We start from the raw sequence: 72,089 nt of genomic DNA, 5'->3' as shown, positions 1-72,089 counted from the left end.
CATTCTCTCTCTCTCTCTCTCTCTCTCTCTCTCTCTCTTATAAGTAAATAAAAATAAAAACCAATATTTTAAAAAAATAAAGTGATAGGTATCCATTTGTAGGAGAATGGATGGAACTACAGAACCTCATGTTAAGAACAATTATTGACACACTGAATGCCAAGTGTTACCTGTCTATGCTATATGTGCAAAGATATCCTGAAGGCAGATTGCAATTACTAAAACATTGGAGGTAGTAAGGGCTGTATATAGGGGACTGCTGGGTGCATGAGTAGAAAGATATTTTTTCTTTTGTACATGTGTTCATATGTGTTTGAGTGCAGGAGGTGTTACATGTGTGTGTGTGTGCATTTGTAGAGGCCAGAGGTTGAAATCGGGGTTCTTAAGTGGCTTTTCAACTTTGTTTTGGTACTGAATACTCAGTGAAGGCAGAGCTGACTGATTTGGCTTGAATAACTAGCCAGCAAGCCCTGGGCTCCTCCTGTCTCCTTTTCTGCACACAGTTTAAAAGCGCACACCAGCATGCATAGCTTTCATGTGGATGCTGGAGGGTCTTAGTGTCGTGTTTCTGGTGAGTTCTTTACCAACTGAGCCATTTTATGTGTCACAGAAGACTTTATGAAGATACTATAATGATTATGTCTTACTGACTATACTCAAAAAAGCAGACAATTTATTGATAACACATAGTAAGCTTCAGGTGGGATAAACCTAGTTCTAATTCTGAGACTAGTTTTCAGGCCTCTGTATCACTGTGCCTCTGTACTGATGTCAGTCAGTATTAGAGATGCACTACTTCCTGTCTGATGTCATTGCAATACTGGCTAAGGGTGAAATAAACATGTTAGATAAGATTACCACTGTGTATCAGAAGAAAGTGCTCTCTAATGTGATGCCTCACTAATGAAGCTAAGAGAGCTTATTTTTTTTTTAATTTTTAAAATTTATTTATTTATTTGAGAGTGACAGACACAGAGAGAAAGACAGGTAGAGGGAGAGAGAGAGAATGGGCGCGCCAGGGCTTCCAGCCTCTGCAAACGAACTCCAGACGCATGCGCCCCCTTGTGCATCTGGCTAACGTGAGACCTGGGGAACCGAGCCTCGAACCGGGGTCCTTAGGCTTCACAGGCAAGCGCTTAACCGCTAAGCCATCTCTCCAGCCCAAGAGAGCTTATTTTATTCCATCAATATATTGTGACTCCCTCCACACAATGGCACAAAGCTTTCCTTGTACGTGTGCCTGGGTTACATCCTAGATATAAATGCTATCTGTTGCATGAGTCATTGCCAGAGTCCTACCATCAGAATCTGTCCATCTTGGAGACTCTTGTCTACTCTAATCTGTAATTGATTATTTCTTGTGGAATTTTTTTAAATGGTGTGAAATTATTTTGGAATGCAGTGAAATAGTCTTCTTTCAAATTTTCATAATTGACAGCAGTATATTCTATATTTAGAGTAGCATATTTAAAAATGCATAAAGATGGTTTACTCCAGTTAATCTTTAAAAATAATTGCCAAGTTTTTGAGGGAAGGTGAAAGTGGAAGGAGGAGTCAGGGAAGTCAGATGAGAAAGAACTTCTGCATGGCTGTGTGAGTCCTACAGAAGATTTTGATGTGTATTGGAAGCTACTGAGCTGTCTTAAACACAGAAGGTAATTTGACTTCTAATTAATAAGAACATTTTGGCTACTCTTCTGAAAATAAACTGGAAGAGTAATTCTGGAGGGCAGAGAGAGACTCCTTAGCCCACTGCACATACCTAAGCAAGAGATGAAGGTAGTTTGAACCAGACTCGATTGTGGTGGTAGTGAAAATGATCTCAATTGTGTTGCTCTCTGAAAGCTAGGCTTGCCATGAATTTCTTATGGATTGAATCACAAATGGAAGACAGTGTCATCAATCATGACTCCAAAGTATTAGACCAGAGGGAGGAGATGCGGGCAACTGCAAGTTGAGGAAAGAGAGAGGGTCATTTTGCTCAGACACAGCTATCAGTAAGCTGCCAACGCTCTATTAAATAACCCCTCACCCGTGATCATATCAGAAGCCCCAGTTAAATTTAGTGGGTTACAATGAAAAGAGGACAATATGAGGGGATCTAGTTGGGCAGGAGCTGGTCAATGGGAATGACAGAGTATACGAGAGGGCAATGGGCAAATATGATGAAATACACTACATGCATGCATGACACTGTTAAAAGGAAAAATTAAAGTAGTGTTACCACACAAAGAGATTATGAGATAATATTTGACATATAACAATGAAGTTAAACATCAACAGAATTCTAATTTTGAGTTTAGGGTGGAAGTTGGGGCTGGAAATTTAATTTTGAGTGTTGTTATTGCATAGAAGCTACTTAAAATGATGAATTGGGCCAGAGAAATGTCTTAGCAGTTAAGATTTTTGCCTGTGAAACCAAAGAACCCAGGTGCTTTTCCCCCAGAACCCACATAAGCCAGATGCACAAGGTGGCACATGCACCTTGAGTTCATCTGCAGTGGCTGGAGGCCCTAGAGTGCCCATTCTCTCTCTCTCTCTCTCTCACTCTCTGCCTCTTTCTCTGTCTCAAATAAATAAATAAATAATATATATTTGAAAACATGAATTTGTCCAAGACATGTATAAACATACTACAGACAGAAAATAAAAAGAGATAAGGACTGAGTTCTGGGTAATTTCCAATTTTAAATTTAGGGAGATTAAAAAAAAAAACTTTGACAACTATTGAATAGAGACTTGGGAAGACAATGAGGTAGCAACCAGTTGATGTGTGACTTTTCTAAACTAGGAAGTTTCACAACAAAGTAAACATGAAGAATTATCAAAAGGATATATTTGTTGAAAAACAGAGTATCTCTAGGAATGCTTTTAAGCCTCTCTGGTCAAAAGAGAAATCCCATATCCACTGCTGTACTTAGAACAGTAATTCTGCAGGTGTGATGGTGTGGAAGAGCAGCTTGGGTTGGATAGGAAATCAGTGATTGCAGTCTGCACCACGTCCACCACGAGAGGAGGTGTAGGGCCTTCTAGTCAAAGCAGTGATGGAACTATATAATCTATGCCTTTCTTACATAAATAACATTGAAAATAAACCTCTTCATGAACCTTATCGATCGCTCCGCAGAAGAATAGTAAAACTACATTTGTACACAAGCAACTGCTTCATTTCTACCTCACAGAGTATTTGCAAAACTTATGCTGTGGGGCTGGAGAGATGGCTTAGCGGTTAAGCGCTTGCCTGTGAAGCCTCAGGACCCCGGTTCGAGGCTCGGTTCCCCAGGTCTCACGTTAGCCAGATGCACTAGGGGGCGCACGCGTCTGGTGTTCGCTTGCAGAGGCTGGAGGCCCTGGCGCACCCATTCTCTCTCTCTCCCTCTATCTGTCTTTCTCTCTGTGTCTGTCGCTCTGAAATAAATAAATAAATAAATAAATAAATAAATAAATAAATAAATAAATAAATAAATAAATAAAATTGATTAAAAAAAAAAAACTTATGCTGTGAAAACAAGTGGATTATAACTGGTTTACCAATGTCACTATTTCAGGAGGGGTGAGGCACTTCTTTGGGTTGGGAGCCTATCTAACCCAGCTGTGTGGACGTGTGTGATCCTCCAGTTGAGCTTAATATCCATCTGCTAATAACGAGACACTCAGCAGTCATCCTGGATGCCTGTGCCAATGGAACATTTTGCTAAAAAAAAACAATTAAGTCAAATTTTAGTTGTGAATTGTTAAAGTAGCTCAAGGCAGTGTCACTTACATGGCTTCAAATAATGTCTCCGGTGTTGCAGAAACAACGATTTCCTCTCCACACTAAACGCAGAAGGGTTGGGTTTATTTTTTTTCTCCTTCTCTTCCCTGAGCAAATCCCCATAACAAATAAAGTTACACTTCAAGACCGGATTACTCAGGCTGTTGGCTTTGCATGCCAATGTTTACTTTAAGTAAAAATGATACTTCTGAGAATTCAAATAATATGTTTAAGTATTTCCAGGCTATAGTTCTGCTTGCATTTGTCTTGGCACTCATTCACGAGGAATATGTCAGCTTTTAGGATGACTCTTCAGCCACAAGTGGATGTCTTCATCCCGTGTGTCGCCGTGATCAGCTTCCGTGGATCCCGTGATGGCTGCCATTGGCTGGAAACTTGCCATTCTGGCTGTTTACTGGTATGAGCGGCATATCCTCTAGAAATATAGCCTTATTTTGTTTAGATGAAAACAAAAAGAGGATGAATGAGAGAGAAAGGGGGAGAGAATATGGAAAGAAGGAAAGAGACAGAGGAAGAAGATTTAAAAGTGCACAAAAATAAGATAGGTGGGCTGGAGAGATGGCTTAGTGGTTAAGCGCTTGCCTGTGAAGCCTAAGGACCCTGGTTTGAGGCTTGATTCCCCAGGACCCACGTTAGCCAGATGCACAAGGGGGTGCACGCATCTGGAGTTCGTTTGCAGTGGCTGGAAGCCCTGGCCTGCCCATTCTCTCTCTCTCTGTGTCACTCTCAAATAAATAAATAAAAATGAACAAAAAAAAAATTAAAAAAAATAAGATTGGTGATACAACACTTATGATAATAGAAAGCATCATTAATCGGGCTCTCACAAGTGTCTCTATCCTTGCCCCTTTCTCACTTTCAGATGGTTGAAATTTTACAAATATTATATCATTACATTTTTCAAATCATATAGTAAATAATACCATCAAGAGATTATACTGTTTATTTTAAATAACACATTCATTTTCATTTTTTACTTTGTTAGATCTTTCTCTAAGCATATAAAAACACATATGTACACACATGTATAATCTTCAGATTATATGTTCTCTAGAGCCTATCATTGGATGGCAGTAGCAGTTCTTATTTATTTTGGATAACAATTCTATTCTTTAACTATGTGATTATTTTTAACCTGAGAAAACACATTATAGCCTATACATCTATAAGCTAAAGAAATACAACTTTAATAAGAGACAATAGGAACAGATGGGAGACCTTTCAATTCCCTGTAAAGTAATAATTTATTATAAGAAAACCTACCTCAAAACACTGTGGTCAAAATTGGATGCCTATGTATTTTAGGAGAACCATCGTGTCTTTACTAATTCTTCCCATAATTTAGGAAACAATAGCATTAGAATTCTGTGTGGTAGCATGCTTGGATTCAATGATACCTGGTATACTTATTACCTGGCAAGAATTGCAAGCATAAAACTTGTGTGAAAAATTACTTTCAGTATTACCGAAAGAATTAAAAATGTGGCTGAAAAGATGGCTTAGCAGTTAAGGCACTTGTTTGCAGAGCTTAACAATCTGGGTTCATTTGCCTAGTACCAATATAAATCCAGATGCACAAAGTGGCACATGCATCTGGAGTTCAGTTGTGGTGGCTAGAGGCCCTGGAGTGCTCATTCTCTCTCTCTCCCCATCTTTCTGTCTCAGGTATCAAATAAAATAAGATAATGCTGAGTTATTGAAAATGTAATTGAACTTAGCTGAAAAAGATTGTAAACATTTTTGGAATTTGTAGAATACATGTAAGTGAAAAAGTAAATAATTTTTTAATGTTGGTTGTAATTCAAGAAACAATAAATAACAATTTAATCAGAGAGAGAGAGAGAAAGAGGCAGATAGAGAGAATGAGTGCACAAGGGCCTCCAGCCACTGCAAACAAACTCTAGTCACACGCACCACCTTGCACATCTAGCTTAGGTGGGTACTGGGGAATCAAATCTTGAACCAGGATCCTTAGGCTTTGCAGGCAAACACTTAACCTCTAAGCCATCTCTCTAGCCCATGATTAACACTTTTAATAAGTGTGAATTAATTATCTTTTAAGATCCTCCAAAATATTTTCCTAGAGGCCAGGGAGTTGCTTGTGAGCATGCATACATTCACAGTATGCATAGTGTGGTGTTATGTGTGTGTGTGTGTGGTATAAGCATGTGTGTGCAAATGTACGTGCCCATTCCTTGGCCAGAGTAGATCACTGGGTGCCATACTCTATCATTGATCGGTACTTCCTTGACACAGTCTCTCCTTCAACTTACAGCTATTTTTCATCTCTTTTACTTTTTCACTTACATGTATTCTATAAATTCCAAAAAAGTTTATAATCTTTTTCAGCTAAGTTCAATTACATTTTCAATTACTCTGCATATTTAAGAAAAAGTGTTGCTTTCTAATTACTTAACTATGTATTCAAAACATTAAGGTATTATTGGAATTCTATATTTGGCAAAGCTTAAAACTAATGGTTGCTCATACATACAAAAACAATATGTAATTTCTTTTCTTTTTTACTTAAACAACATTTTTTAATTGGATATGGACATATATTGTATGTAAGCAGCACATGTTGGCACCATCCTTTCCCTCCTCCCTGCCCCTTTTCTGAAGAGGCCTTCCTCAATGGGAATTCAGGCCAACCCCATGGGGATTGTGGGTCATGCATTATGTTGGAGGGGCAATGTCTTTGTGCAAAATGTCCCAAATTGTGGCTCTAACAATCTTTCTGTCCCCTCTCCTGCAAAACTCCCTGAGCCATGCTGGGAACATTTTAAGTCTACTTCAGTGATGGGCACTTAGGAGCCTCTGGATCTCCAGTTTGGTAGGTGTTGAGTATTCTCAGTATCTATCTCCATCACCCTTGTGCTGATATCAGAATCACTAAGAAAGTAGTACCCTTGCTCAAGTCCCCAGTGCCTGTGGTTTCAGCTGGGGTCTGGGTGGAGTGTACTGGGTTGTTTATCTCCTCAGGTCCCACTTCCATCTGAAAAAGAGAAGAAGATTCTCCAACAGAGAATGAAGTCAGCACTGGTTAAATGGGGGAACCATTATTAAGTTAAAGGGAACTAAAAGAGTTTAGACACTCTTATAGTCTAATGTTAGAGGGAGCTTGACAAGGGAAAGCAGAATCCTTATCTGGATATGATTCTGACTTGTTTCCCAGTTTCAGATATGATTTCCTTTCCACTGAGCAGATCCATTAGCCAATCCAAGAGCAGTTTGTTACCCACCATGGCTGTGTGCCACTACTGCACTTGTGTGAGCTTCATGTCAGGTTGTTTGCTTCTGAGTCACTTAGACTTTGAGTTGCTTGGACAGATGGTAGACACGTTCACCCAGTAGATCGTGTAATGCCTTCAAGCACTAGATGGGCTAATTGTCTGGGGACTGGCTCTTCTCTCAATTCCAACCAGGCCTCTCCATGGTCTGTGCCAATAGCATATGCTATCTTCAGCAGTGGGGTCCATTAACCACTGGTGGGTGATCAAGTGCTCTGACAGAAGTCTGTCTTGTTTGTTTTAGGAGATCTACTAGGTCTCTCTGATCAACAGCTCATCGTGGATGTAGACCACATCCTGGTACAGGGAATTATAGGGCAGCACCAAGGGAAAAGAAAAAGAAGACAGAGAAGAAAGAGAAACAGGAGACATTTGAGGTTAACTTTCATCGCACCCTCTCCAGGGACCTTTGATTCAGATGCTCCCCCTAAGGTCCTCATGAGGGTTCTGCTTTTTAGTCTGACTTCTAGGGTATAGGATTCTATGGTACCAGTTCGATTTCGATTCAGTTTTGTGCCCCAACCTTTTCCCTTCCCACAAGCCCTACCCTCCCTGTTATCCAAGCCTCAAGATTCTATTCAGTTATGTCAGCAACTTGGGCTGATCCAGGTTAGGAACTGCATTTGAGTGTGATCATGTGATAGTTGTCTTTCTGTGATTGTGTGAGTTCACTTAGAATGATCTTTTCCAAGTGTGACCATTTTTCTACAAATGTCATTGTGTCATGTTTTCTTACTGCTGAGTAGAATTCCATTGTGTAGATATACCACATCTTGCTTATCCATTCATCCAGTGAGGGCACCTGGGTTGAATCCAGTTCTTAGCTATTTTGAATTGAACAGCTATAAACATGGTTGAGCAAATATCTCTGAACTGAGGTGTGGAGCTTTTAGGGTAAATGCCCAGTAAGGGAATAACAGGGTCTGTTGTTAACTCTATATTCATACTTTTTAGGAGTCTCCATATTAATTTTCACAGTGTTGTACCAGCTTACATTTCCACCAACAGTGAATGAGTGTTCTCATTTCCCCACAACCTTGCCAACATTTGTCTTCATTTGATGTTTTTCAAATGCTTACTATTCTTACTGGGGTAAGGTGGAATCTTGGAATTGTTTTAATTTGCATTTCCATAATGGCTGGGGATGTTGAACATTTTCTTAAGTATGTGTTAATCCTTTGTAATTCTTCCTCTGAGAACCCCATATTTAGTTCTCTGTCCCACTTTTGGAGTGGGTTGTTTAATTTTTATTGTTTTGTTTTTGAGTTCTCTATAGATTCTAGATATTAAGCTGTTTTCAGTGGCATAACTGGTAAAGCTTTTCTCCCATTCTGTGGGTAATCTATTGGCTCTGCTTATGGTATGTTTGTCTGTGCAAAAGCTTTTCAGCTTCATGAGATCCCATAAGTTGAGTGCTTGTTTAATTTTCTGGGCTACCTAATGGGGTTTTGTTCACAAAGTCTTTTCCCAGTCCTAAATCATGGAAAGTGCCTACTATTTTTTTTCTTCCATAAGCTGAAGATTGTCAGGTCTTATATTAAGGTCTTTAATCCATCTGGACTTGATTCTTGTGTATGGTGAAATGAGTGGGTCTAATTTCATTTTTCTACATATGGTCATCCAATTTATTCATCATCATTTGTTGAAGATGCTGTCTTTTCTTCAGTCTACATTATTGGTACCTTTGTCAAAGATCAAGTAGCTGTAGTTATTTGACCTAAGTTCTGGGTCTTTAATTCTGTTCCATTGGTCTATATTTCTGTTTTTACTCTAGTATCATGCTATTTTTTCATCACTGTGGCTTTGTAATATAGCCTTAGAACAGGTATGGTGATGCCACCAGAGGGTTTTTTTTTTTTTTTTCCTGAGGATATGTTTGGATATCTGAGACCTTCTGCCATTCCATATGAATTTTGAGATCAAATTTTCAATCTCTGTGAAGCATTATGCTGATATTTTTGTTGGTATTGCATTAAATCTGTACGTTGCTTTTGGTAGAATTGCCATTTTCACAATACTAATTCTACCTATACAGGAGCATGGAAGATCTTTCCATCCCCTCAAGTCCTCTTCTATTTCTTTATTGAGTGTTTTTATGTTTTCATTATGTAGCTCTTTCACATCCACGGTTAGTGTTCCAAGGTATTTAATTTTTTTGTTATTGTTGCTATTGAAAATGGGACAGCCTCACTGACTTCTTTCTCTGTATATTTGTCCTTTGCATAAAGAAGAGCTACTGATTTTTTGTGCCTTGACTTTGTATCTTGCCACTTTGCCAAAGGAATTTATCACCTTTAGACATTTTGAGATGAAGACTTTTGGGTCACTTATATATAAGATCATGTCATCTGCAAATGGGGCTAACTTAACTTTTTCCTTTCAGATCTGAATCCCTTTTATTTCTTTCTCCAATCTTATTGCTTTTGCTAGTACTTCTAGTACTATGTTGAAGAGCACTGGGCACCCCTGTCTTGTTCCTGGTCTCTGTGAGAAGTCCTTGAGTTTTTCCCTATTAAGTACTATTTGGGCTTTAGGAGCTTTATATACAGTCTTTATTGTGCTGAGATGGGGTTCCTTGTATGGACAGTGTGCGGGCAGACGAGGTGGTCTGGAGTGGGTAGGCCAGACCCTTGTCTCTGGGCTCCTCCCACCTCCCTGGTGCGGGTTCCCTATGCTGGTCTTTATGCTGGAGTGTGCAGCATGAAGTAGTCTAGGTCCCTGCTCCCTAGCTCCTCCCAGTCGCCTGGTCCTGGTAGGTCCCATTGTGCCTTGCTTGGGGAGTCCTGGTGCCTGTGCTGGCTGTGGAATCAGGCTTTTTGCTCTGGTATCCTGACTGGACACATCCCTGTTCACCTGTGTCAGAGGGTGAAGGGGCCAAAGGACAAAAACTTTCTTCCTCCTCCTCAATAAAATAAAAAGTCTTCCTAAAATGGGTAGACAACAATGCAAAAAAGCAAATGAAAGTCAGAAAACTGAGAGATCACCACCAAGGATGCTTAGTGCTACAATGGAAGCCTCCAATGAAATCATAGGTTTCACAGAAATCACAGAAATTCATTCGCAAATTGAAAACAACAACCAATGATAAAAAACTGATAAAAAAGACATTGCTGAACTAGAAGCAAACTATCAAAGAACCAACAATTGTATTAATGAAATTGAACAGAATCATCTCCTAAAGTGCTCATCTTTTGACAGTAGGCTTAACTTGATTGCAGAAAACATTAGAACCCTCCAAAGAGATATGAACAAATTGAAGGTAAGTCAAAAAAATGGAAGATCTCAACATACAGTTGATTAAGCTTAAAGAAGACTTGATCAAATGCAAGAATGAATTATAGGAAGCATCAAGAAAATCAGAACTTGGGCTGGAGAAATGGCTTGATGGTTAAGACACTTCCCTGCAAAGCCAAAGGACCCAGGTTTGGCTACCCAGGACCTATGTAAGCCAGAGGCACAAGAGGGTGCACGCGTCTGGAATGTATTTCTTTGCAGCAGCTGGAGGCCTGGCACGCCCACTCTTTCTCTCTCTTCCCGGCCTCTCTCTCTCTCTGTCTCTCAAATGAATGAAGAAAAATTAAAAAAAAAATTAAAAAAATCAGAACTTGAATTGAAATTGTACCTCAAAAAAGAGATGGACATGATGCAAAATAACAAAACAGAAAACAAAAATTAAATAGAAATTATAGAAAACATCTCTAGAACACCTCACCAGTTAAGATAGACTCTGCATGCTGCCAGATACAAATTTTCCAAAATTCCAAATTTTACTGAACAACTCGAGCTTTATTATTGGCCCCAAATGGCATTAGAATTTTCATGAAGTAACTGGCTAAATTAATAGGTTATGGTATTTTTTAAGAAAATTATTGCTTAATATCTTATCAGTAAAAATCTTTCCTTGAAAAATTCGGTAGTTTTGCTAATCACTCAAACAGCCAAAAACCATTCCTATCCTGTTACAATTGAGCAAAAACACATTATGCATAATTCCCACTTTGTCAAACACATTATTAAAATGATGGTGGTTGTTGTTTCATTTTTGAGACAGACTGTCATATGTGGGCCTGGATGGCTTTCAACTCATTCCCTGTCTTTAGCCTCCTGGCTTGCTGGGATCATAGGCATCTATCACCACACTTGATATAAACCCATGTACCTCACATTCAATTTTTGACAAAGCTAATAATTTTTCTGCTCTACCTGGAGCAATTTCACTTGATTTTCATGTCCTCTTCTACATTTTAACCCAGATGTAAAGAGATAGTTACTCTTGCTTTTATGATTAAATCACATATCAAAAGAATAAGAATTATACTATATATTACCAATGTTCATTACATGCATGTATGAGAATATCAATGTAAGCCAGGTGTGGTGGTGTATGCCTTTAATCCCAGCACTTGGGAGGCAGAGGCAGAGACAGGAGGATTGCCATGAGTTCAAGACCACCCTGAGACTAGAGAGAGACTTCCAGGTCAGCCTAGCTAGAGTAAGACCCTACCTTGAAAAAGCAAAAAAAAAAAAAAAAAGAAGAAGAAAGAAAAGAAAGTGCAACAGTGGCTGTCAGAATGATAAACCCCTGAGATAAAGTATTAAGGTATTAACTGATAATCTTGTGAAGAGTATGAGCAAGTTGTTAAAAGGTTACTATGACTTTGGCATTGGTCACAGCGATATTACAATGAGGAACTTTATGGGAATGAAAAAAAATATATAGAATGGAAGAGGAAGATAAGAAAATAGGATAGGTAATTATGCAAAGGTCCTAAGTGTGGGTCATGTGATTTCCAGAAGGCCAGAAGTCAAAGTGTATAATCAAAATGGCCAAAATAATAGTTAAGCCTAAATGCATTGTAACTTTTCAAACTGACATCAAATAAAATTTAAAAGGCTGATAATGGTTCTCCAAAGATAACTGGAAGGCTATCCCTAGATCATGTTATGGGTAGCTAGATAGCAATGTTAATTAAAACTGTTTACAATCTAGGAATACAAATGCCACCAGGTAACAACATTAAAATGAGTGGAAAGAAAGATATCAAGGGAATATAAAATTGGTCATAATGGACAAACTTTGAGTCATTTGTATCATAAGTGACTGAAAAACACAATTTAAAGTACTTGGATGTATATTTTTTAATCATCCTTTACTTCATTAAATGTGTTGATTTTCTAACATATGACAATTCACTTCATGTCAATTCACTTTGATGATTGTTTAGTATCTGTCAGGCTCTATGCTATAACTATGCAGGGCATTGGAAATTATTTTGATTCATAAAATATTAGCAACAAATATGGACCTGAAACCTGTATTTTTCTGTCTGTAGTCCTGACAGGATGAACTGAAGGAACTGTTGTGCTTAGTAACCTACGTGGCTACTCATGGTGCAAGCCACCTGCGTCTAGGCAAGCATGTTTGGGGCAGTTGGTCTTTAATGCCTTGGGAGAAATTCAAGTGATGTAATACCTGCCACACAGTGTAGCCACTTCTCCTTTGGAGCACTTTGTAGAGGATGATGCAGATTTTTCAAAGTGTGTACAACTTATGGTTTAAAAATGGATTGCCTTTGATCATTGGTTTGTCCTTTTCAATAATTATAAAATGTAGCACAGAAAAATCAGTTTATAAGGTTCTCTATGATTGAAACAATCATAAATTTTTTGATTGCTAGAAAGCTTGAAGTGTAATTCTCTGTTGTGGCTAAGGTTATATATATTTTGGAGGGACCTTTTCATAGTATTTTTAGTAACTCTTAATAGCAAAATTTTCATATTCAATTTAGTTTATGAATCAAATTACATTATTTGCCCCTTTCTGTTACAATCATATTATAAACGAGGGTTTTAATTCCCTCCTATGATAAAATGCGTGTGTTGATTTCATGTCATGATAAAATAATTTATTCATCTGTTTCCTTAAACTCCGTTAAAATAAACTGAATTAAATTTGGAGAACATAGTGGATGGGCTGGTTAAGAACACTTCCTATGAAAGTATGAGACCTACAGGAGGCCTGAGACATCAGTGGGGTTCAATTCCCACGACCCACATGAAGAGCCAGGGGTGGCCTCATGCATCTGTAACCCCAGTGCCATAGGGAGCAGAGACCTGAAAATGCACGCACCGCATGATACACACACGACCTTTTCCTTTCTCAAAGCTGTCTCTGTTACAATTTGTGTGTATGGAACTGTGAATGGCGTGTATGTGGGCGAACAAAAGTGCAGGTTCATGCACCCTTGTTGTGCGTAGAGGTGGAGGCCCTAGGTTGATATCAGTTGTCTTTCTCTAAGGTTTCCCCCTTAGTTACTGAAGCTCAGTTCTCAACACGCAGATCACATATTTGACTACAGCCTTCCCCAGGGATTCCGTGTGTTTGCTGAGATTGCAGGCAGGACACCACGCCTATATGCATGCATATGGGTGCTGGGTATCTAACCTTAGGTCTTCATGTGGGGAGGCAAGCACCTTACCCACTGATTCATCTCTCCAGTCATATTTTTGATGTTGGGTATAATTCCATAAATAAATATGTGGAAAGTGTTCATATGTACTCATAAATCCCCCAAAATTCATGAATTTATCTATTATGATATGTCTGTTATTTGTGTCATATCTGCTTACAAAATGGATGCTTGAAATAGTTTTCAAAACAATGTGATTTTATGAGGAAATGCATGGGAAGTGTTATTTCCATGTGACACTGAAATAGGCCAGGCATGAGTTTTTACAGATCATATAATTTATTAACAAAATTAAAGTACTTATCAAAATTATAATAAAATGTATATTAGAAAGGTAGTATTGCTCTGAATATTATTTTAAAGACCCAACAGTGTATACAGTTATGATTAAAATGTGATAGTGTTTCTTTAATTCTTGCATTACAATAGGAATTGGATAATTGAGAAAGCAAAAATATGGCAAAATAAAGACAAGAATATTAATAGTAGCTTTCCTAATTACCAGTTTTCTTAGCTTCTTCTTATTCATTCACAAATTTCAAGATCCTACCGTTAAACAAATATGTTCCACACATCTGCTGTTCTAAGTTCTATTTTGAGGGATGGCCAGGACAAGAATGTACATAAGCTCATGACACAAGAACCTGTTTAGGGTTTAGGTAGAGTGGGGGTGAGCACGTGGTTTATCAAGTCTGTTAGGCTGAGATGCCGCAGTTCCTTCAGCTACGTGGGATCAAAAGGAATTTCTGAAGGGGAGAGAGGAAGTGAAAGAAATGGTGTTTCAAACTGAGGTTGTGATGTGTGGCTAACTTTTTCTTCACTCTGTAACATTCACAAATTACTCTTCACTGCCCTCTTGGATTAAATAAAGCTGGTTCCCATAGAAACAGAATGTCTCTGATTTCACACTCTATAGCACATAAATAACTCAACTTTCTGGCAGCAAGGGTGATGACTTGCTAGAGCTCAAGGACAAGCTGGAGGCTGCGGAAGCTCACCTGGACTGGGAAAAACTACAGGCCTTTAGCACAGGGTTCGTAGTGCTCGAAGAGATTCCCTTTGAGTCAGAAAAGTAGCGTGAACACCTATCAAACAACTTTACGTAGCCAATTGAGTTATCATAGGCAAGGATGAAAAATATTCAATTTATAGAGCTAAAATTTCTCGATCAGCATGCTGGCCTTCATATTCCTTGAGACAGGACTACTGGAGCATTTGGAATGTTGCTCCTGGAACTGGCTCTGGATCCTAAATCCTGGATCTCAAACAGAGGCTCACTGGGATCCTGTGTAAACTGGGATCCTGCTCTAGGGGAATATGGTCCTTTCCTTATAAATCTGTTATAAGGATTAAATGAGCCAGTTTATGCCAAATGACTTAAGAGACTGGTTGTTATATATTTAAAGGATTCAACAATTACAAGTCATTATTAAGAACATCTCCAGGGGCTGCAGACATGGCTCAGGTAGGAAAATTCATGCATGCAGCAAGAAGACCTGTGTCTGAATCTACCTCTGGCCTCTGCATACAAACATGTGCACGTGCACTCAAATACTTGAGAACCCACATACAAATGAATATGCATACGCACATGCACACTACACCCCCCCCCCAATAAAAAGAACAAATCCAGAATCCTTTTAAATCATAGCATGCCATGTTATCTGGCTAATTGTGGAAAGAAGACATACTGCTGTTAATACTAAAGATGACTTACATGTTTTGAATATTCTTCATCATTTCATGTACACATTTTTATGTATACATAAATAATATTTATTATATGAGATAGAATTCTAAACTTTCTCAGTCAAGTATAATTTCTTTTATATTCAGTATTTCATTACCTTTAATATTATTTACTAATAAGACATCCACCTCCAAGAATTGTGTCATGTTATTTACAGTATTAAATCTGCTGCTCTCACAACTCATAACCTACAACTATTTGGTAAATACCAGCAATTCCACTAAGATGGGCCCTTGATGAAGTGGGACAGGGAGGAGGGATATGATGCTACTAACTTGTGATGTGTCCATACAAAGTTTCTACTCAACGAAAAATTATAGCTGTGTTTCTCTCTCTCTCTCTCTCTGTGTATTCTCGTTTGGTTCTAATAACATACCTCTTCAGTTTCAGAAGAAAGTCTTATTATTTTAGTGACTATAGCTTTGGGGTACTTATTAACATTTTTATTGATTATAGTTTATATGATTCATGAACAAACAAATATGTGTAAATTGTACACATAAAACCAAATTTTTATAAAGAAGAAAAAAGCTATCAGAATTTTCAATTTTGTATAAATGTACATTTATTTGAAAAGAAAAGTATATGTTACCATCCAGAAATAATATACATTTTGTGCCTCTAAATAAATATGTTGGTATCATTTATCCAGTGTTTTTTCTGCCCACATACATAATTAATTTATTTATACTTTGAGACAGGGTGTTGTACTGTAGCCCAGGTTGATTCTCGTGTTCCTCTCCCTCCTCCATGCTGGAATTATGTGACTTTTACAATTACACAATACCATGCACAAGAGGGAAGCAACATGTGGAGACTGTAGTAGAAAGTGTCACCAATGTAAGTTTCCTATGATACCAGTATTTTTCTTCAAGAGTAAAAGTGTCACTGTATACAGATGACTCAGACATAGACAAAGCCTAATCTCACAAAACTTGATAGAATAATTTTACATTTTCTATAGAACCAAGTAGATGTCACAAAAATTGAAGCACCCATTTCTTCAGTGATAACATTGCTTTGGATAATGTCACAAGAGCATATTCACATTTTCCTAGAGATTCTTGGCAATGAAGACTGGCCTCCCTAACAGATTTAAAAAGAGATTTACTTTATTCAAAGTAGGCATGTGATTAATTTGCCTTTCCACATCTTCCTAATGGGAATGGCTCAGCTTTGGAGTGCTCAAATAATTCTACTGGGAAAACACCACATCTCAGACCAGATTCTAAACTCTGTAAACCAAAGGTGAGGTTTTTTCCCGTAAGCTGCTGTGTCTCCATCCTTAAGGGCTGTTTCTCATGTAAGAGCGACTCAACCAACACTTGTTGAATAAAAATAGGAACATGAGTTAATTTGAAGAAGCAATCCTCAAAATTGCTTCAGGCCTGATGCCTGGGTTGAGGGAGGGAGAAGCTTGCGACTCAGAGTTGAGAAGCGGTCTTTCCTGTCTTCTACTTCAAGCAGGCTCAGTTTATTGTTGTATCTGTGACCCCTCCCACTAGCGGGCAAACCACAGAAACATAATCGCAACACGCATTGTATCCAAGAAAGTTCCAGAAATGGTCCAGTATTGTCAGATTTTTTTTTTTTTTTTTTAAGAAACTAAAAACTTGAGTTCCTTCTCAAATAAGAATTTTCCTGTCTCCATTCCTTCCTCCCCTTTTGTCCATTTTGTTTTGTTTTGCTTGGTTTGAAGACAGTTTCACATAATGTCGCCCAGGTTAGCCTTATTCTCATGATCCTCCTGCATCAAACTCTGGATGCTGGGCCGACAGGCAGGAGCCAGGATGGACAGCTACAGAAATTTCTGACTACGGGCCTGGCACGCAGGAAAGCATTTACTGAGTAGCTTCAGTGCAACATCCTCAGCCCCTGAACAAGCAGAGGAAGCCACTCAGTAAAGCCTTCCCTCCCCTTTCCTTATGAGTCTGTCCCATGTGATGCCCCCACTTTCTTAAGATATTTCAGCCAGTGGAATTAATTTAAAAACCATGGGATTGGATTAATGGATCAGTCAGTGGTTAATGGTTCTTGCCTGCAAATCTTGCCTGCCAGAATTCAGTTCCCCAGTACCCATGCAAAGCCAGATGCACAAAGCAGTGCATGGGCCTGAAGTTTGCTTGCAGCAGCAAGAGGCACTGCCATGCCTGTTGTCTCTCTTTGCTTGCAAATTACTAAACATCATGTTTTAAAAAGCCAGATAGAGTGGCACATTTTTATGTCAGCATTTGGGAGGCTGAGGCAAGGCATTCAAAAATCAAGACCAGTCTGGACTGCATAGTAAAACACTCAACCAAAACAAACAAGGGGCTCGGGAGATGACTTAGTGGTTAAAGGCAGTTGCTTGCTGAGCTTACTGGCCCAGAATCCATATAAAGCCAGATGCACAAAGTGGCACATGCATCTAGAATTCATTTGCAGAACACCATGGAATGCTCATTCTTTCCTTCTCTCCTTTTTCTCTATCAAATAAATAAATTAATAAAAATCAAGAAAATAAGCATCAAATATTTATATATATACATACACATATATGTATATGTACATATACATCTATCTATCTATCTATCTATCTATATATTTGAAATCAATAGAATCATCTTCTCAAAACACATTGACCTTCATGTCTTTCTATATTGCAGAAAAAATATGTTACTTTCATTATTAGAGGGTTGATTTATTACTGAAGCCATACATGCTTGCATCACTCTAAATAAAACCCACTTGCCTTTATATTCGTGTGTGTGTGTGTGTGTGTGTGTGTGTGTGTGTGTGTGCGTGTATGTGTATGTATGCAAGCCCATTTTTATGCTGTCCTCTGTACTGCTTAGCTTTGATGAGGCTGAGTTGAGTAACCAGAGAGATGCTGTCCAATACTTCAGACAATATTATAGAAAAAAAAAGAATGAGTGATTTTATACCTGAAGTATTTCAGCTTTCCAGTCCAAACTAAATTATGTCTCAACATTATTTCTTAGCTTGTGGCTTAAACTACATTTGCTTAATACTAATATTAATGAACTCAAAGAAAATGAATAATTAACTCTATGGTTAAGACAATGCTGCCTCATACTTTGTCACTTATTTTCTTTCTTTCAAAAGCAGTTGCTACCATTTCATTTTATTTTTCAGTGATATATTTAATAGTGTATATTTGAACGGAGTTAAAATGAACCAACCTTTCTGAATTAATAAAAGCAGAGCAATTTATAATAATGCTTCCATGAAAATATATATTATGCCTATGTAGGCTATTTTGGCATTACCAAATTTGCTAAGAAATTTCTTCCATAAATTAAATCCATTATCAAAGATACTTAGTGAACCAGCCTTTAAAATTCCCATTAAATGTTTCTGAACAACTTTAATTAAAATCTTCTGATTCCTAGTGTGTTTCTCTTTCAATTTATGGAGAAAATACTTTAGACTAAACCCTCAGGATTACAAGCCTATAACACCATTTATAATCACAGGGCTTGAGATATCTGTCACACTTTTAAAGTCATCTCATCTTTAATACAATGTTTTAAGCTGACAAAAAATGGAAATGGTTCCAACGAGGAAAATAATATTTCATAGAAACAGTGACTTATTCTTCTCCCCAATAGTGTTAATCAGATTTCATTTATTTTTATAGCACACCAGGCATTAGCATTGCCCTCTAGACACAGCCCTCTTTCTCTTTGTCCTTGGATAAGTTATCTGCTGGATGTGGATAACTTTCTTCCTTAAGATAAATGTTTCCTGATAAAACAATATTATTAACCTGTAGCAATTGCGATGTGAAATAAATGTAGTTGTCAAATCAACTTTGAAGAGGGGAAGGACTATGATAGATTAAAAAACAAAACAAAACTGTCGCATTCTTCTCTGCTTTTCTTGGGTGTGTTTATCTTCCTACCATGTGTGACTGAATGGCAGAGATGCAGCTGTACCTTGGAGTCAATGACAAAGTGGTATTAGCATCGCCCATGAACTCAGGTGTCTGCTCCTGATCATAGCTCATGCTAAGTAATCCTGGTCACTTCACTTCATTAAACCAAGGGAATTTAACTCAATTAATAGTTTCTTCCCTGATCACTTCCCCTCATTACAACCGAGGGAATTTAACTCAATTAGCTTCTTCCCTGACATGATCAAAGTGTGAAGTCTTTTTGCAATCCTGGTCATCTTTTGCAATTGAATAGCCTTTCCAGAGAGGCCACACAAGGTCATGTCTAAATGTTTTTAAGTGAAGGAATGCCCGTCCTTTGCCTTTTTAGTGATATATAAATTACTCATCCCACTACATTATAGAGGCGCATCACTGCTGAGCCAATTTCAGGCCATGGACTATAACAACTCCTTAAGCGAGAGGAATTCCTGCCTTGATTTCAAAAATGAATAAAAGTATGTGTAGGGAGTTTTAGTAGTTCCCCCTTTTCACACAGCTAGCAAATTGTGTTTAAGTCTGCATATTAAACTTGTTTCTATTTGCTTGTCTTTGTGTCTCTCTTTAATGCCTGGGAAGTCTCAACGAGTACGAGACTTATTTGATTTTGTTCCCCCCGGCCTGCTGCACTATGAAGAGTTCAAACAAGGTGTACAGCGTGCAGGTTAAATGAGGGCCAGAGAAAGCATAAGGCAATGGAGAGTGGCCACTTTTCATCTGAGGTGATGTTACTTAACTTTCTGGTGGTGTAACAAGATCTCCCATAAAATAGTGCAACCACTGGGTATGGGGTGTAGGAGCAGGATTTAGATTGTGAGGGAATGATGATCTATTTGGATGAGAGAGCTATTTAAGTCATTCTGAGCATATCAGAGGGATAGTAAATAGCTAGCTAATATTTCTCTCATGTCACACTTCTATAAGTATTCTTACTTTACTTGATTCAAAGAAGTAAAAGGATATAGGCATGGTGGTGCATGCCTTTAATCCCAGCACTCAGGAGGTAGAGGTAGGAGGATTGCCATGAGTTCAAGGCCACCCTGAGAATACAGAGTAAATTCCAGGTCAGCCTGGGCTAAAGTGAGACCCTACCTCAACCCCCCCACCAAAAAAAAAGAAAGAAAGTAAAAGGGTGGTGCTATAAAAAAGAGTAAGAGCCAAGTTTGTGCAAGCATAGTGATCCGGTGATACATTGCATAACCTGAAAATATTCAGTAATAATTTGGAGTCCTTCTTAATTAATTTGATACTGTATTGATTATCACTGGAAAACAGCAGCATTTTGGGGACTATTGTGCTCTTGAGCTATTTTATTAATAAATGGAATAATAATAACTCCATACTTATCAGAAATGACTCCAATGTACTATTAAAAATACCTGCTCTGCAAATACAGAACTTGAAGACTAAAAGAAAATGTAAGTTAAAGACTAAATGTATTGCTTAGTCAAGTACAGTGAATTGGGAAAAGGCTGATGTTTCCAGAAGAGGAGGGAAATGGAACCTTCGTGTTTCCTTTTCCTTAGGGTTTGCTGTGTGGATGCTTTCTACATAATAGATTTGTTATTCAGCATGATATTAATGAGAAGCTTTAACTCTGTTTAGGCATAGATTTTAAAACATGTGATCCTGAGTTGTCTATCATGTTATAGCATATTGAATACATCTTTTTCTTGCTTTCTGTTTCTTTTCATTTCATCTTGAGATGACTTTAATTCATTTTATGATTTTTAGTCTAAAGAGAAATTGTCACATGACAAACGAGAAAAATCTCACCAAAATTATGGCTATGAAACATATATCAAATGACAAGAAAATTGGTTGAAAATGATGGCTTTCAACAAAATTGGTTGGAAATTTGACTTAGACTAACATGTTGTCTGGAAATGACTGTAGCTATAAAATTGCCCATCAACCAGAAGGATTATCTGACAGTTCTTTCTTCATTTTCTTTTTTCCTTTGCTTTAATTAATGAATATTTGGCACAGAGTCTTCTGATGAAATCATTTTAATTTGTCCCTGAGACAACTTTGAATAGAGTCCAATGTTCTCCTAAAATAAACCATAGGAAGAAGGAGCATGTAAGGACACAAGCACACGGCTAGCTTTTGCCCTCGTGAAATATAAAACACTCGCACTTCCTTTGAAAACCTTCCATGTACATAGGGACGGCCAGAATCAAGTTAATCTGTGGAACTGCATGGCTCATCCAGGATTGATTTTTTTTTTTTTTTAATTTCTGACTTAATAATAGGAAGCTGACTTAGTTGGAATGGCTGTTGTTGACTTGTACTTGTTTTTTTTTTTTTTAAGATTGTTTATTTATTAGAGAAACAGAGCAAGAGTGAGCAAGAGAGAGAGAGAATGAGTCAGATAGAGAGTGGGCATGCCAGGGCCTCTAGCCATTGTGAACTAACTCCAGATGCATGTACCACTTTGTGCATCAGGCTTATGTGGGGGTATTGGGGAATCAGACCACCTCATGCTTCACAGGCAAGTGCCTTAACCATTAATCCATCTCTTCAGCCCTGATTTTTTTTAAGTGCCATACAAATTTAGTTCCTTCTTCATTCACCCTTCCTCTCACTTATTGAGTTTTCAGTTAATATTAGCAATCTTTTACAAATGTAAAAATCATCAGAGAACCATTTATATCTTCATTCATTTCATTGGCTGTCTATAATTTACCATCCTCCTCAACAATCCCTTGTCTTTACAAGGTGAAAAGCATAATAGGAACACACTATAGGACAAGTCTCTTCTTTAAAAAAATATTTCATTTATTTATTTGAAAGAGTAAAACAGAGCATAGACATGCCAGGACTTCGTGACATTCCACACGAAGTCCAGATGCCTATGTGACTTTGTGCATCTGGTTTTACATGGGTGCTAGGGAATCAAACCCAGGCCTTCAGGTTTATAAGAAAGTGTCTTTAACTGTTGAGCCATCTCTCCAGCAAAATTGTCTCTGTATATATTGGTATACAGAGCATATTGGCAAGCTTCTCTAACAAAGGTCTTCCTTCTGAGCCACACTAAAGAAGAGGCCTTTAGGTGGGTTTCTCATTCCCACTGCCCTTCCCTGTTTATTATCCTGGTCCTAACCAAGGCAGATATGGATTTTTTCCAGGAGCTAGTTACTAGTCTGTTCCTCTCAGTCAGACCAGGAAGGAAAGAAATGCTATATTAGGGGCCCAGGGAGAGGGCTCATTTGACAAAGTGCTTGGGGACCCGAGTTTGGATCTTCAGCATCCCCATGAAAGCTGAGTCTAGTGGGGCACACTTATAATCCCAGATCCCGTATGGCAGAGACCAGATGCCTGGGGCTTGCTGGCTAGCTAGTCTAGCTGAATCAGTGAGCTCTACGTTCACTGGGAGATCCTATCTCCAAAAGCACATCAAAGAGTGACTAAGGACAATGCTTGACATCTATCTCTGGTCTTCATATGTGTGTGCACACAAATGAACCACACCTGCGCACATACATGCACCCCCATATTCAAACATGCATACAGACATTCAGATGCAAGAAATGAGATAGTAAAAAAAAAATGAGTAATATTTCTCCATGTAGGTCTGGACAATGATTTATGTACATAACTTCCTCCTTTCTCTTTTCAATATTTATTTTGTTCTGTTTTTCGAGGTAGGGTCTCATTTTGGCTCAGGCTGACCTGGAATTCAGTATGTAGTCTCAGGCTGGCCTCCAACTCATGGCAATCCTACTACCTCTGCCTCCCAAATGCTGGGATTAAAGGCATGCACCACCAAGCCTGCCTTCTATACAAATACTGTAATTTTGAAAACACCTGAGGTCTTTCTACCCATGCATTGTCAGTCAGAGATAGAAGGCCTATAGTTTCAGTGAATATTCTCTAGGAATTCTGTGCTGTTCACTGTAATATGTTTCTACCATTTTTGTTCTTGGGTGAGAGGGAAGATGGCATGTTTCCATTGTGATTCAATAAGACTCACTGCCACACCCCATGCATATGAACTAAGCTAGAAAATATGTTTCCTTTTAACTTATCCATAGTCAGAATTCACTTAAAACATGCTTGCCTTTTTAACTAAATGAACCGGGTTATCCCACATCATTCTCTCTCCTTTCATCCCTCCTGCTCCTCCTAACCCTCTTTATTATCCTTTCCTCTATTTGAAAAATGGCAAGCAGATAAAATTTAATCACTGCAGAACATTTTTTTCACATTACTTAAGTGTTGGTATAAATTTTCTGGGAAGATTATTTAAATTGCCCAATTTCTCTGTTATAAAAATCATGCTGAAAATTTCAGAGATTTGTTTGTCACAACTGCTGCTGGTAGATCTTATTAGGTGCTGACACTGAAGAGGCTTCCACGTGTAGCCAAGGGCTTTTTCTTTAGGTCAAACCATCACAAAAGCCCAAAGTATTTATTATGGTATTTGTTGTTCTCAGTTGTCATTATGAACTTGACTTCTTCTTACTAATCTTATGAATAACAAAATGTCCTGGTGGTCAAAGGTGATCAAAAACAAATGAAATCAGCTGATTTGAACCCCAGGCAGAATTGCACTGGGTTACTGTTTCTGAGTAAGATGGAATTTAGTGTCATTTCGTGCAATGAAGCCAATGCACATTGTATGCTTCAGGGTCAGTCACCCAAACACCCAGTCTGGCACCTCATGACCACTAAGGTGTGTGTACTGAAGTTCAGGATGGGAATTTTACTACAAATAGGATTTGTTATGCCCTGCAGACATGTCTTACCAGTCTGTCTTTTAAATTCAGGTGCTTTGTGGGGGAGTAAAGTGGGAATAGAAGAGATCTGGCTACAATTAAGCTACACAATACAAATGGGCAATTGTTGGATTTCTTTGAGTGGTGGACATAAGTATCTACTTCAAATGATTAAAGGTTTCTCTCCAAAATAAAAACAAAATGCTGGTCCTGTGCTATTTTCCAAGGTACCTTTGTCTGTCCTGCAATGTGAATTGACTCAATTTAACAGGGCATATGCTTTGGCAGATTATGTGAAAGCAATGCCAACCCTGCCATTGCCCTCCGAAAAAGTGCTCATTATTAATACCACCAGGCAGTAGACACACTGTCACCAACAGAGTCATTACAATGTCCCAGACAGAGTATCCTGATAACTGCTTTATTCCGGTGGAGCCACTCTGTACGACTTCATGACTGAGTATCTCCCTCGAGTTTAGAAAAGACCGGAGTTCATGTTACCACTGTAAACTCAATACCGGGACAGATCACCTCACACCAACAGTATGAAATGCTAATGAGAGTGCTTTGCACTTTATAAAGAATGTTCCAGGAAAGATTTTCAGAGTGGTTCGTAAATGAGGACTATCTTTTTGGAGGGTAAACAAAGGCACAGTGGGGTTTGATAATGGTGTCCCTTTGTCAACAGGATAGAACAGGTAGGCAAAAAAGTAAAAGCTTTAGAGGGTAGGATGACAAAGAGGTGCTATCTTTGCAAAGGCATCATTAAAAATAATGAAATATTTGTGAAAACAGAGTCCTAATTTTGCAGAGAAAGCATTTTCTCTAACATGATAAGGTAATTCATTCGTTAAAGAAAAAAAAATGATTTTTCAAATGCCAAACAGTGAATCTTTGGGTGATACATGAATTCACTATTCAGTTCCTATGAAGTCCTACTCAGGTTGGGAATGGGATAGTGGGAATACTAATCTTTTGCAGGAGAGGGTGCTCTCCACTGTTCTGCCTTTTCTCAAATAGGAGCTCTTCAGCTTGAGAATTTACCTGTCATGTCAGTAAAACGGTAGTTATATAAGCAACTCTAGTTTACAATAAATTGTGTAGAATAACTTCCAAGAACTTGTTTTTGTTCAGTAAACCTAATATTTATGCACCATGAAGCAAAACAGTTTACTAGAAATATTTAGGTGTGAATAGCAGTGAAAATAAAATAGTTTAGAAATACTACCCTCTTGTTTCTGTTTCCTGGGGCTTATAAATAGAGAAGCTCTTTCTTGTAGAGGCACAGAATGCTCAAAGTGCTAAAAGTAAGTGACTATTGACTACTTAGACCCGTCCATGACATATATGTAGGCCCCTTCACTGTTCAGGAAACATCCTGGATGAGGAGCAGAAAGAAGAAAAGAGCCAGAGTGAGGGAGGGAGCACCATGGACTTCTCCTATGAACATGACATGGCCATGGCCCTTATGAGCTCATAGCAGCTACAGTTACCTGCACAGGACAGGGCCACTCAACATCCATGAGAGATGGGGAAGGGACACATGAGACACCCCACCCCTTCCTGAGCAGGTAATGGAAGTTAATGATTGCTGAGGGAGGAGAGAATCATTCTCTTCAGTGTTGTGTCCTCCCTGTGAAGTGGTAGCAAGAAAGGTGCATCAGAAAGAGTGGGAGGGGCATAAGGGAAATTTATTTGGTCAAAATATGACATATATTTATGAACTGGCTGAAGAACAATACAATAATTACAAAATTAATACTGACAACAGAAGTCATTCAGCTTGGTATGTATGTATGTTAGAAGAGAAGGACTTAGCAGATTTTTTTTGTATGTGTGTGTATGCATTCTGGTATGCATGTGTATGTGTGTTCTTGCCTATGTGTGAATAGTGTGCATATGCACATTTGTTAATGTGTAATTATGCGTAATGACCATGGGTATGGGCGCTCATGTGTATGTGTGCATGTTTCTGCATATGTGGTCATACGTGTGTGTGTGTGTATATGAGTGTGGAGTCCATGTAACGGTGTAATGTAAGTATAAATATATAATATATAATTACGTATAATATATACAGGTAAATATATATGCAATGTAACTGTATATATATGTGTGTGGGGTGTGTGTGTGTGTGTGTGTGTGTGTGTAATTTGACAAAACCTTTTCTGTTTAGTACCCATGTTTAATTCTGAGCTCTTCTTATTTTAATATTTTGGGGGTTACTCATTACAAGTTACATATTTCTATTTTACCATAACATTGCCATTACTTCTTTAGGACAGCAATAATTCTGGAAATAAGAATAAAGTATTCAAATAGTCCCTGTCTATTCAATGCCTTTTCCCAAAAAGGAGTGTCGTTTGTAAATGTGATCTGAAATCTTGTCAAGGCTCCTGTTGCTACACAGACAGGGATTCAGATGATTCCTGTGTCTTACCAGAAGGTGTGTAAAGGAAAATGTTCCTTTAAGTGAAAAATAATCCTAGTTTTCCAAAATTCTATATGTCATATGAATGTCTGTGGCTGGAAAGTTATTGGATTTTTAAGATAATGGAGTCATTACATTTTTCACCTGTGAATAGGTAACAAGAAATGAGAGCAAATGCTATCTTTTATATATACATACACACACACACACACACACACACACATATATTACTACTGACAACAGAAGTCATTCAGCTTGGTATGTATGTATATTAGAAGAGAAGGACTTGGCAGATTTTTTTGTATGTGTGTGTATGCATTTTGGTATGCATGTGTATGCATGACCATGGGTATGGGCGCTCATGTGTATGTGTGCATGTTTCTGCATATGTGGTTAAATGTATATATATATATGTATATATATGTGCTTGTGTGTGTGTGTATAACATATATATAATGTATAACTTATATTTTATATATAACATATATTTTATATTATATATACTAATATATATATACAATATAATCATATATGACATATATGATATTAATGTATTGTACCCTGTAATATATAGATATATAATATGTAATATATATTTTCATCAAGATATAATAAGGAAGGAAAGTAAAAAGAACAATAATTTGAACAATTTATTATGGTACTATATACACTATTTTCAATAAAAGAAACTTACCTAAAAAATCAATGAATAGTGATTCTTTACTTACACTGTACATCAGGTGGATAAGGTAGGACACACATTAGACATTTTTGACTAAGAGTGTTATGGTCCCTTTATGATGGATGAGTAAACTAGGCTTTTACAATGAGCTTGATGATTTTGCATCCTTTCATTCACCTTTTAAAATGCTTATGACAACAGTTTCTTTGGTTGAAATGTTTTGGGCATCATAGTACATAAAATGAGGATATAAAAATTTTCACTTTAAAATTTTTTTTAATTTTAATTTATTTATTTGAGAGTGACAGACAGAGAGAGAAAGAGGCAGTTAGAGAGATAGAGAGAGAATGGGCATGTCAGGGCCTCCAGCCACTGCAAACGAACTCCAGACGCGTGTGCCCCCTTGTGCATCTGGCTAATGTGGGTCCTGGAATCAAGCCTCCAACCAGGGTCCTTAGCCTGCACTTGCAAGTGCTTAACCACTAAGCCATCTCTCCAGGCCAAATTTTCACTTTTAAATCTAAAAGAATTGTTGATGTCACTAAATAGCAGTTACTCTACTGACATTTTGTGAAATATATTGAAAATATTAATGCAATTGACAGTGTTGACCATCAGGCTTCAGCATAAGTGAGGTAACTGTCAGGAACAGAATATATCTTCAATTAAAGTTATGGTCAAGGATGTGCACAGCTTTTGATATAAGAATTATTATTAATATCTACTAGTTGGGCCAGAATCAAAGTGAAGACAGGTTAAATAATACTTTTAGTAGAAAATCTGGGTTTGTCCCATTTTGCTAAATTATCAAGTTATTTTCTTTTATAAGTTTCTTTTATCTGAAAGTCTATAAAATGTATTTTAACTTTTAGTTATTTGACTGAAACTTATTTAAGGTGACAGGAAGCTGCAGCAGTGTAAGGCAAGGAACCTTAATCTGGCTACTGGACTTTGCAGGCTAAGGGAAGGATAAGGACATGAAAACAAAGGTTAGGGTTGCATTATTCTAAGACTATGGCAGTACTTCTGGAGGAGACTCTTAGGTTACATTGCCATATTAGTAAAAAAAAAAATTATCTCAGGCCAAGCTCCAGAATCTCAGCAGTAAAAAGTGAATGGTATGAGATGGTAGACTATTTGTCAACCATAAAGACAGAAAACAAAAAGTATCCTCTACATCCATTCACCTGTTTTGATGCTTAGGTATGGCCATTCTCAACAGTTAAAACACATAAATAAATATCATTGAAGATTCAGTGTGAATGTTTCTCTCTCTCTCTCTCTGCGCATGTGTGTGTGTGTTGTGGTGTATACACATTTAAGTACCCACATGCTCAGCTGGGGATGAGGGGGTAGACTCCTATGGTGGCCAGAACTTTATGTTGGCTTTCCCACTCCATTGCTCTTGTTTGAGCTATAGTCCTTTAATGCTTTTGGAGCTTGCTGCTTTTTGAGTCTTGGAAATTCCCTGGTCTCTGTGACCCCTTGCAGGACTGAAGTTCATAGACACGAGTGACCATGGCCAGCTGTTTATGTTGTTTCTGGAGACTGTCTCAGGTGGTCTCAGAAACCTCCAGGTCCCAATGACTGCTCAGTAAGTGCTCTTAAGTGTTGAGCCATCTTCCAGTCTGAAGATGAGTTATAATTTACTTACTTAATACTTTTCATCATTTTCTTTACCTACTTAGAATAAATCACCTCCCAAAGGCAGAAATATTCAGGTTAAAAATGAAAAGAAGAAGGTGAGGCTTCTGGTAGGAGGCTGTACGCTGGTGAGCAGAAGCAGGAGGTTCAGGCCCTGTCATCCTTCGAGGGTCGTGAAGGCATCGTCCTTAGGAGCTGCAGAGACAGTCGCATCCGCTCATCCCCCAGAGAAGTCAGTTGGCTCCATCACCATTCACCTGGGCCATTATCTGAAACAGAAAATAACTATGATGCGACAAGGCCAGAAGTGTGAGCAAGCCCTTATGGCCCCAGAGAGGCCCAGGACCTGGAGGATGAGAAGGTTCTTGAAGCTATAGAGGTGGGTGCCACCTCTGCCGCCTCTTCTGCTCTCACCCCAGTCACGCCATAGGGAGTGTCTGCTCAGGGAGCCTGCTCTCCCTCCATGTGGCTCTCCCTCCAACCATACTCCCACTTCCTGCTCAGTCCCCTGGTGCAGAAGGTGGTTGAGGAGGTGAACTTTCTGAGTATCAAGTATACAACCGATCACCAAGGCAGAAATTACGAAGCAAGCCATCAAAGATCACAGGTACTACTTCCCCATGATCTTCAAGAATGTGTGTGAGTGCACAGAAGTGCGTTTTGGCATGGGAGTGAAGGAAGTTGGTGCTACCAACCATGTCTATGAGCTTGTTAAAATCCTATGATGGAGCCAAGGATCACCATGAGTTCAAGGCCACCCTGAGATGACATAGTGAATTCCAGGTCAGCCGGAGCTAGAGTGAGACCCTACCTTGAAAACAACAACAACATCAAAATCCTATGATGGGAGGCTGTACGATGGCCAGGGAATACCCAAGACCTGCATTCTGATGCTCAGCCTAGGCCTGATCTTCATAGAGGGCAACCGAGCCCCTGAGGAGAAGATCTTGGAGGTGCTCCGTGGGATGGATATTTTGAGTTCACATGTGCTAATCCCAGGAAGCTGGTCTCAGAAGAGTTTGTGCAATAAGGGTACCTGAATTACACCCAGGTACCGTTCAGTGAGCCTCCACTCTTAGAGTTCTTGTGGAGCCCAAGGGCCCAGGCTGAAACCAGCAAGATGAAAGACCTGGAGTTTTACTCCAGGAAAAGTGGGAGCAGCCCCCCTGACTGCATAGACTTATATAGGAAGTCTCAGAGGTATGAGCGGAGAGGGCCCAGAGGGCAGTTGCCATTGCTGCTGCTGCTCCACCGCCAGTGTTGGCTCGGTGGCTACACCTGGCACTGAGTAATAGCCCAGACAGGTCCTTCATTGTGGGAAGATAGTAGTCAAGATTCTAGATAGGGAAGGTATTTTTGTTTCTCACACTTCCTTTAGCAGTTTTTACATGTTTTCCTTACAACGTTGAATAGCTTCTGAATCTGGATTGATTGGTTACATATGTTCCAGATATATTTGTTTCTGTTGGTCAGCATTAAGAATCTGAGTTCTACTATGGTAAAGAACAAACTGAGAAACCACCATATTGTGAATTTAGAACAAAGAAAACATGGTGTTGGAAGAATTATTTTTTTTTTAATGTGAGAGCTGAGTTATAAAGTAGATAGGGTCAATAAATGTAAGAAAAAATTAGAAGATGGGTAAGACTAGGGTCCTGCATCTTTAGTCTGCTTTTGTAAAACTAAAAATATGTACCTCGCTTACTTTTGCTTCTTGTTTTCGAAAATGTAGGAGAAATAAATCTCAACAAGCAAGATTACTTGTTGATATTTTTCAGTGAACAAAAGGAAATAAGTTTCCTTGAGCACCCCATATTTTGGTAGTGTGGTAGTGTATAACAAAACATGTTGGTATTGAAAAGTCCTGCACTTGGATTCACATTCACCACCACATCCTCTTAACATCTAAAAATTGCTCAAGTCTTTCCAAATAGGGACTAAACCTGATTTCTTAGAACATGTTTTTCCCCCTACTTACAGTTGAAGCCACCCACTTACTTTTAGGTTTCTTTTTTTTTTTTTTTTAATGGCAAAAATGCAATATTCTGCAGAAGGTTCACTTGCCTTCCCTTGCTACTAATGTTCCACCACTCCCATTACAAAATGGTTTTGATGTGCTCACCAGCAAGAGGGCTCTAGGCCAAGAGAGAAGAACTCTGAGTACGTGGGTATGACATTAGTTTGCACTTTGAATAATCATTTCAGGATACTTACACAGGATGTCAGCATGTTTGCTTCAAAAGAGGGGGAACCCCTTGAAGCCAATCAACTCATTGTTTAACACAATTTTAAAGCATAGATTTGGATGTATTTTTTAACAAGTTTATTTTTGTTGTGTATTGATACCGAAGCAAATCACTCTGACTATGTGCATATAAATTATCCATAAACTATAATAAATACAGAGTTTAACAATGCACCCTGTGAAAAGCAGTGACTTCTACCAACTATTTGGATAATTATAGCAATAGAGAGGCACTTGATGGATCATTCAGTCAGCATCCTCAAGTTGTAACTTCATACAAATCAGTAGGGTAGTGTCACAACCGGTGAAGAAGCAGAGCATTTCCTCTACCCTAAGGATCCCTGATTTTTTTTTTTTTTTTAATCTATAGCTATACCTACTTTCTGCCTCTCTTCACACCTTACTCCTTGGCAACCTCTAATCTGTCTACATTTTTATGGTTTTCTCATTTTAGAAATGTTATAATCAGTGAATCATAAAGCTGACACTGGCCATATTTTTGTGTATTATAATTATATAGAGATTTGTCCGGTTTTTTAATACAGTGATCATTTATTCCTTTATACTGCTGAGAAATGTTCCATGGCAAATTGGAGCAACATGTTTACAAACTTTTTTTAAATATTTTTTGTCCATTTTTATTTATTTATTATTTGAGAGCGACAGACACAGAGAGAAAGACAGATAGAGAGAGAGAGAGAGAGAATGGGCATGCCAGGGCTTCTAGCCACTGCAAACGAACTCCAGACATGTGCGCCCCCTTGTGCATCTGGCTAACGGGACCTGGGGAACCGAGCCTCAAACCAGGGTCCTTAGGCTTCACAGGCAAGTGTATCTCTTCAGTTAAGAAAACTAAACTATAGTCATTTTTTTACTATTGATTGGCTCCACATTTGTGAATTTGTGCTCTCACTAAAATTCACCTGTAGACCCGAAGTCAATGTACTTAAGTGTTTATCTAAGAGCATGTATCAAGCAGCAAACCACAGAGTCATCTTAAGTAAAACTTCCTTGGTGAGGGTGAACAGATGGCATTCTGCCTTGTTCTTTCTTCATTATCAAACTGTAAACAAACATTCTTTGGTTGGCTCATTTTTTTTGTTACAATGTTTCATTTTCCTTGCTGATTAAATATTTCCAAAACACAATGATATTATGATGTCAAAAGTGTTAAGCCTAGAGACTATTATGTATCTTATGAAGAAACATGTATTAGGTGAGCTTTGCTCCAACATCAATTTTAATGCTGTTGGACACAAATTCAGTGTTAATTAATCAATAATATACATTAAGGAAGCATCATTAAGCAGAAATGCACCTAAAATAGTCTTCTATTGGTTGGTTAATAGAAATGCAATTAGTGACCTCTTAGAAGCTACCCTGTATTTCCCCTGAAAACAACGGATTACTTTTCACTAATCCAGAGTTCATAGTTACTTCACAGACTATAATTAAATCTAAACAAGTACTGATTGTATTTTACTATATGAAGAAATCATAGGTAAATAATAATAACAATAAAAGACATTTCAACAACTGCAAAACATGCCATCTCCCTCAAAATATTCTCCAGTCATACATTACTTCTCTTTTCTCTAGCATGTAGAGATAGACTGAACTATATATTCTTGTTTTGGAGAAAAAGCCCTATCTTAAAATCATTTTCTTAATTGACTATTATTATTGTAAAATCTATTCTCAAAATATCACTATTGAGTAAGTTATATTACTGTGATCTTTAGAAATGAGATGAGTGATAAGTAAAGCGTGTCTTTTCCTGAAGGTCTGTAATGAAGTTATAATTATGGGCATGATAATTTATCCCATTTATATTGTTTATACATGAGTATACTAATCCTTGTTGACTAAATTTCTTATTTTTTAATGTATAGATTAATTTATTTACTTCACAAGTAAATAATGTACATGCAATAACAGATATGAACATACGTATCTCATCCCAGTGCATTTTCTTTCCATCTGCCACAGAGAAACCTTAGTCAGGGATTTTTTCTGTACCATGTTGTATTCTACAAACATTGGATAAATACAGATGTGCTTGCATACTATATACTCAGATAAAATCAACAAGGAGTGGACCCACAAAGAATCACGAATTAGAATTTTATTTACAAGTGTAAAATTATTTACATTTAAATACTTTTTTGAGTTTAGTTATTTACATGGATAATCAAAGCAATTAAAAAATTTATACAGGACTGGAGAGATGGCTTAGCAGTTAAGCGCTTGCCTGTGAAGCCTAAGGACCCTGGTTCGAGGCTCGGTTCCCCAGGTCCCACGTTGGCCAGATGCATAAAGGGGCGCACGCGTCTGGAGTTCATTTGCAGTGGCTGGAAGCCCTGTCACGCCCATTCTCTCTCTCTTCCTCTATCTGTCTTTCTCTCTGTGTCTGTCGCTCTCAAATAAATAAATAAATAAATGAACAAAAAATATTTTAAAAAATTTAAAAATTTATATAATGCAGATCAGAAAACTGAGTCTTAGAGGCCTTCAATCACTTGACTACTCTGGCTATTATTATTGCTAAGACTCAATTCAGGCTTTTTAAAATGGAAAAGTCTTTTTTTTCCTCTGTATTTTCATAATATAAGTCATAACTTGCATATTATATATTTTTCTTCTAGAAGATAAAGATGCCCATGGAGGAGCTGCCTGAGGTACATTTAGCTTTACAACCATGTTTGATGGAAATTTGAGGGTTGAGAACATATTTACCAATGTCTGTCACCACAGATTTCATGGTCAACTTTTATTTAGAAGATTTTATCTCCACTCTCTCCCTTCTTTATTTCCTTTCTTCTGCCCTATTCCCTTTTTCCCTACCTCCTTTTTATCTTCTCCCAGAACCTAAGAGCTGAGCTCTTAACATGCCCAGAACTCTGCTGAGTGGTAGAAATACACTTGCTACCAAGACATACACTATTTAGGCTCAGGGATGGAAACATCTGCTGTGGAGCAGCGGAACAGTGTATCAGGCTGGAAGGGCAGGCTTTGAGAAGACAAGAGGTGAAATAAAGCCATTAAAATTCACTAAATGCGTATGAGATTCAGAGAGAAAAGATCTCAGGATGTAGCTTACACACTGGTCATTCAGCTCTGTCACATGGCCACGGGGGTCCTCTGAGCCGTGATAGGGATTTTTGCACACTCTAAGGCAGTAGTGCATCATTAGAGAGTTTCTAAAATGAAGACTGACAACAGAGAATTCTTGTTCATTTGGATAACTGGGGAAACTGGATTATCTGAGGCTAACACTAGAAACAAGAAGAAAATTAGACAACTATTTACATAATTCTATATAAATATTTGAATTCAGCGACAGAGTACAGCAGTATATAAGAGGTAGTCTGTCTATGATTTTATAATCTAGGCCATGTCCAGAACAATCAGTAAGAATTCTCTTCTTCCTTTCTCTTAACTCTGCCATCTTTCAAAGGTGAAGGTGATTGCTGTGGACCAGGACAAGAAGGATGGTGGAGGAATATAGGACATTTTGGAAGGGAGGAGATGAGTACGGAAAGAAATCGGGCCGCTACCTACTCACCATGTATTTAAGCACTCACGAGGGAGAGCAGGGCTGTGGAGCTAGCGGGATATTTTGGCCTTGATATCAGGAAAGACTTAGCCAGTCAGAATTGACCTTTAGACCTTTCCCTAAAAATGCTGATGAATAAAGGAAACACAGGATTTATGAAAATTTCTTCTCAACCTTCAGTTAATAGTTAATCTGGCTATGTTATTAGCCATATGAATCTCCGAGATGTGTTATGTAAAACATTTAAACTTTAGTATGCTTTATAAAACAAAAGATTGAGTTTGGAATGATTTTTAGCTGAGTAAAATATCTAGCCAAGTGTAGAATCGAGGCCCAAACCACACTGCCAAAATAAGCACTTAATTTTTTTTTTTTTACCCTGGGCAAAATATAATGATCTATTTTCAAATAATGGATATGTATGCCAGTATATAGGGAGGCACTGAGTTTTATAAGCATATATTAAAGGCTCAAAGGGCTTATAAACATCAAATGATTTTTCAAAATAACAACACAGTGATTGAAGTGTAAATGAATCATGAAATATATGGATTAAATATGCCTGGATTTATTATGCATAATTAAGGCTTTAAGACTTGCTCTGGGCAAAGTATGACTGAGGTTTTTCAATGGAACCCCAAACACCTAAAAAACAGGGAAACATTGTACCAAATTTTTGAAATTTCTATAGATCATATTTCCTATTTTATTTTAGAAATAATTAAGTCTTTTTTTGAAAAAGATTAAAATATAATCTTTAGAGAGTAATTATTTTTTTCTAAAAAATAATATAAAGGTGGATCTATTATAGGATAAAATATTAAAATTAAAAGTATTTAAAAAGAATTGAAGGAACTGGGTTTGGTAGTATATGCTTATCATCCTGGCATTCTCTCAGCAATCTGGAGGTAGAGGCAGAAAGATCAGAAATTCAAGGTCATCCTCTGCTACATAGTGAGAATGAGACTAGCCTGAGCTACATGAGACTGTGTGTGTGTGTGTGTGTGTGTGTGAGAGAGAGAGAGAGAGAGAGAGAGAGAGAGAGAGAGAGAGAGAGAGAAGGAGAGAGAGAGGGATAGAGAAGGAGAGAGAGAGGGAAGCAGAGAGAGAGAGAGGGAAGCAGAGGGAGAGGGAGGGAAGCAGAAGGAGGGGTAAAAGATGAAGGGCTTCGGATGCAGCTCAGTAGTAGTGCTTGCCTACCATGTTCAAGGTTCAAAGTTCAACAAGATTCAATCCCCAGCACTAAAATTAAGATTTCTAAAAAAATGAGAAGAATTTGATCTGCTTTATGTGAGTTAGGTATAAAAAACAATGAAGGGACAGACTCAGTGTGATTACTGTGAATTGAAAATTTAAAAAGGTCAGTAGAACCTGTATTAAACAAAACCAAATTTAGGGGTTTTAACAGAATACAAACTAAATAAAGCTTATAACAAGTTGGTAGAATCATTTTTTAAAATTTTTTGTTTATTTTTATTTATTTATTTGAGAGTGACAGACAGAGAGGAGGAGGAGGAGAGAGAGAATGGGTGTGCCAGGGCTTCCAGCCTCTGCAAACGAACTCCAGACGCGTGCGCCCCCTGTGCATCTGGCTAACGTGGGTCCTGGGGAATCAAGCCTCAAACTGGGGTCCTTAGGCTTTACAGGCAAGCGCTTAACCGCTAAGCCATCTCTCCAGCCGGTATAATCATTTTTATTATAAACTTATAATCTTGAACTGAATAAGTCCCTAAAGCTTCCAGTCAATGTGCCATGTTAGTCATATCATGCTTCAGCATTGTGTATATCATATACCTTATTTTCCCCTATGGAGAATGGTTTTCAGTCATGAACATGTTATACAAAGCTCTTAATGTAAGGAAACATTAGCAAACACTATGGGGAAAAAAAAGAATTTTAGGGATTTAAAAATAACCAGGAGAAACAATCTATTTGAGTAGGTAACAATTTGATTCACAACAAAGAAATTTCCGTTGATTAGAGTTGTCAAATTTGAATAATACTCAGACGAAAGTAATTTTTTTTTTTAAGGTAGGGTCTCACTCTAGCCCAGGCTGACCTGGAATTCACTATGCAGTTTCAGGCTGGCCTCACACTCATGGCGATCCTGCTACCTCTGCCTCCCGAGTGCTGGGAATAAGACCTGCACCATTATGCTCTGATCAGTCAATAGTAATTTTGCTTGAATGAAGATCTTCAAGTCAGTGATTGGGGCTGTGGTAAATATGGTTCATCACACAGAAATAAGCTCTGCCTGTGGTCATACATTTGATATTTTGCCTATGTGGCTTCCAAGGAAAATTTAGATCCACAAATGACATTTATTAATCCCTATCTATCTATCTATCATATATCCATCTACCATCCATCCATCCATTTATATTCTATTTGTCTTTCTTAATTTTTACTGTTTTTATTTTAAAGAGAGAGAGAGAGGGGGAGAGAGAGGGAGAATTTGTGTGCCAGGGCCTCAGCCACTACGAACTGCAGACACTTCCATCACCTGGTGGGCATGTGCAACCTTGCGCTTGCCTCACCTTTTGTGCATCTGGCCTACTTCGGATATGGAGAGTCAAACAAGGGTCCTTAGGCTTTGCAGGTAAGCAATAAGCCATCTCTCCAGCCCTATCCTCTATCTATCTATCGACCTATCCATCAAACATCTATCAGGATTTTGAGACAGGGTTTCCCTTTGTAGAACAGGCTTGCCTTGAAGTTGTGGGCCATTCTTCTGCCTCTTCCTCCTCATTTCTTCGGGGTGGTCAATACATATCACCATACCAGCCTTAATCTTACATTTAAAGCAAAAGTTGTAACACATTTGAGATTCTAACTGTGAAAATGACAAAATGTTTCATAACTGGCCCAAGAATTAATTTGAGCAAAAGTAAACAATGGCAAATATTTCCCTTTTTACTTATGCAATCTTACAGGTCAACACAAAGCTTGTCCTTGAATTTTGAAATATACATTAAGTATCAATGCATTTTCATCATTACTGCTAGGAGTTCTTAAGTCACTATGGAGATATTCTTTTCACCCTTTACTACCCAAGCTTGTTATAACATTTCAAACTTACATTTCTGTAAAAGAAGCATTTGCATAGCCAAAAAATCTTATTTAGTGTAGACATTAATCACAATTGATGTATCCTAAACCTTGAGCCAGTTATTATATTGAGAATATTTTGTTGAGTTTTTAAAAAAAATTTTGTTCATTTTTATTTATTTATTTGAGACTGACAAAGAGAAAGAGGCAGATAGAGAGAGACAGAGAGAGAATGGGCACGCCAGTGCCTCTAGCCACTGCAAACGAACTCCAGATGTATGCGCCCCCTTGTGCATCTGGCTAACGTGGGTCCTGGGGAATGGAGCCTTGAACCAGGGTCCTCAGGCTTCACAGGGAAGTGCTTGACCACTAAGCCATCTCTCCAGCCCTTTTGTCGAGTTTTTTTTATAAATGGAGTTACTTGCTCTTGAACTATTCACATGTTTTTAGGAACAGCTCTATACTTTTGCCAAGTGATTGTCATGACCTTGCTATCTGCCAGTAGACTAAATATGGAAGATGTTCAAAGAAGTGGCCAAGATGATGGAAAAAAGATGCATGTATTGATTATCCATTTGACATGTTATTTTTTCTTTTCATTTTGTCTAGATAATAACATGAAAATGGAGGAATTAAAATCTCCACTTTCAAAACAACTGAACGTGGGAGGTTTTAGATAAATTGTATGAGGTCTCATATGAGACCATAGTGTGTATCCTGTTTGTCATATTGTAATGTAAAGATAATAAACTCTTGTGGTTTGGTGTGTGTATGTGTGTGTGTGTGTGTGTGTGTGTGTGTGTAGTAAGATTGGAAATTTCACTTGTTTTATGTTTCATCCTAACATAATAGCAAACTATTGCTTTAAGTTTCAATTATTGCTTTTCTGTTACTTTATTTAATGAAGTACTACACCAAATTTGTAAATTTATATTCAAAGGGATATTTTGGGTGAGGTTAAGTGCAACAGATTTCTTACGAATATAGCTCAGAAGTTCTTTTCTTCGTGCAGGTAGTAATTGAGTGGGGTAAGGAGCACGATCACGACACGAGTGCGCGTGCTGGTGAGGTGGTCTCCCTGCCTCTCCTTCCCCCTCACCACGTGTCTCCTTGCCACTTTCTTTCCCTCATCTCTTCTCGAGGATACAAAACTGAAAGAGGCATTTTTAACTTGTGAATTGAGTGTGTTGCAAAGCTCATCATCTTAATCATTTCAGAGGAATTCAAAGAAAGAATAACTGCTAGGGCCAAGAGACAGCCTTGGGCAGGGGATGGTAGCGAGGAACATGCTTCTGAAGTCTGCTGCCTGGATTATAGTACATGAAGTTGAGTTCCCACAAACATGTTTTCCTTCACAAAGTCCTTATCATTTGAATCTCTTCTAGCCAAGTAACAAGCATGGCTTTCTGACATAGATTCTCTATATTTTATTTTTTCATCTAATATATGAGAGGGGAACCCAAGATGTGATATCTTATATGGTGGATATATACTTTTAATGGGCTGAATGTATACATTTTGCACAGTTGTTACTCTTGGGCTGTCTTCACCACATGTCTATGCTTACATGTATTGGGAATTATGTTGTAAAATAATTTGTAAATAATATACAAACAGGGCTGGAGAGATGGCGTAGTGGATAAGGTGCTTTCCTGTGAAATCTAAGGGGCCAGGTTCAATTACCGTGTGTCTACTTAAGCCAGATGCACAAGGTGGGACATGACTCTGGAGTTCGTTTGCAGTGGCCTTGACGCCCCCATTCTCTGTCTCTCTTTTATCTTCCCTCTCTCTCACACACATAGACACACAAATAAATAAGTAAAATCTTAAAAAAAAAAACTACAAAGTTTCTATAAGAAACAAGAGGGTTTGTCTGTACTATGTAAAATCATAGATATTTTAATATTATTTAAATTAAGATGTGCAATGTTAAAACTATGATATAAACTATCTTAAGCAACAATGTAGGTGTATTGCACAATAACTTCTATCAGTTGGAATCTTATGGGCCCACAAAGAGATATTTATTAGTTACCACATTAATAAAAGTATTATACATGGATTGCTTTTGCAGATTCAGATTTATGAAAACAAAAATTGGTATTTTACTGAAGTACTTTTACACATGACTACATGCTTAACTAATATGATTACATCTAGTACACGTTTCCCTATGTAAATGAAGTGGGTTTTGTTCTTAAATTTTATGTCTGTTTAGCACCTGCCTCTGATGTATATATGCACGTATATATGTACGTACATACCTAGGTGCCTAGTTCATTCTTCAATGCTAAATGCATTTGATATAGTTTAAAATAATTCGGGTGACTGAAGAATAAGTTAATAAGAAAATGGAGATAGCAGAGTAAAATATTCCTCCAGAATGTAAGTTGTTACATCTGAATGCATGTCATGAAGACCACACTATATTTGGACACCATGGTCATTTTTTAAGCCTCTGTTGATAGGACATCTCTTTCTGAATAGAAGTAACATTTTGTTCCTAGAGCACTGTAAACAACTTCTGTTGCTGGGTGTGGTGGTGCATGCCATTAATTCCAGCACTTGGAAGACAGAGGTAGGAGGATCGTTGAGATTTCGAGGCCACGTTGAGACTATATAGTAAATTCCAGGTCAGCCTGGGCTAGAGTGAAACCCTACCTCAAAAACAAAACAAAAAACCAAAAAAACCTTACTGTCATTTGTTTTTACCATTATGTTTCTAGTGATATGGGCACACTTTGCATAAAATCCACCTAATAGTTAATCATATCTATGCAGCTATTGAAAACTAATAGAAAAAGAGGAAATAGAGTATGGAGACAATTTTTAGTTGATGGAAAATGACGATAAATTTTACAGTGTATAGACTTTGAATAGCTCTCATGAACAAGCAAAACCAGTTCAAAATCAAGTAAGTCATACAAGAGCTGATTGCAACCGTTCATGCATTCAGCTTTGTAGAATAGCGATTGTTTACCAGTTCGTTAATTTTGAGACATAGAGCTCATTAAATATGTGGATGTTGACTGTGAATGAATATGCCCCTAGAAACATATTTATATAAGACTCATCCCCATAGCATAATTCATTGCTTAATTAGGGTTACATTATAGAGAAGTCCATTGTAAAAAGAAATGGTGGTCCAAATAGTTTTCTAATATCTTAAGAAAATATATGTTCATTGAAAATTATATTTAATCAGAACAAATTCATTGGAGGAAAAGCACAAACATAACTGGCTAAAATGAAAATAAAATGAAGTCAACATGACATTTATCATTTAATATACTCAATTTTACATTTGTGCTAATTATAACTAACTAACATCAAGTCCAATCAAGGAGAAATTAATAAAATTTAGCAGCTCACCTTTTAAAAACAATTATCTTTAAAAAAATATTTTAGTTTTATTTATTTATTTGTGTGAGAGAGAGAGAGAGAGAGAAAGAGAGAGGGAGATGAAGACAGAGACAGGGAGAGAGAATGGGTGCACCAGGGCCTCCAGCCACTGCAAACTTCAGATGCAAGAACCACCCTGTGCATCTGGCTTATGAGGGTTCTGTGGAATTGAGCCTGTGTCCCTTGGCATTTCTGGCAAGTACCTTAATCATGAAGCCATCGCTCCACCCCTGTCTCACCTTTTGTTAATATTGGAATGAAGTATTTTTTATTACTAGAGCAACAATTTCTTGCATAAAATTTATCATTCCCATAATTTAAGTATTTCAGGACACAATCAAATTCCTGTAGGTATGTCAAGTAAAAAATGTATGCTTGTGGTCCAGGGGACACATTTTAGCAGCACATTAAATTATTTACATTGGCTGGATTTCTGAAAGAACCATAAAATATATGGTTCATCATTCAGTGGTAACTAAACTTTGAGATTCTTTTTACTATTTCTGTCTTTGATATATTATTTCTTGAGCCAGGCATGATGGGCCGGATGTGTAATCACCCATTTCAGAAGGCTTAGGCAGACTGATTTCCCTAAATATGAGGCTGGCCTAGGTGAGAGTATACCAAGAAAAAAAAAAGTAAAATAAAATAATAAAGGCACTTTGTTGAAAATTTATTTTAATTAATCAATTGAATTCAGTCCAATCCATTCTAGTAAAATATATTCAGTGTGTGTAGGCAAAGTACTTAGAGTTTAATTGATGTATTATAAAATATTTCATCTGAAAAATAAAGCATTTTAGCAATATGCAACATAAACATGAAAAACATGACTGTACTAAATTATGTACAAATCTGGTTTAAAATAAGTTTTCTTTTATTCTCAACTATATTTAAATGCCAACAGACACTCTGAAAGCTTTAGGCAGTCAAGAGAAACTCTGGGATGATACTTCATTCATTGCCAAGGCCATAGTTGATATAAAATTGGAAAACAGTGACAGTAGCGGTGCATCCCTGAATCCCAACTCTCAGGAGGTATGCGCAGGGGGATTAGGAGTTCAAGACCAGCCTCAGCTGCCTACATATTTTATGCCACCTGGGATATTTAAGACCCTGCCTCAATTAAAAAAATACATCAACAATAACAATAACAACATTGGAAAGCATCCCCTACTGTGGGAATGTGGCAAGATCCTTAATATAATTACCTTATGCTAGAATAGTTAACAAATAATTTTATTTAACTTCTTTTATTATTAAGAGAAATAAATTTATGCAAGTTATCCCCTGCTAATACTATCCAGATGAAGGAATTATTTGTCTCTTTATATATGCATATATATATAATGTTTTTATTTACTTATTTGAGAGCGACAGACACAGAGAGAAAGACAGATAGAGGGAGAGAGAGAGAATGGGCACACCAGGGCTTCCAGCCTCTGCAAACGAACTCCAGACGCGTGCGCCCCCTTGTGCATCTGGCTAACGTGGGACCTGGGGAACCGAGCCTCGAACCGGGGTCCTTAGGCTTCACAGGCAAGTGCTTAATCGCTAAGCTATCTCTCCAGCCCTATATATGAAATATTTAATGTTGGCCTAGAGATGGCTTAGTGGTTAAGGCACTTGCCTGCAAAGCCTAAGGACCCAGGTTCAATTTCCTAGTACCCATGCAAACGAGATGCACAAGATGGTGCATGCATCTATAGTTGGTCTGCAGCAGCTACAGTTCCTGTCACAACTATTCTCTCTCTTTCTCCCTCTTTCACTCTTTCTGTTTCTCAAATAAGTAAAAATATAAAACATTTAAACAAAAGTAATATTTAATGTAATTAGAGTTCACTGGAAGTCCAACTCCATGAGGACAAGGAACATGTGCTGCAGTAACTAGCAGATAGCATGGATAAAATTGAAGCCAGCTGAGTGAATGATTCAATGTGGCAGATCAAATATACAGTCAAGCACTGGAGAAGGTAATACCGGAACTTTTTTTTTTACAGCCATGGGAACTTTCTAGTAGCTTCATGCTATGTGGGAAAACAGCAAACATTTCATGCATTATGTTCATAAATTAATTAGCTGTAGAGGAAAGAATTACAAGGAAATGTCCCTCAAATGTTGATAGTTGTGTAAGAGAAAGAAACACAATGTTATTTCTCACTCCCACTCAATTACATTTCCCAACTTTTTCTCAATGACTATATGTTATTCTAGTAAACCGGCTTTTTAAAGAATATCCTTCACTTTCAAAGCAAATACTGAATTGAATGATTATGGCTACTGACTATGAAACTAAAGAATTCACAATGTTAGTTATAAAACTAACTAAATGTTAGTTGTAAAAAAATTTCATCTTTCATGTATTTCATTGGAAAGGGATAAGTGAAGTAGCATGAACATGAAATGAGGATTTTAGTGGGCTTACAGGTGGATGCCACATTTTTCTTTAAGGGGCAGTAAACTTGCAATGGCTCAGTAAAAACTTGGAAGCATGACTTTTTGGACCTAAATCTTGCTACTGGTTCTTGCATACTAGTGGAAACCCATAGCTCAGTGTGCGTTTCAAGTTAATTCAACAAAAGTTTCTTAAACTCTAGATCAATGACTCTGTGAAGCTTGGGCAACACTACAACCACTTCCTCATATAACGATTACCAAAATTAATGCTTATAGAAGCATGTAGAGCAGTGCCCAGCACGTATTAAGAGCTATGTAAGGATAAGATCTTATTATTTACTACTTTTTACTCTTAGAAAGGAACCAAAATTATGTCGAACACAAAAATATTCACTGGATCTTAGTCTGTTGACTTCACATAACCCCTTTTTATCTGTAGCAACTTTTCTTTCTTGTCATTGTCCTCTGTTTTGTGACTCTATATTACTCACAAATCCACAATCTTACTGCAGTATATATTTATGAAACATTAAAGCCACACTCCGTGTGAGGCCACCTATCTATGGGGAGACTTCTAGAGTCTTTGTTGAATGTAGGTTTTGCGATGCATGACATTAGAGTAAATATTAATGAATATAAGAAGATTTTAAAGCATTTCTTGCACCCTGGTTAAAAGATATAAAACTTGCCAGGTGTGATGATGTGCACCTTTAATCCCAGTCCTCTGGAGGCAGAGAGGTAGGAGGATCTCTGTGAGTTTGAGGCCACCCTGAAACTACATAGTGAATTCAAAGTCAGCCTGGGCTGAAGAGACCCACAAATAGAAGATGCAAAATAAAAGTCTATTGCCTGAGCACATTTTCCTCAAATTAATCCCTTTATTATTTTAAAGGCTCCATTTACAAGATGGAAACCCAGAAGGCTTGGCCAGCCATCTCTAGCAAGTAGACAGACATCAAACTCACAAAATTATATCACATGACATTTCACAGGTCTTTACTAAATCTTTCTGAGGTTAGTACACAAAAAAAGCACACTAAGCTTTTTAACTTAGCACCCCAAAATTTCTGTCCCAATTTTAGATCATTCCTAGCAACAATAAAAGGAAATGGTAGGTTTGATATGTGTTTGATCTAAGTCACTTTCTCTAGTAAAGTTCTTCCTCCTGTAGCATGAAGTAAATGAACCATGTCCAGTCCAATCAAATTCATCAATATTAATGGCTGATTAAAAATGAGCAAATGAGCAGTTAAGCACTTGCCTGTGAAGCCTAAGGACCCCGGTTTGAGGCTAGGTTACCCAGGTCCCACGTTAGCCAGATGCACAAGGGGGGAGCATGCATCTGGAGTTCGTTTGCAGTGGCTGGAAGCCCTGGTGCACCCATTCTCTCTCCCTCCCTCTATCTGTCTTTCTCTCTGTGTCTGTCGCTCTCAAATAAATAAATAAATAAATGAACAAAAAATAATTTTAAAAAATGAACAAAATCACTATCATATTTTCTTTAGGATCCATGGCAGAGATTGCACATATTATTAGTTTTTTATTAGTTTTCTATTCTGCAAGTACAGGCACTTTGGTACCATAATTAGGCTCATCCATGACCTACCCCCTCCCCATTGGCCCCTCCTTGTTGAGGCATATGGGTCGTGCATTGTGGAGCTAGCCCACAGTTATTGGTACAATAAATGTCTCTGTATATCATGACCCAACATGTGGCTCTGAAATTCTTTCCACCCCCTCTTCCACAAAATTTCCCAGAGCCATGTTGGGTTCATTTTTGGTCTGCTTCAGTGATGAGGTGTTGGGGGCCTCTGGGGCTCTGGCTCTCTGATTTGGTAGGAGTTGATTTTTCTCTGTGTTGGTCTCCTTCCCCCTTGTGCTGATATCCGGTTCATCAGGAAAACAGCACCCTTGCTTGTTTCGCCAGTTTTCCTTAGTTTCAGCCAGGGCCCTTTTGAGGTATGATAGGATGGCTCTCTCCTTAGGATCTGCATCTATCTGAAAAAGAGAAGCAGATTCTCCAACAGAGAGTAAGTTAGCACCAGGACAAATGAGATAGCCCTTACTTTTTTTATAGATAGCTTAATAGGTGTCGGCCCTCTTGTAGCCCATGATTGATGGTAGCTTAATATTGGACAGTGGTCTTATGTTTGGATATGGTTCTGACTTGTTTCCCAGCTCCAGCTATGGGTCCCGTACCACTGAGGGGATCAGTCAGCTGAATCAAGAGCAGTTGGTCCCCCACCATGTCTGTGCGGCACTATTGCACTTGTGTGAGCATCATGGCAGGTTATTTGCTGCTAAGTAGGTTGGACCATGAGTTGCTTGGACAGATATTGGTCATTTCCCCCAGTCACCCATGTAGCACCTTCTGGCACTAGACGTGCTGACTGTCTGGGGACTGACTCTCCTGGCTTCCAGCCATGCCGTTCCATTTTACGTGTCAGCTGCATATGGTGTCTTCAGTGGTGAACATTAATGCTTCAAAAAGATACATAAAAAGGTAATTGTCTCAATAGTGTCTTTTCAGAATGGAAAAACAGACTATAATACTGAGAAATCATACAAACAAGACATTGTAGTTCAAGGACAGAAAATGCTCAATCAGAGTTAACATAATCTTGGGTATGAGTGAATTTTGGAAGCATTGCAAGATTTCCTGCCCTCAAAAGCAGTTCATCGTATGTGACGTAGTTGATGCTTAGAAAAGTGGTCTGTATTCCACCATATGCTTATCTTATGCTGAATATACCTTTAACAGAATGGCCAAGAGATAGAAATTCTAACCAAAAAATGTTGGATATCGGAACTCCTGCCGGTGGGGAGCATCTTCCCCGGTCGGCTTCCCTGTGTTGTGCCAGAGTGCTTTACTTTCACAAATCAAGGCGCAATAAAGCCCAGCTCTTCAAGAGTCATGTTACATATTTTATTTTGGAGGATACTGCATCTTCGGGTTTAAATTTCAATTTTGGAAATAAATATTAAGAATTCTCAGGTTGGAGAGATGCCTTAGTGGTTAAGGCACTTGACTGTAAAGCTTAAGGACCAAGGTTCAATTCCCCAGAACCCACATAAGACAAATATACATGGTGACACAAGCATATGGAGTTTGTGCAGTGGCTAGAGGCCCTGGCATGCCCCCTTCTAATAAATAAATAAAATTGAAATATTAGAAAAAATCAAAATAATATCTATTCTCTAAAGGCAGCCCACCTGTATCTAAACTCTTGGGAAGTAGAGACAAGGATTGAGTCCCTTGAGCAAGCTGTCTAGATAGACGAGCCAAAGTGTTTGAGCTCTAGGTTCAAATGAGAGACCCCCACCTCAGCGCACGAGTGCACACACACACACACACACACACACACGCACACAATGTAGATACTCAATAACCAACATTTTGAAATAAAACATCATTTTAAAAAATATTTTGGGCTGGAGAGATGGCCTAGTGGTTAAGTGCTTGCCTGTGAAGCCTAAAGACCCTGGTTGGAGGCTCGATCCCCACGACCCATGTTAGCCAGATGCACAAGGGGGCGCAAATGTCTGGAGTTCGTTTGCAGTGGCTGGAGGCCCTGGCGCGCCCATACTCTCTCTATCTGTCTCTCTCTCTCTCTCTCTCTGTCACTCTCAAATAAATAAATAAAAATGCACAAAAAATATTTAAAAAAATATTTTATTTGAAGAGAGAGACAGACAGACAGACAGAGAGAATGAGACTAGGTGAACCAGAGCTTCTTGCTGCTGAAAATGGAACTCGAGATGAACGCACCACTTTGCATCTGGCTTTCCATGCATACTCAAGAATCGAACGCAGGCCATCAAGATTTCAAGCAAGCACCTTTAGTTGTGGAGCCATCTCTCCAGCCCCATTTTCTTCATTTTAAATAACCTGTCTTGGGAATGTTTATGCTTATCATGGCATTGTTTTTGGAAGTTTAATTCTTTTTTATATGGACTTTAAAAGTATTGTTTTTGTTGAGATTAGGAATTTCTTTCCCTTTATTCTTGTTTCTGTTTTGAAGACAGGTCTCACTATGTAGTCCAGGTTGCCCATAAACTCACAGCAACCCTCCTGCCTTAGTGCTGAGGTTTCATGTTTGAGCCACCACACTCAGGTCTTTATTTATTTACTTTTTGTATACCAGAATGCACATGTCAACATCCCATCAAACTTTCAGCTGTTTTTTATTCTCTTCTATGCTCAGTAGGGGATGATAATAAAAGAATGTAGCAGTGTACCACTCAGCCCTGTGTGAGAGGTGACAGCCGCATGCAGGCTTTCTGCATGACGACCTCCATCTCCACCTCCTATGCCCTGTACTCACAGCCTGGTTCTCATCCTTGTCTATTTTGCTTCAGGTGACACACGGAGTTTGGCTTTTCCTTATCATCGTTCCCCTATGATCAGAGCTGTTTGACATCTGTGCTGCACTCTGTGCTTAGATCTTTCCTTTCAATCCACCCACTCACATTGGACTCTATTATATAAGGCAATACCAGGCAGCATATAAAACAACTGTCCACTGGCAATGATTATGGTCATGATAACTTGTTGCTTATCTTGGCATTAGAACGCCTGCCAGACCAAAATCTCAGGGCCAAATAGGGAAGTTACATTCATTTCAGAACCCATAGATAGTTATATTCTCAATAAGTAGAATTTTTTAGTTTAATATAATTAATAGTCTATGACTGTTATCCTAAGAAAAAGCATACAAGACATTTCAGCCTCCTGTTATTTAAATTATTATAGACAAAAATTAAACAAGAACTATTTTAAGTTCTGATATTGTATCAATCACTAACATTTTTATATTTATGCTCAGTTTAATATCACTGAATACATCACTAGGTCTATTTACTCCACTAGTACAATATGATCATTGCTTCTAAACAATTCACTTTAGAGCTTATATGGTAAGGCAAAGTAGCAAATATAGTATATGAAGGTGGTTATGGGGCCAGAGGGATGTCTCCGTGGTTAAGTGTGCTTCCTGTGAAATTATGAGGGACTCAAGGGCCTTGAAACTGCCCAAGTTCAAAACTGCAAATTCTGTGTAAGCTGGTGGGATGGCTATATCTACCAGTAAACCCAGTTCTGCAAAGTGGGAAAGACAAGGCCTGGGCTCACGAAAAACAGCAAATTCCAGTGTCAGTAAGAGACTCCCACTCAAAAAACAAAACAAACAAACAAAAAACCCACCAAAAAACAAAAAACAAAAAACTAGGGACAAGTGGTGAATCCAAAACCCCAGTGTTTTGATCTGGTGACCACAGGTGCTATCCAGCACTACCACCACTCCAGGTAAACACATGCACACATGATGGACACACACACACACACACACACACACACACACACACACACACAGCTCTAGCTATAATACCCAGTGTATTCTTGAAAAAAATCACAGAAGTAGATCAAAAGTGCTCTGAATGCTATTTAAGTGAGATCTGTGCCATTTGTGAAGTTTTCTAACTTGCTTTATAGTATGATCATGAATTTCATGACTACATTTTTGAAGAAAAGTGTTATTATGCATGTCCGCCATCATAGTCCCCAGAGGCTGAGGAAGAAGGATTTTGATGAGTGAGATCTCAGCCCGTGCTGCACAGGAAAATCCTGTCTCACAAAACCAAAAAGGACAATAAGTTAATAATAGAAAGAAAAATAGCTTCAGGTTATCCAAATATTTTAAAGAAGCTTAAACTAAATGTACTATTCTAAAAGTATTTTAATTACTTTTTAATGGTATATTATTTTTGATCTCCTAGTTTGTAAGTAACTGAAAAACTCAAACAAGTAACATTTCCCTAGGTGTGATTTAGCATGAAAAATAGAAAGAATAGGGAAGCTAGTACTATAAAATGAATTTTTCCAAAAACCTTTTACATATTTGATAGAAACAGGAAGTTCCTGTCAAAATCCTGAGTCTGTTATTCATGCACTATTCCCCATTATCTTATCCTATTTTATAAAATATTTAGTAAGCGACATTGTTTGCCCCTTCTCTGAAAATTTCCATTTAAGTTACTTAACAAAATTTCTTAACTGTAGCCAAATTTAGAAAGAAATTTGTCTTCAATGATCAATAGGAATGGTTATCATTTAATTATAGCTGCATTTTACAGAATTCTATGTTATTTTTGTGAGAGTAGTAGAATTTAGTGACTCCCATTTTCAATTCTACCTCCCAGATTAAAAGGCCGTCACATATTTTAGGAGGACACATCTATGATGAATTCAGTGCCAGGTGAGCTGGAAGAGCAGAGGGGCGTGAGCGAAGAATCCATGTGACATGTAAATAGATGGAGGGGAAATGCTGGGAGGAGGGAATCTGGACTAAAAGGATAGGAAGGGAGATGAACTAACAGAAGCAAATTGTGTTTGAGAATGCCAATAGAAATGTATATATAATAAAAATTAAAAGTCTCTACCACCGTCTTGGCCGTGGAGCAATGGCTCAGAGGATAAAGTTGTGGCTATTCAAACGTGGGCATCTGAGTTCAATCCTTAGACTCACACAAAGAGCCAGAAACCATGACAGTAGACTTCTGTAATCCCAGCGTGCTGGTGGAGAGATGGGAGGTGGCGAGGTAAGCGTGGCCTCAAGGCTTTTGGGAAGCACTGCAGGGCAGGACTCAGGGAAAAGCCATCTCAGACGAGGTGGAACTATGAAGAAGGACACGCATATTGGCCTAGACGCTCCACACACATGCCATGCACATACACAAATATTAAATAAATAAATAAGCAATCAATTAATAAATTATTTTTTTAAAAGGTACACACTGAGTGTGTACATAACTAATAAAAAAGATTTTAGTTAATAGTAATGCAACAGTGCTTATTTCTTAGTTTTGACAAATGTTTCATGAAGATATGAGTATATTATCTTGATTTTTAATCTTCTTTCATTGTTTATATTATCCCAAATCATTGCAATCAAAACATTAATTTAAAAAAAGTATCACCATCTCAGATAAGTATCTTTTAGGTATTTTTTATTATTTTTAAAGAAAAATTTTTTGAGGTAGGGTCTCGTTCTAGCCCAGGCTGACCTGGAATTCACTATGTAGTCCTAAGGTGGCCTTGCTCTCACAGTGATTAGCCTACCTTTGCCTCCTGAGTGCTGGGATGATTAAAGACATACACCACCACACCTGGCTTAAGCATTTTTAATTTTTTATTTATTTTTAATTAATTTATTTATTGATTTTGGTTTTTCAAAGTAGGGTCTCATTCTAGCCCTGGCTGACCTGCAATTCACTATGGAGTCTCAGGGTAGCCTCGAACTCACGGTGATCCTCCTACCTCTGCCTCCCAAGTGCTGGGTTGAAAGGCGAGCACCACCACGGCTGGCTTATTTTTATTTTTATTTTTTTAATCAATCAATCTGACAGGTTTTAGTCATTTGGACACAACACAGGAAATATCCCAATTATCTTCCAAACTAAACAAAGACATGCTTGTGGTGGTGCTTGTTTGTAGCTCAAGTGCTGTGGGGGCTGAGGTGGAAGGATCACGAGTTCAAGGCCACTTTGAGTAAACAGCGAAACCCTGCCTATAAATAAGTCAATAAATAAACAGTAAGGAAGAAAATTTATGACTAACTGAAAGAAGTCCTATGCCTCATATTTCTCTCTGTGATTTCTCATGTACTCAACCATATTCACATATATGAGCTTAAATGTAGGAAATATAGGTGGCATTACACCTTGAAAGCCTAGAAAATCTGATGCTGTGTGATTCTGGAGCTACATGCAGCATTAGAACTGGTGGAATCATGAGACTTTAGGGAGCTGCATGCTCTATGTCATAAGATTAAAATGACTTAGCAGAATTTTGGCAAAATCTGTTTCATTCTAAATTAAAGTATTTGGGGAAAGTGGCAGGACACAGACAGTATTCTAAAATAATGAAGAAATGTTTCAGTGTGTTCAGGATGTTACTGTTGGAAGACTAGGATATTTACAAAATCCTATATAATATAGATCTTATAAGTGAAAAACAATGACTAAAAATCTTTCTAAGAATACTGATTTAAATGGGCATTGTTGTTGCATGACAATAATTGCATAAAAATTCAACATACCTATTTCAATATGTGCAGGAATTAGGTCTTGTCCATTGAAATGCACAAGGTTCACCAAATGGAAGACTGTTCATATTGAGAGTGTCAGCCTTTCAGGCTCCAAGTTGTACCCTTGGTCACCTGAGTGTCTCTTCTCTGATGCACTTTTACTCTCTTGGCCTTAGTAATCATTTTAATTGAAACCTCAATATTTTTAAATAAATTAGTAATCACACAAGAATAACTTTAACCTTAGTGGCAAGAAGATTAAGTTGATTGCATTGAATATTTTCTAGAACATTTTTTTTCTACAGTTTTTGACAGTGGTACTGGACCAGAGAACATTCTAGTTCCCTAAAAGCTAAACACATAGTGAGCTGGTGAGGAGTGGTTGATATAATCTTTACAAGGCTATGTTCTTGAAGCTGTCCCAGTTTTCACTGTTGACAAATATGGCAGAGATTTCCACTGTGGACACTTTAGTGAGCGCTGTTTGATCCTGTGGAGCATTGTGCCTTGTTACTCTCTTCACATTATAGCAGCTCTTACACAGGATTTACTCTGCATGGTGGCTTTTAACTGTGAATTTAGTTAATTGACATATTTAGGGTCAGAATGGAGGAATCATGTGATTCTACATAAAAATATACATGAACTATCAGGAATAGATAAAACAGATTATGAGCTTTATACATTTTATTTAAAAGATCACTATAGTACATATTAGATTTATGATCAACAAACCATTTCCTCCCCTCTACGAGCTTCCTGTTTTCACCATTTAAGCAACATATGTGAATCTGATTTCTCTGATATAGAAAATAACATAGTTAATGATGTGTTTATCAATTTATCTTACATGCATTTTATCATCAAATAATTAATTAATTATATATTATTACACCTGATGTTCTGTCTGTAATACATATAAAAATCAAGCAGATCATGAAAATCATAGTACCACAAGTTTCTTTGATTTGACAACGTTTATATTCCTCACTTTAAAAAATGCATCTTATTTATTTATTTGCAAGGGAGGAAAAAGAGGGAGAGAGAGAGAGAGAATGGGTATGTCAGGGCCTCTAGTCACTGCAAACATGTGCATGTGCCACATTGTACATCTGGATACTAAAGAATCAAACCTGGGTTCTTAGGCTTTGCAGGCAAGCGTCTGAACTGCTAAAAAGCCATCTCTCCAGCCCCTTATGTTCTTCTCATGTGCTGGCTGCCTACCTTAGACATAAAGGTTTCGAGCATTGCATTCAATGAAGAAAGAAATAAAAGTAATGTGCCTCTCTCTCTCCTTTGTATCAGTGAAAAATAAATAAGCTTACTTCCCTGGAAACATTTGGACACAGTTTAACTTAGAATTGAAGCATATATGAGGTTTTCAGAAACTTGGAAATGACCAAGACTACAAGAATTTGGAAGTCATTTTGTGACTTTAAATGCACTGGTCTGATACAATCATTTCATTGCTAGCTGATGACTCTTGCTGGTGGCTTTTTAGATAAAATGTACCCTTTGAAATATGAACCTCTGTTTGATGATTATTATTTTTATCACCATAAGTTCTGCTATCCATTTGTAAAATAGATTTCTGCATTGAACATTTAAAAGTTTAGACATATTTAAATGATTTTTAAAAACATATCTAAAAAAAACAATTTTAAAAAATTGTACTGAAAGGCTGAGACAGCTTCCTTTGAAACTGAGAAGATATATTCATGTTGTTCTTGTCCTTACAATTCAAAGCACGGACCAGTGTCCTGCAGATGGTAAGGTGAAAAATTATTTCCCTATGTAAATGACCTTGTTATCTGGGTACAGAGTCTCATGCCTTTCTTCCTAACAATGGAGAAAGTAAGGTAGGAGAGTCTTTGTGAGTTCAAGTCCAGCCCAGTAGAGAAAGTGAGTTTCAGGTCAGTGAGACCTTGTCTCAAAATAATAAATAATAATAATAATAATAATAATAATAATAATAATAATTATAGTTTCATATGACTATTTTTAATATTTGCAAAGGTACCTTATTTTTAATTTTTTGTTCATTTATTTATTTGTTTGAGAGCGGTAGACACAGGGAGAAAGGCAAAGAGAGAGAGAGAGAGAGAGAGAGAATGGGAACGTCAGGGCCTCCAGCTACTACAAACGAACTTCAAACATTGTGCCACCTTGTGCATCTGGCTAATGTGGGTCCTGGGGAATCAAGCCTCGAACTGGGTCCTTGGGCTTCATAGGCAAGTGCTTAACCACTAAGCCATCTCTCCAGCCCTCATATGACTATTTTTATGGTGAGTCATTCCATTCCAGTTCTTCCTGTCATGCATTGAATATTAAATTCTTGCCCTTAAATATTCTAAGTTTTTATTTAACCAGAGATAATTTAATTTGGATTCAGGAAATTTCTTTGAAGAGTTTAATTTTTTCTCTTTCTCACTTGAGTTAATATACTAATCTTTCTCCCTAGAGTTTCTGGTTTGCCTAAAGAAAATACATTACTCCTTAGGCTAATAGCTTTGGCCTCAATGCCATTTCTACAGTGAAATTGTTACTCAAAACACAGGACTCTGTAAACGTGTACTTACTTGTATGAATGGTTTCCTCTCTACCAACTCTTGGTTTCTACTCTTTTCTGTTATCAAAACAAGAAGAATCTTTTTTAGAGATATGTTCTCAGAAAAAATAAAAACAAATCATGAAGTGAATTAATTTCAGCCACAAAAGCTAAGGATTTGAGGAGGAAGATGTACGCACCAACAGCACTAAACTACAGCACTCCCAGGAGACACGTTCTAATATGCTCAGAGATCACAAGTGCCTCTGAATTTCTATGGGAGATCTGTGGGCAGAACCGAACCAGGAAATGGTTGACTCTAAACTTCCAAACTGCCAGGGGACAACTGTTGACAGTTTCCACTATGTCATTCCACTGACCCTTGGGCTTTCCACTTATCTTCCCCGAATTAATCACTGCATCATGGTTTTAATGAACAAAAATAACGTGGGGAGTGCAATGCTCTAGAAAGAAACAAAATTTATATGCCGTGGGTGAGCTAAAAAATAAAGGACTTTTTCTGTACAATTTAATTTGTTGACTAAATTGATATACCTTTAAATAGAGAGGAGGACATCACTTTTACAAAAATTGTTTCAGTTAAAGTCCTAAAGTATTTATTTATTAATTTTATTAATCAAGTCACTCTAGATAATACCTCAATTGTCAAATACTGTCTGAAGTCCCCTAATTACTTAAGAACAGTTTCAGTTCCTTTGAAGCCTTCATTTTCCATTCGTGAGAACTATGATGGAAATCGGAGCAGATATTTTCTTAGAATAATAAGCAGGTTTTAAAAACTTAATTGTTTTGTAACTATGGTGATTTACCTGACTGAAAATTTAAAAAGATGGTTTTAGAAGCTGTATGTTTAGAACTTTGTACTGTTTTAATGTATTGAACAAGATGACGATAGATACGGTATTTCTATGGTTGTACATGTTAAGGAGAGAATAAATATTCACAGAGCAAATTAGTGAACCTTGAGACAATCCAGTAGTTTAATGGTAAGAACAAAATTAATGGAGGGAACCTGGGCAATCATAAAACTAGATTTTGGGCAGCAGAGAATGAAAAACTTAAATATGGAAGGAAAGAGCTAGGTGTCTAGTACATTTAGATCTGCATATAACTATGGGAGGTCCTATTTAAATGAATTTAGATGATTGAGGGGTATAGTCCATTTTTCCTTTTATAAATATAGCAGATACTGTTAAATGGTCATGTGTTTATCTAATTGGCAAATAGAAACTAAGTAAACATATTTTGTTAGGTAAAATGTTCATCATTGAAGCAAATGACTTTAAAGAAAACAGAAAAAATTATAAGAGAAAATAACTTCCATGTTTAATATTTCTAAAGTTGTTAATATAAACGGAAACTATATTTTTCAAGCTAAAAGTGAAAAATTGCATATTTATATATTGTGCATTTTTGTTTATTTATTTGACACCAACAGACAGAGAAAGGAAGAGAAAGACAGAGAGCGAGAGAGAGAGAGAGAGAGGGAGAGAGAGAGAGAGAGAGAGAGAGAGAGAGAGAGGGAGAGAGAGAGAGAGAGAGAGAGAGAGAGAGAGAGAGAGAGGGAGAGAATGGGCATGCCAGGGCCTCCAGCAACTTCCAAGGAACTCCAGACACGTGCACCCCATTGTGCATCTGGATAACTTGCGTCCTGGGGATTCGAGCCTCGAACTGGGGTCTTTAGGCTTCACAGGCAAGCACTTAACCACTAAGCCATCTCTTCAGCACTATATATCCTCTTTTATTTTATTTTTTAACCTGAGGTCCATGAATATTTATCTCTTGGGTATACACATTCAGGTTGACATAAGCAAAGATTTGATAAGAGGGGGCTTTTATTTTTTACCTAATCTGGAGAAATCTCTATTTTGTTATAGTAAGACTGAATCAGTTGAAATACTATAATTTGAGCATAATTTATTTGATTCATTTTTCATTCAGTGTTTTCTCAAGTTGTAATCTTAGATGCACAAACATTTGAATTGTGGTTGGGCAGGTAGACATCCTAGCAGAGTACAGTGACATCAATAACAAGAAGTCAGATTGGCACAGTCATGTTTGTTCAAGGTAGAGGTTAAGCAGTGATAAAACTCAGCACATCTGATAGGCCTCATTACTCTAAACGTCCATGTTACAGCCTAGGAAAATGATGCCTAAAGAGGTCATTTATCCAAGGTTCCACTGTTTACAGATACTATGCCTGTGTTCAGCCCCCTCACGTGTAACTTATGCTCAGGTTTTGTGTGTGTGTGTGCGTGTGGAGTGATGTATACACTTGAATGGTATGTATCCCTGTGGTGCCCAATGAACTTGCTTGTGCCAGGTTGCACTGGCTTGCAGTGGCAGGAGGAGGAAAGTTGGACATTCTGTTCCATTTATTTCCCCAATTCATACTTGTTCTGGAATCTCTCATTGATCCCAGAGATTGCTGGGTACTTTTGCTAGCCCCTGGGATTCTCTAGTCTCGGCTTCCCAGGGGCCTGGCATTACAGTTTGTAGATATGAGCCTGCTCAGTTGTTTCTATGGCTCCAGGGTTGGAGCTCCAAAGATCTCATGGGTTGCAGTGGCCTTATGGGCTCCCATAGGCCCTCATGATTGCCCAGAAAGTGCTCTTAACTGCTGAGCTAGCTCTCCACACCGCAAGTTTTGCCTTTTTGCCATTAAAAGTCAATATTTTAATGAGTTAGAATGTGTTACACTTGCTTTCTTCTCCTATGTAAAATTACATATTTTTCTTTCAAGTTTTTTAAACATTTTATTGATAGCCTCCATTCATATACATAGTGTAAATTGATCATAATCTCCTTCCAGCACCTTCCTTTGTCTATCCTCCCATAACCTCCCTTCCCCCACTACTGAACACCTGCTTCCTTCCCACTAGTCACTCTTCTATTGCCCAGTGTTCAGCACTAAATGAGACACCTCCAAGGCTTGGAGACCATGGTGGAAGAGGTGACAGAAAGAACGTAAGAACAAAAGGGCTGAGGAAATAGCTTAGCGTTTAAGGCATTTTTCTGCGAAGCCTAAGGATCCCAGTTTGATTCCCCAGGACCCACATAAGCCAGATGCACAAAGGGGAACATGCCTCTGGAGTTCATTTTCAGTGGCTGGAGGCCCTGGAGCACCCATTTTCTCTTTCTCTCTGTCTCCCCCACCTCAAATAAACACATAATAAAATATATTTTTTAAAAAGAATGTAAGAACCAAAGAAAGAGGAAGAGAGCTTTGGAATACTGGCTTCAAAGACAGGAAGTGTCCATTGCATTCATGACCTCACAGTGGTTAACAGTATATACACAAGACCCTCAGGTTCTCTAAATGAAAGAACATAAAAATATCTTATTGTAACTCATGTGTACTCTTGACTTTTAAACAATATACTTATTTTTGTTTTCACATGTATGCTGTGTGTATGTGCATGCATGTGTGTGTATGTTTAATGTATGTATGTCATGGGTATGTGCATATGGAAGCCAGAGGTTGACACCACATATGTTCTTCATTCATTCCTGAACATATTTTTTTTTGGGGGGGGACAGGATCTCTCACTGAACCTAGAGCCCACAAAATCAGATAGACTATCTTGCCAGCATGTTCCAGGGATCCTTCGATCTCCATCTCCTCAGGGACAGAATTATAGGAACCTCCCACTTTTCTCCTTTTCATGTGGTACTAGGGACCAGAATTCAGGTCCTTGTGACCTGTACAGGAAGCACTTTAAACACTGAGCTATCACCTTGCCCTCTTCTTAATTTTTTAAAAGTAATTGAACTTACATCCTTTTAAAGTGAGAGAATGGAAGCATCATTTCATGACATATATTCTGAGTGGTTAGTGGCATTGACAGTGACCTTGTAAATTGATAAAGCTGAATATTTGGCCCTTTTAAGGCAGCTGAGGCCCAGAGTTTTGAGAGAAGTTAAATCATGTGTTGGTCTGCAAATGAAGTAGGTATGGAATTTGTTGTGAGACAGGATTCACCATATACAAACTTAGGTTACATCTATATAGTAAGGAATGGACGCTTTGCTTGTTTATGCTATACGGTTTACAGTTTCCAAGTTAGCATGTGAATCTTACATACTGTGGGACAGCATGAATGAAGTTCTTTATACATTGTAGAATGTAAAGCCAGTATGAAAACTAATGATGCTCTCCATACACTGAACTATGTCCCAGTAAAGTTTATATTCAGTGTATCTGCTCATTTCTAACTTTACCAATTTAAACACTATTACATGCTTTTCATTGAAAAAATGCTGGAGACTTATTTGTAGGAATTTCTCTGAACTCCATAGAATATTCAAGAGCCCCTTGTTTTTTTCTTAATTTTTTTGTTCATTTTTATTTATTTATTTGAAAGTGACAGACAGAGAAAGAGGGGGAGAGAGAGAGAGACAGAAAGAGAGAGAATGGGCATGCCAGGGCCTCCAGTCACTGCAAACTCCAAATGCGTGTGCCCCCTTGTGCATCTGGCTAACATGAGTCCTGGAGAATCAAGCCTTGAACTGGGGTCCTTAGGCTTCACAGGCAAGTGCTTAACCACTAAGCCATCTCTTCAGCCCCCCATTAAGTTTGTTAAGTAACCAGTAAACATGATAATGAACCTGATAAGTTGAGTTTCTTTAGAGGTTCTATGGGTTACTTATGTTATCTGAATTATGATGAATAATAATTGAATATTTTTTGAACAGATAATTCAGTCAGTAACGCACTTGCCTTACAAGCATGAGGACCTGGAGTCAATTTCAAGAACCAACCCGAAATAATTTGGTGTGGTGGTACTGACTTGTAAGTCCCAGCACTGGGAAGGCAGAGCCCTGGGACTTGCTGGCCCAATCAATATAGTTTGCTTGGTGAAATCTAGGCCACTAAGACACTGTCTCAAAAAAAGTTGGATGGTGCTCTTGTTTAATGACACTCAAAATTGTTCTCTAGGGCTGCAGGGATGGCTTGGCAGTTAAGACACTTGTCTGCAAAGCCAAAGGACCCATATTCCATTCCCCAGGACCCACAAAAGCTAGATGCACAAGTTGGCTCATGCATCAGGAGTTCATTATTTGCAACAGCTGGAGACCCTGGTGCACCCAATTCCCTCTCTCTCTCTTTCTCTCTCTCTCTCTTTTTCTCTCTGCCTCTCTGTCAAATCAATAAATAAATAATTAAAATTAAAAATTGTTTTCTAGCCTCCACATGCAATCACTTGAACATGTACATACATGTAACCACCCACTTTCACTGACACATACATGAACGTGTAAACACACAACAAAGAGAAAAAATTCTTCCTGTGCACATTTATTTATAATTACTCCCCAAACATATAAATATGTTGATTAGTACCAATTTATAATATTTAATTGGTCAAAAATCAAGTCAATGGGCTAGAGAGATGGTTTAGTGGTTAAGATCTTGCCTGTGAAGCCTAAAGACCCTGGTTCTAGGCTTGATTCTCCAGGACCCATGTAAGCCAGATGCACAAGGGGTGCACATGCCTGGAGTTCATTTGCAGTGGCTGGAGGCCCTGGCGTTCTCTCTCTCTCTCTCCCTCTTTCTTTCTGTAACTCTCAAATAAACAAAACAAATTAAAAACTCAAGTCAATGTATTATATAACTAGGAGTATCCCTATAGTGATTTTTGGTGAAAAGCAAAATGTTAGCTAAGTGCCTTTACCCACTCAGTCTGTCTTTAACTGAAAAATTAGGTCTCAGCTGTTTCATTGAGAAAGAAATCCAGAATGATTTAAGTGACTTCCCCATGACAACCCACAAGTAACAACATTCATTTATTCATCCTTTCAATGAAATTGCTTTATCGGCTCTAAAGTATTGAATCACAATTACTTGCTGTAGTATAAAAATTGAGATGATTGGGTAAAACCTGGAATTTTAGCAATTAAATTCAAATGTACCATACCCCAGCCATAAGTTTCCAAATGCATGGATCATACAAATAACTTACAGCAAAATATTCTGATGCCTAGTTTTCTTGCTATGCTTTTGATCCTGTAAATATTGAAATAGGAAAAGTAGAATTTTAAATTTGCAAAGAATATCAACTACAAACATGCTGAATGCATTGTTTTCCTCTCATCTTTTCCATTTTTGTTTTTGGGAACCTAAACCAAACATAAGACTTTAAGGAGAAATCATCTTATCTGTCTCTTTCATCAGCAGTGCATTCTCTTTTTTTTAACTTTACTTTTTTTTTTCTTGGGAAAGCAATTCAACAATCTAAGCCCCTACTTTTGAAATTATCCATCTTCTAGTACTTGTAAATATTTTGAGTAAAGATTTAAAAAAATACCTTATTGGTACTCCTAGATTTCTCAGATAATCTAATTATGGTCATGGAAACCAATCTCATTTACCTATATGATTAATATTTCCATAGAAGTACCATCAGATCTATGTGTCAAGCATCTACTAACTACATATCTATAGAGGAAACCACATACATTTATAACATTGTGTGGTTTGTTGCTTTATGATTCCCCACAATGTACATATATCAAAACTTTAAGAATTCAAGAAAAATACAATTAATTGCCCTTAGTTTTTGTACACATGTTGTTTTGGATTTGGTAGCACAAGAAAATTGAGTTTTTGAAATTTTTAATTTCAGTGGCAAAAACATTGGCTGGATTCCAACTGCTCATTTTACTCACACTTCACTGCCAGGGGCAGGAGAGAAGTCCAGAGTCCTTTGGAAGAGCAGTGTGCATTGTCTCACTACGTCCAAGGAGGCCTTTCTTAATTTAGAGCCGGTGAGCAGAAGCAGAGTCTGAGGATGCCTTTCTCCAGTGCTGAGTCTAGACTAGCAGTTACTGAACTCTAAGGTTGCTCACTCGTTCTCTCTCTCACTCTCTCTCTCTCTGAGAAAGTGTCTTCTTTTTACTCACAGCCAAAACATTAAAATATCTAAATTGATCAGTGGAGTGAGATTAAAAGTTTCTTTTTTGAATCATCAGTTTGAAGTGTACAAAGGAAAGAGCAAAATATTTCGGTAAACCCCTCAGCACCCAGCCTCCCCCCACCAAAAAAAAAAAAAAAATTGTTGATATGTGATTTTGACAAAGAACTTTTTTTTTTTTTTTTTTTTTTTTTTTTTTATGTAGGGTTTCACTCTAGCTCAGGCTGACCCGGAATTCATTATGTAGTTTCAGGGTGGCCTTGAACTCATGGTGATCCTCCTACCTCTGCCTCCCGAGTGCTGGGATTAAAGGCCTGCGCCACCACACCCTGCCCCAAAGGACATTTCTTTATAAACTGCTGTTAAATCAGAGGTGAACAAAAACAGCCACAACTGATTTGATTTGTTTTTTCCCCACTAAATTTGAGACAAAACTTTACTAGGTTGTCTATAGTCGGCTTCCTACTCAGCTGTACGGAGGTCAAGACAGCATGGTGTAGTTCTTGTGAGTACGTGCATGATGGAGAAATGCAGGCTCTAAGGATCAAAGCAGCACGTTGCGGGGCCTTTATGTACTTAGTGGGGAAGGAGCCTTCCTCTGGTCTCCTTGATCAAGGACGAGGGAGACTCCACTGGTAATTATAAGTGTGCATATCTTGAGAATAGAACGAGTCTGTGTATGATGAGATTTGCTTCGTGTGCTATCTTAGAAAACACTGTCAAATCTGTGAGAAAACTCATGTCAGTGAGGCCCCAGATGGGTATTTAATACCTTTTCAATTTATGTAATTGTCTTACTACTTTCTCCTTCACTTTTCCTGTTTTTTTTTTTTTTTTTTTTTTTTTTCTGTACAGAAACACGCATATAAGAAATCAGCAGACTTAGTTCACAGTGTTAAGAAAAGAGTTTTAGGGCTGGAGGGATGGCTTAGCAGTTAAGATGCTTGCCTGTAAAACCAAGGCCCAGGTTAGATTCCCCAGGACCCATGTCAGTCAGATGCACAAGATGGCACAGGTGTCTGGATTTTCATTACAATGAATGGCCAGAGGCCCTGGTGTGACCATTCTCTCTCTCTGTCTATTGGCCTATTTCTGTTGGTCTCTCAAATACATAAGCAAAAATAAAATAAAAATATTGTTAAAAAGAGTTTTAAATGTAGGGTAGCTGGTACTTTGAAAAAAAAAACAGTCATTTACTTCAACACTGAGAGAAAACAAATTGTTATAATCATAGCATGATACTTGGTTATTTTCATATTAATGATTAAACTGAGGGATATGGAGAGTCAACACCAAATGTTACATTTATAGGGCTAAAAATTTCCAGAACCCATACGAAACCATGGTGTCCTAGCGATGATGCCTTATGTGATATAGTGACCTCTGACACCACACTTGAGGTGTGGCATGAGTCTATGTGTAAAACAGATAAGAAAGCATTTAATAGTTAGGACTTACATATTGTGATTTACACCTGCTACCTAATTCCAATAACTTGCTAAGTACATGGTGATGCATGCTATATCACCGCTCTAAATGTTTAAAAGTTCTTTGCCTGGTGGATGTGCAGATGGTCTGCTCATTATCCTACACAGCCTGTGAGACAAGTTTGTTAATGCAAAAGCCTTCTTCAGCAGGAAGACAGCTTACCTGTCAAGCTTGACATTTCTATAACCAAATCAATATTTCACTAGCCTCCAGCTATAAATCTGATGTTGATTTGAATTCAAGAGTGTAATGAATGATCCAATTAGGAACCAAACAAAAAGGTAAAAAAATTAATTAGAGTGTTTATTCTTCCTTGATGATAAGGAATCCTTGACAAGACAGAATGCTGTTCCCAGCAAGCATCCTTCTATAGGAGTAATTGATCTTGGAAGTTAGAGGTTGGTTTGCATTTTTAACATTGGGAGTTAAATGCACTGCTTTGATAGAGCTGTTAAGTGGCAACATACCTACCACATCAGCTATTATGCCCCCATGCCTGGAATGAGGAGAACTTTATGCTCGGTAAGATGTGTGTGTGAGTGAGTGTAGACAGCATAACAAAATATCTAGCAGGTCCTCTGTCATGTAGAAGGACCCATCAAATATATGCTATGTGTGGGCTGGAGAGATGGCTTAGTGGTTAAGCGCTCGCCTGTGAAGCCTAAGGACCCCGGTTCAAGGCTCGGTTCCCCAGGTCCCACGTTAGCCACATGCACAAGGGGGAGCACACGTCTGGAGTTTGTTTGCAGTGGCCGGAGGCCCTGGCACGCCCATTCTGTCTCTCTCTCTATCTGCCTCTTTCTGTCTGTCTGTCGCTTTCAAATAAATAAAAATACACAAAAATAAAACCTTTTAAAAAAATATATGCTATGTGTGCAATAATTTTTTTTTTGACCAACTGACATTTTACTCAACATGATATAGTGCTCCAGTCTCAGAATAAAGTGACCTTAACTGCTTCCAAATTCCTTCCTTTATTTAATTTTTTTTGTGGCTTTAGGTATTTTTAATTTTTCAATTAGTTTTGTGCTCAGTCAAGTTGGTACCATTGTAAGCCTCCTCTCCATCCTCCCCCTTCCACCGGGACCCTCCTTGTTGAGGTAGGTGGGTCATGCATTGTGGGGTCAGCCATCAGGTATGGGTAGGAGGAAATGTCTCCATATACCACGACCTAACGTGTGGCTGTGATATTCTCCCCCCCCCCTTCTGAAAATTTCCCTGAGCCATGTTGGGTTCATTCTAGGTCTGCTTCAGTGATGAGGTCTTGGGAGCCTCTGTGTCTCTGGATATCTGATTTGGTAGGAGTTGATTGTTCTCTGTGTCTATCTCCTTCACCCTTGTGCTGGTACCAGGTTCACCAAGAAAGCAGCACACTTGCTTGTTTCACCAGTTATTCTTAGTTTCAGGTGGGGCCCTTTTGAGGTATGATGATGGGGTGTTTCTCTCCTTAGGATCTGCATCATAATAAATTTTGTTGTATCTCTTTTCTTTTTACAAGTTCCTTTTTTGGGGGAATTGAGAATTTGTCATTTCTCAGTTCTACAAAGAATTTCAGCCTTTTTATATGCTGTGTTTTATTAAAAATTTTCCATCTGCTCATCTACCCCCACATGTCTATTCATCCATCCACTTACTCAACCATTCCTTCATCCTTTCACCTGTATATCCACCCATAATATCCGTCCACGTATCTACTCACCCAGTTCCCATCCACCCATCCTTTCATTCATCTAGCAACCCATCTAGCCATCTGCCTAGTCACCTTTAGTCCATTTGCTTGTTCATCTGTTGATTCGGTTCATGCTCACTGTATACCTGACCTAACTAAACTGCTGTGAAAGATGCAATGATGAAACTGCAGTAGGAACAGCCATGACTCCAATGGGCTTAGACTACTAAGGAAGATAGGATAAGCAGATATTTTCTCTTTGTCTCTTTCCTCATGTATATTTACCAGCAGTAATTTTTGCCACTGATAAATCACATTTTTCTTAACTAACCAATCAATCGGTAATAAGTAAATAAATAAATAAGTAAATAAACAGGCTGGGGAGATGGCTTAGTGGGTAAGGCACTTGCTGGCAAAGCCAAAGGACCAAGATTTGATTCCTCACATCCCAAGTAAAGCTAAATGTGCAAGGTGACACATGTACCTGGTGTTTGTTTGCAGTGGCTGGAGGCCCTGACATGCCCATTCAACTCTCTCTCTCTCTCTCTCTCTCTCTCTCTTTGCCTCTCTTTCTTAAATAAATAAATAAAATATTAAAAAAAATATTTTTTGTTCATTTTTTAATTATTTATTTGAGAGCAACAGATAGAGCAGGAAAGGCAGGTAGAGAGAGAGAGAGAATGGGTGCGCCAGGGCTTCCAGCCTCTGCAAACGAACTCCAGACACGTGGGCCTCTTTGTGCATCTGGCTAACATGGGTCCTGGGGAATCGATTGAACCGAGGTCCTTAGGCTTCACAGGCAAGCGCCTAGCTGCTAAGCCGTCTCTCCAGCCCCAATACAATGTTTTTTTTTTTTTAATCACACTTTTCTTTCCTCCCAGCAGTGACGGCTTACAAAGAGTACAGTTTGGAGAACCGGATTAGCTTCTGCAGGATAGACGTTTTGTTTCAAGTTGCCCTCTACCCTTGGGTCTCTTCATGTCATTGTGTCCTGGCAGAGAGTATACACCAGCCTTACAGTTAAACAGTGGAGTGCTAAGAGTAGAGTGGAGTTGCTCCAGACAGGGACATACTCCCTGGGGTAAACTGGCAATTGCCATGGAAGAGTCCTGATAGTTCCCGCAAACATTGTCCTGCTGAGAAAACGATGCTCTTGTTCACAAGTGTGAGGAAAAGGTGGCTCAGGGATCAGTACAGGAGTCACACTGATGTGCCATAGCTTGCCTAAGTCACTAGAATACTGAAATGACTATTCACAAAGCTCAAAGAGGGCTGGAGAGATGGTTCAGTGGTTAAACACTTGCCTGTGAAGCCTGAGGGCCCCGGTTGGAGGCTCAATTCCCCAGGACCCATGTTAGCCAAATGCACAAGGGGGCGCAAGCGTCTGGAGTTCGTTTGCAGAGGCTGGAAGCCCTGGCGTGCCTATTCTCTTTCTCTCTGCCTCTTTCTCTCTCTTTCTGTGTTGCTTTCAAATAAATAAATAAATAAAAATAAACAAAAAAAATTAAAAAGCTCATAGATTCTAGAGTAAAGCAATGAGACATCACAGAATATTTGAGCAGGGCTTTGGAACATCACTTTTTGATAATGTTCCTTATGGAAAACGTATTGTAATCAACCAAAACTAGAAAGGGGAATGAAGCAAGGAAAACAGTTATAATAGTTGCAACAACTCAAGTTGTTAAAGGTATTACTGAACTATGGGAGTTGTGTGGCTATATAAAAGTGTTAGATATAGGGAATACATCTGGATATGGAATCCAAATGACTTTCATTTACTTAATAAACATTGGATTTTCAACCCAGTTTTCAAAACTTTACAAGGTGCTATGCACCATGTATAAAAAAGGTACTGTAATATAAATACATCATAGTATTATCCTTATATCAAAATTGTATCAGTAGTATTTCTTTAAGCCAGAAAGATAATTGTGACAGTTAAAAAAAAATAGGATAGGCCAGGTTTGTTGGCACACACCTTTAATCCCAGCAATCAAGAGGCAGAGTTAGAAGGATCACTGTAAGCTCAAGGCCAGCCTGAGTCTACAGAGTGAGTTCCAGGTGAGCCTGGGCTACAGTAAGAACCTACCTTGAAAACAAAAATAAAAAGATGGGATAACGTTAATGGAATAATGGATTTAAAATCTGAGTAAAGGTTATGATTTTAAGCAGAGCAGCTTAGTAGGAGGAACACAAGGTTTGGACTTACAACCCCCTTAGATTGGAATCTTAGTTCTGTCACTGGACGCTGGTCTTGCCTTGGAGCAACTACTGGATCTTTAAGTTTCTGTTTTGATTTTTGTAAGAGAAGCATCAGCATCTCTGTGTGTCCCTTGGCTTTTGCTGCCGGCAAGTACTCCAGGGGCAGTGCACACAAAGTCTGGTAACGTGTAGTTGTATGATTGAGTTTTAAACATAAAATTCAGGTTGGAATTTAAAGAAGATTGTGAGTTCAGTTTGATAAACCTCCATTAACTATAAATATGGAACCAAGTGACACAGAGACATTGAGTGGGAACTGCTGTGTTCATAGATGCTAAATGAGTTAGGAATATTGGGGACGGAGCCTTCTAAGACATGCCTGTGCAAAAATTATATCCAGGGACAGGTTACTGGGAACTATGACATTTAAAATGTAGATGCAAAGCCCCCAAATAAGCACTGTAAAATGTCAGAGATGACTTTTTCTTAATGTATTTTAAAAGAATCATTTCTCTAAGAAAAAAATTTCTAATTTGAATTTCAGGAACTTCCTTCCTTGTTAATTAAAGTGATCATGATTCCACTTGGCATTGCTATGCTTTTATTTTCCCATTTAGTTTCCATTAGAAACATATTTTCTAGGTAGGGTTTTCCTAATAATATCTGTTTCCTTGACATAAATAATTGAAAACAACATGCTCTTTTGAAGCTCTGTTAGAGAATTTACTTGTTAACAAACAATAATTTAATGAAAAATAGAAGGGTTTAGGATTTTAGGCTAATGATGCACATGATATTTATTTAGTTAAAAAACTAAATAAATGTCTATAAAAATCTTTGTGTAAGTTTAGGAATCAATGTAACTAGCAAATAACAATGACTAGGTTTTCTCTTTACATTCTCATGTTTATGCATGGATCAAATATTACAAAAATTCTCAGTATGATAAATTTGGACTCTAAAAATATAAAAAATAAAGTATTCAAGTCTTCCAAGTGAAATTATCTTTATACAAGTTTTAGAAAGCTGGTTGGGTTCAAATAAATCTCTCAGTACATATCCAAAGCATGCATATTTTTAGACTCAGTAGGACCAAATAATAGAATCACAATTAGTTTCATTTTAATGCTAAGATTACTTATTTTTGTCTTTCCATAATTTCAGAATCTATGTCATTTGAGGCAAGAAAGATAATAGGAATTTATTAATTGCAGGAACTTCATTAGCAACCACACCCATCTCCCTTCTCTCAAGGACAGTCACTTATGAGGGGCAATAAGAGAAAATTACCAAACTACAAATGTCCAAAGTCACCTGCTACACAGAAAACATGAAGACATTTTGCTGCACTATGGAATTATTTATGTTAGGATGGATTTTATTGATTCGTAGCATCCAGAGAAAATAATTTTTAGAAAAACTACAAGTTTTTTAAAGACTATTTTATATAAGTATTAAATTGAGGGAGCAGAACATTCTAAAAATTTATTAATAAACATAAAGAATGTTATTTCCATTTTCTGAAAAATCATATTTTTAGTAAAATCTTTCATATCTGTACCACTTTCTAGTCTACAAACGACATGTTCAGTATCCTTTGAGTCTCACAACACAGATATGAGTTTGGCATAGAGATATCATTCCCCCTTACAAGAAAAAGAAGAAATTTAGGACCCAAGGACATTTATTTGCCTATTGGATCTTCTCTTAAATCATGCTTTTAAAAATTATTTTATTCTAATTTATTAGGATGTGTGTGTGTGTGTGTGTGTGTGTGTGTGTGTGTGTGTGTATGTGAGAGAGAGAGAGAGAGAGAGAGGGAGAGAGAGAAGGGGGGGGATATAATGGTGTGCCTGGGATTCTAACCATCCAGATAGATGCATCACTTTGTGCACCTGCCTTTATGTGGGTCCTGGGAAATTGAACTTGGGTTATTTGGCATTCCAAGCAAGACTGTTGTGCCATCTCTGCAGTCCAAGAACTAATTTTGATTTATCTTATCACATCTATAAGAAAGTTTGTAGTGAAGCTACTTTACATTAGTTTCCATTTTATTCCACATTGTGGAGAAAGAATACTGATATCTAAGAAAACTAGATGACATGGAAATCTCTCTCCTTGAAAATAAATTTTAAAAAAAATTATTAATGGCTGAAGAGATGGCTTAGTACTTAAGGTGCTTGCCTGTGAAGTCTAAGGACCTAGTTTTGATTCCCCAGTACCCATGTGAACCAGATGCCTAAGGTGGTGCATGTCTCTGGGGTTTGTTTGCAGTGGCTAGAGACCCTGGCATGCTCATTCTCTCCATATATGTCTAAATTTATCTCTCTCTCTCTCTCTCCCCCCCCCTCTCTCTCTCTGTGTGTGTGTGTCTTTCTCTCAAATAAATAAAGTATTAAAAAGTATTTCTTAAGAAACTAAGCTCCTAACATTTTAAATGGCTAAATGACTTAACTCTTCATAGTCAAGTAGAAATCAATGTTTTTAAAAGAGTCATTCAACATAAAATCATTTCTTTTTGCTTAGGGGGGTTACTTGAGGTAAGGTCTCAATCTAGCCCAGGCAGACCTGGAACTCACTCTGTAACCCAAGCTGGTATCACACTTACTGTGATCCTCTTCCTTCTCTTTCCCAAGTTCTAGGATTAAAGGTGTGTTCTACAAGCCAGGCTGAAAACATGCATTTTTGTTTTCAAGAGAACTACACAAATTAGGCAAACAAACTTATTCAAGTATTGTCTATGATTACAGGTAATGAAGAGAACTGACTTTATTTCTAGCTGCATTAATGTTATATAAGATGATAAAATAGTTGCCCATAGAAACTACTCTTTTCTCAATGTCTACTGATTTTGAATGACAAAAGGTTAGTTGTACACAATATTGCCCCCCAAACTGTCTTAAAACTACAATATCCGCAAAACAAACAAACAACAAAAAAAGGTTAACAGGTAATGAATTGAATTGTCAGGACTGCATGATATGTGGCCATTTTGGTCACATTTGCAGTGGTATGGACTTGGGTTCAAATTTCAATCTTGTTGCTTTATTACTTACTACTTAAGACTGCCTTGATGGGGAGTTGTAAAGAATAAATGATGTTTATAGCACTTAGTGAAATACAGATATTTAAGGAACTATACAGGATTTTATAAGGTCTCTCCTTTTGTACATCATTTTGCTTTGTGGAGTTATAGCTAGGGGCAAAATTATACTGGATTTTGTTTCTATAAAAGTAGTCATCCATAAACTAAAGAGTTTTTTTATTGACTCAAGAGTCATCATAGTTGAACCATAAAGTAGATATTCTTTGGTTGAAAACACTAGTTTTCAAGCTATGGAAAGTAATGAATGAGTCATAGCAACCTTCTGACAAAAGCACAGATTACACAGAAATGCATGATTCATCTGTGCTTTCCTTAAACTTTTGCCTGCGTGAGAGAGGAGGTTAAATTGACGGTGTATCCTTCTAGGATTCCCAAAGAGTATGCTTCACCTGTGAAGTTTTTATTCAAAATACAAAACATCTTCCATTGAGTTTATTTATTTAATTAGTTAAGTTTTTGAAACAAGGTCTGAATATGTCGTCCAGGATTGTTTTGACATTGTGGCCCTCCTGTTTCAGCTTCCCGAGTGCTAGGATTATAACTGTGAACCAACAACAGCTAATGCCGTCTTCAGGAAACAGATGTGGACCCTCTTGTATTATTTTTGCTCTACATAATAAAATCCTCTACATAATAAAAATGAAATTTGTGATCTAAAACATACCAATAAAGAATTTAAAAAAATCTTTAACAATAAATCTACAGCCTACTTGGACATAAGATGTGTGTACCAACTGGACATGGTGGCACACGCCTTTAATCCCCGCACTCAGGAGGCCGAGGTAGGAAGATCACCATGAGTTTGAGGCTACCCTGAGAGTACATAATGAATAAAAGGTCAGCCTGGGCTAGAGTGAGACCCTACCTCGAAAAACAAAACAAAAAAATGTGTGTACCTATCAGAAATTTAGTAAGCAAAATCCCTTGTATTCATAAGATCTATTCCTTCAACATACATAAGAGTAAATAGGTTTCATTTACAGTGCTCCATTGTATAATTGCTAAAAAATTATGAAAATTGAAAAATGTTGGTTATTTTTAATTCCTCTCTATTTTTATGAAATGTCATGATAAATAAACTGGTACATCTGCCATCTTTCACTTCTGCTGAAGTATTGATAAGATAAATGCCTAAACCAAGGATTGCTAAGTCCTTGGATAAAAATTTTGCACATTAAAAGATAGTGAGCATTTCTCTTGCAATCTGCACTAATTCATGTTGCCATGAAGAGCTTATGAAGGTATTTCAACCACATCCTTGTCAGCAGTAGATGGTATCAAACATTTCAGTCTTGACTGGTTTGGTAAATAAAACATTTCTTTCTGCTTTAATTTTGATTTCCTCAGTCATGTGTGAGGTTTAACCATTCCCCTTTTTATTATTAAACCTTTGTTTAAATTTTGTCTAGATTTTACTTGCTTAAAATTCTGGTTCTCTTTATGAACACATTTAATTCTCATATGGATCCAAATATAATATGCTCTAATTATCACTATGTTAATTTAAAAAATAAAATCTAAATAAATCCTATAATGCCACATGTCATCAAGGTAACAATAGGTATGTGGGTGTTTCACTAGCAGCCTGCTTAACAACAAATATATTCGAAGTCATAGGTCTGTATTGTTTCTATCTCTTCCCCACTGAGAGTACTATGCTACTTTTGTACTTTTAATTATATCTCAATCAATTTTAAGACATTTAGTTCTAAAAGATATGTACCTACGTTGTATCTGTTGCTATGATAGTTTCAAAATCTATAGCAATAAACTAATTCATGATTGATATGTTATTGCAGTTTTGTTTTCCTCTCAGTAATCATATCATTTTTAGTCATTGAAATAATTGTACAAACAAGCACTTAATTGCGCTTGTGACAAAGACCACAAGAGAACTATGGTGTTTTGGTGTGTGTACAGAAGAAGGGACTGACTGATCTCATAGTGAGAGAGCTTATTATAAATGTAGACAAGATTCAGGATCTGTGAAAAAAAATAGCAAGATTAAAGGTAGGAGAGAAAACTTGTGGTGAAATGCTAAAGAATGTCAATCATTCTAACAACAAAAAATGCATCCGAGTGTTCTAACTTGCTCTGAGAACAAGTCAAATTTCTAACAACTTACAAAATTATTGACTTTTTTATATACTTTAATTCTCTAAGTTATAAAGAACTGGTAAGAGCTGCATAAAATGGGGAGAATATAATCTCAACAATTTGAAAGAATAAGGAAGTCAATAGATACAGAAGTTGTCATAAATGAAATTAATAACAAATAGAAAAGGACAATCTATTCTCCCTTCACTCATTCTTCATTATAAACAATAACCTATTTCTACAGACTTCTGTCTGAAGATATCAACCTTATGAGTGTCATTGGGAGTTTTCTGACTGGGTAACCAAACCAAAAATTAACTCAAAAATCATCTTGAATTTATTGAATATAGTTTCACGAATTATAAGAGGAAACTATTTATAACACCTCTCGGAAATACATTTGTATTCTATTACTTGGACCACATGAAATTTTCAATATTTCACCATGTGGCTTACAAAAAGTGGGATTGCCTGTGGTGTAATACATTTATGTATATATGTAATATACATAAAATCACAATGCAGAGCATTTCCTTTTGAGATGTACATGTTGGTAGGTATTAAGACACAGTTCTGTCTTATCCCTGCATCTCTGGTGATCACTCATGAACAGAA

Source organism: Jaculus jaculus, chromosome 15 (assembly GCF_020740685.1).
Source record: "Jaculus jaculus isolate mJacJac1 chromosome 15, mJacJac1.mat.Y.cur, whole genome shotgun sequence".
Taxonomy (NCBI): domain Eukaryota; kingdom Metazoa; phylum Chordata; class Mammalia; order Rodentia; family Dipodidae; genus Jaculus; species Jaculus jaculus.
Note: the sequence above shows the minus strand (reverse complement) of the source record.